The 72,089-nt window shown below is 35.1% G+C and overlaps 2 protein-coding genes across 4 annotated transcripts; one reads left to right on the forward strand and one right to left on the reverse strand.

Moving 5' to 3' along the window:
• Positions 1 to 17,031: 17,031 nt before the first annotated feature.
• On the reverse strand, positions 17,032 to 17,621 carry LOC111902023 (histone H3.2). Its single transcript, XM_023897895.3, has one exon. It carries the CDS (start codon positions 17,553 to 17,555, stop codon positions 17,145 to 17,147), a length of 411 nt encoding a protein of 136 aa, XP_023753663.1. The 5' UTR covers positions 17,556 to 17,621; the 3' UTR covers positions 17,032 to 17,144.
• A 7,427-nt stretch (positions 17,622 to 25,048) lies between these two features.
• On the forward strand, positions 25,049 to 42,097 carry LOC111902022 (serine carboxypeptidase-like 10). 3 transcript variants are annotated; one of them, XM_042902737.2, is made up of 14 exons: positions 25,049 to 25,275; positions 25,349 to 25,529; positions 31,550 to 31,626; positions 35,971 to 36,093; positions 36,372 to 36,474; positions 36,561 to 36,598; positions 36,704 to 36,805; positions 36,946 to 37,032; positions 37,134 to 37,289; positions 40,990 to 41,061; positions 41,131 to 41,279; positions 41,445 to 41,558; positions 41,663 to 41,717; positions 41,960 to 42,097. In XM_042902737.2, exons 3-14 carry the CDS (start codon positions 31,594 to 31,596, stop codon positions 42,041 to 42,043), a joined length of 1,116 nt encoding a protein of 371 aa, XP_042758671.1. In that variant the 5' UTR covers positions 25,049 to 25,275; positions 25,349 to 25,529; positions 31,550 to 31,593; the 3' UTR covers positions 42,044 to 42,097. The 3 variants fall into 3 exon arrangements, with proteins under 3 accessions (XP_042758671.1, XP_023753662.1, XP_042758670.1); XM_023897894.3 differs by having other exon boundaries at positions 25,384 to 25,529; XM_042902736.2 differs by having other exon boundaries at positions 25,384 to 25,529; positions 40,990 to 41,052.
• The last annotated feature ends 29,992 nt before the right edge of the window (positions 42,098 to 72,089 follow it).

Genomic DNA, 72,089 nt, shown 5'->3' on the forward strand with positions numbered 1-72,089 from the left:
AGCGGCAGCAACAACATTGACAATGATTCCTTCTCCTCCTTTTAGTACCACATTATTTAGGAGGGAAATGATCATTAAGGATTATGGTGGGGGACATTTTGGAATCCCAAATGCGGATGAAGTGTTGATTCCCGAGGAGCCGGGAAGGAGGGTAAGGCCAAGAAGGGAACACGTCCGTGAAGACCCACCGGTCATTCCGGTGGATGATGAGCTACCAATGGACTGGTACAACATGGAAATGAGAAGGTACCAGGACGATCTTGGACGGAGCATGAACTACAACAATGAATCATTTATTTATTTATTTGAACAAATGAACATTGCGCCAAGACATGGGCCCGGATATCCCTATGTTGCAAGTTGGGAAGAGCGGGTAAATCAAAGAAGGAATCAAGCTGGAGGCAGTGGAGCTAGAGAGAATGAGGAAGATGAAGAAGATTGATGATTTGTGTTTTATTTGGTTTTTTGAAAACTATTTTTATTTTTTGTTTGTTTTGTGTGTTTTGAACTTTTATTACTAGGTTTAAATAGGATTTGGTTTATTGCTATCTATCACTTGTGTTGTGTTTGTCTTTTCAGTTTGAAGCTTAGGATGCATGCGAGAGTCTCAATGTCAAAGCTAAAATGAGAGTTGAGTCCAGATAAGGATGTGGAAGTTTTGAGTTTAAGGTTTGTTAGGTCCAGAACGTGTTGCGTCTTGGGCTCGCTATTTAGTCCATTTAGTCTCCGGTATGGGCATGTCCATCCGTGAGTTATTTTGTAGGGTTTTATATTTATAGATGCTTGCATGCATCCTAGAACGGAAGATTTGATAGAGAATTTAATAGCGTTCATTGTTCTTATCTTTTGTAACCCTAATATCCTCTACAGCGGAAGTTCTTCATCGAGCTCTGCTGAGGATTGATTTATTTTGAATCATTCGACACATTCAGATTCATTCTTGAGTTTTACATTACTGTTTTTGCTTTCGTGATTTACCTGTTATAAGATCTAAACGATCTAAGAGTTTGATAAACTCATCAAGGTTGAGTCTGTTAGTAAATAGGGTTAAAGAGTGTTATTCACTGAAGAAAAAATGAAGGAAGGATACTAAATTGCAATTACCAAACCCATCAGAAATGGATTCAAAGCAGAAGATTTATTTTTCCAATCAGTGTTGTACTCGCCGAGTGCATAATTTGGACTCGACGCGTCCCTTTGCAATTCTGCGACTTTTCTGCTAGAAACGCTTCTACTCACCAAGTTGTCATATCTACTCGACGAGTCACTTAATAATACATTTTCACCATATTTGATAAGGGCCTTACCTCCTGCATATTTGGAGCTGTACCACACAAGATTTGACACCCGAGGCATGGATGAGTTGTTCCCATTCCTAAAGTCAATTGAAGATAGAGCTTTTGATGAAGAAATATCAACCTCGCTACTACTATCCCAGGGGAGTTTATTCAAATTCTCTCTTTATTTTGTCATTCTTATGAATAACATGCAATGGGGACATTGCATAATTAAGTGTAGGGTAGCGGTTGATTATATTAGTTACATTAGAATCCTAATTTAGGTATGATTTTAAAAATTTTGCATTAAAAATTACTAGGATTAATTTAGAAAATTTTGGAAAAACAATTACGATTCCATGCTAGTGTTATGTTTAATGATTGCATAAAGACCCAAATGTTTAGTTGAGCCTATATACGTTATAATGCATTTGTGGTCTCCCTTATTCTAGTGAAATATTGGGACAAAAACACAACCTCGCTTAGTTTGAGTGATGCAATAAGTTTAGCATCGTGTACTTGAAATGTATCCAGGAAAATTTTTATCTTTAACCAATAAAGGTTGAAGTTGAGCGCCCCTGCTTAAGCATGAAGGATTTGAAAAAAAAAGTGAGTTACATGTGAAAAAAAAAGTGGGAATTACAAAAAAAAGAGTTGTAAGAATTTTGGAGCAGTCAAATGAAGATCAAAAGTTCAAAGTTCTAAAAAATGAAAAAAGTGAAGATACCAAACATCATAAAGGTGAAGAATCTCAATTAAGCTCTATAGTGGTATCAAAAAGTTCTAATTGTCTAAATTATGTATGATTGGGTTGCTCAACCAAAAGTACTTTGAGGGTAGGAAGTTTTCTGCGGATGGATTCAGAGAGATGCATAAAACGAGCATTGTTCAAAAGAAGTTGGCGGGTGTTTATGAGGATTGTAATTATTTAGAATTAGAGGGGGGTCCTTAGGAAGAATTTGTAGACACAAATTCATACGTTGCGGTCTTGGCATAATGGTTGGGTTCAATTGGGATTGTCTTATATGATATTAGTGCGCTAAAATTTAGTTTTGCTTGGGGGAAAACAAAAGTCAATTGTGGGGTATTTTAATATGTGCATATTTAGCTATATATTTAGTATAGATTTTTATTATTTATTAGCTAATTATTTGCAAATTATGGACAAAAGGTACTTAATTGTGTTTAAATTGTATTTTCAGTCCAAAAGATATGCTCGGAAGCAAAAGTAAGCAGGAAATACGGTCGGAAGCTCGGGAACTAAAGAAAGAAGGAAAAGAACCAAATCCTGAAGGACTCGGCGAGTTTGGACGTCTACTCGATGAGTACCCACGAATGTTCGCAAAGCAAAACATGAAGTCCTTACCGTACACAGATTCAACAAGGGGACTCGACGATTTTGTTGGCTACTCAACGAGTAGCCTCTGTTTTCTAAAAACTATAAATAAAGGCCAAGTTCTGAAACAATCCCTCTCTGGATTTTTGAAGGATTACCTTGCGACTAGGAAGGCTGCTGGAGCTCTGGAAATCGTGAGAGTCAACCCTATTTTTCAATTCTAAGAAGAATAAAGGCAACATAAGTTTACTCTTTACTTTATCTATTGTTTTAATCATGTTTAAACTACTAGACATCGTTTTTTAGTTGCTTTATGCTACAATCATGAGCTAAAGTTTATATCTTCTATTTAGGGTAGGAAAATTTACAACTATGGATTGATTTGTGGTTGGATTAATTATTTATTGGTGAATTTAGTTTCGTTATGCTTGTTAAAGAACCTTATGCATTAACCATAACTATTTTTTTGTTAATTATCAAGTAATTAAGTTGCATGAACATCTCTTAATTGCTTATCACATGTGATTTATGTGAAAGCATTGTTATGTGCCTAGGAATAGAGAACGTGAAACTAGGATTAACTAGAAAATGGGTAAATTAATGTGTGAGCTTGAGTGATAAACCATCAACAAGAGGTTAACTGAACGACCAATTTAAATAACCACTATAAGTCTTATTTAACCCGAATAATTAACTAGGAAGTTTATTAGTTTAATCAACTGGCCAATAACAATTAATCCATTGCACTTGCCATAAAATCAACCATAGGAGTAGATAAACTGAACCTAAACAGAAGTCTTCTTATTATTGAATGTAGTTGATTTTTACTTGGTTTAGCCGTTAGTAATTTAATTTGTGTGTTAGTTAGTTCATCTAAGTTTCTAGTCTTGCAAAACTAGAGAAACCTTTTTACTTTTATTACTTATTTTAGTTAATTCTAGTTATTAGTTTAATTACCGTTCCCTGAGTTCGAAACTCTGCTTATTCAACTATAGCACCAATTGACAGGTCCATTGCCTTTTGTGTGTCTAATTCATATTCAAAAAGTAGGATAAAACTAGTTCGTTTCACACACATCACTTGGTATGAGATTTAAAGATCCAGATCAAGTAAAAACTACGTTGTGCAACTATATCGTAGCCAATGGTTACCAATTATGCTTTGTTAAAAAAGATATGAAAAAGTTGTTTGCACTGTTGGATTAGTGTCTAAGTCCATAACTATTTTGGTATGTACCTAACCCGATTATGAGCATGGTCCTTTTGGGTTGCCTTCACAATAGCAATATGTAGGATGAATTAAGGAGAGAAAGGTTTAATTATGATTTATTAATATATTATGAGAATAATATATTAAAGGAGAAATCATATTGTTCAATTAATATTAGTCAAGAATTAATTAAGAATTAATTTTATGGCTAAAAGAAGTTAATTAAACTTAAGGGACTGGAATTGTAATTATAAGATAATTGCAAGAGTGGGCTAATGGACTCCATAGAGTGGAGTGGACGAAATTTATGGGGAAGCCCATAAGATTTCGTCCATGACTCTAAAGAAAGGGATCCATGGGCTGCTTAGGGCCTAAGTAGTCAAATTAGGGTTTCCTAGTTGAAAACCCTAATAGCCTACATGTATATAAAGGACCCTTAAGCCCCAAAAACGTGGACAACTCTTCCTCTAGGGTTTCTAGACGTTTTGGGCAGCCTCCTCTCTTCTCCTCTTCATCCAAGTTGCTTAGTGGTGTTTGTGACTCCATTAGAGGTGCAACACTTGAGGCACTAAGCTTTCTGAAGCCAATCAAAGCAAGGAATTGATTGTTATTGCAGTATAACAATCAAAGGTAATTACTAAACCCTTATTTGAGGTCTTATATGTTAGATCTAGGGTTTATGGCTTTGGATATTCAATTGCATGTTCATTAGACAAACTAGATCCAAAACCTATTAGGGTTTGCATGTACACCATAGGAATGATGTTTTGCATAAAACTCATCAGTGGTATCAGAGCCAAGGTTGTTTGTTTGATGTATTTGATGCTTTGGTTGTTTATTCATGCTTTAAAATCAAAAATTAGGGTTTCTGGGGGCTGGACTCGTCGAGTCCACGGCTGAACTCGCCGAGTCCATGGTGAACTCGACGAGTCCATGCTTGACTCGACGAGTCAGCTGGTCAGAAATAGCTAATTTCGGGATTTTGTGCTCCTTTGGTTGTGGGATAGTTACCAAAACGTTTTTTATTGATATAAATCAGATTTTTATGATATTGGATGATTATCCTTGCCAAAATAAAAGATAACTTCATATTAGTTAAATAATTATTTCCTTATATGATAAAATTTAATTATTTGAATTATTTGGTGAATTATTTTGCATGAAATTGGACTAGGTCAAAATTAGATAATTGCCTTATTTGATTTTTGTGATCTAGAAAGTTCTAGATAATGTTTTGAAAAGTTTCAAAACTTGCCCTCAAGTTTTGGAATTTAAATTTTTTGATTAAAAGTTTAATTTTGAAATATTTAAATTCTAAACCCTAATGTTTTGAAATGTTTCAAAACTTGCCCTCAAGTTTTGGAATTTAAAGTTGATTAAAAGTTTAATTTTGAAATGTTAAATTCTAAAACCCTAGTAATTTGAAAAATTCAAATCACATCCTTATGGTTTTATTAATTAATTAAAGTGTATAATTAAAAGAGATTTAATAAACCCATAAAGTTTTGGTTTACATTTAATTAAATTAAAAGTATAATTTATTAAATTATACCACCCATTGTTTTAAATGTGTAAAATACACCCTATACTAAATATAACATTAAAAGTCTAATATTATATATATATATATATATATATATATATATATATATATATATATATATATATATATATATATATATATATATATATATATGTATGAGTAAACAGTCAGTCTTACCGTTAGTAGGCCTCATTCACGAAGTTGGTCTATAAGGGGTGTTTAAGGAAATTGCCTATAAAATGGCGATTGAATGGGTATCCACTCTTACCCACCGCACTCTTGACTAGTGGAGGGTCGTTAGCCGAACGGGTAGGATAAGACAGAAACCTTCCATTATAAGTATAATGAAGTACAAAGTAACTAAATGCTTTTTTTTAATTCCCAAATCATAGTTACTTTAGAAAAAAATGTGAAATTGTATGTTAATCCATGGAATTACACTTCGTACCATTGTCAAACGTTAGTGGAGCGTGTGTGGTTAACCATCACACTAATTTAGGGATGACACTGGTAGCGAAGGGTGGCTCGATGTTTTTCATAGATCAATGGAGCGTGTGTGGCTAACCGACACATTGATTAAGTGATAGTAGCATTGAGTGCACCACGTGATTCGTATGGTTATTCACACCTTATTTGTGATCCTCGGCATCCCAGTCACAAATAGAAGGGCATAATCGAGATTTAAACATGCCATTGAAAAGTTCAATGAATCTCAAAAGATCTAGGAGTTTCGATTCATTTAAAACTTAAAGTTCCTTTTCGTTTTTCATGGTGGAAATTGGTAAATCGTCATTTACCTACCTTCAAATATTCTGCGACTGGATTACGGCATCCCTCTTCTAGGTTGTAGAGTATTGTGTTGGATCCTAGCTTGATGTTTCATTTGGGTGTTACATCAAGAATTCTAATCAACATAACTTGAATTTTCTCCCGTTTTTGTAGATGTCTAGTTATGACAATCATGGTCTTCCCAAATCCCTTGGAACAAGTTTTCCAAATGAAGATGATATTCCGCGATATGATCGAGGAACCAGTAATTATGCTTCACTTCCTCCACCTCCTCCTATTGTTCTCCCTAACCCACAATTTCGAAGGCTTGAAAAGTTCAAGCTCACTCAAGCCCTATTGGCGATTAAGCATTAAGATGGAAAGTTTGTGTGTACACACGTCTTAGAGATGAAGTCACACATTGATAGGTTAAGGATGTTGGGTGTCGATGTCTCAGAAATAATGGTTGTTGATTGGGTTCTTTAGTCACTTCCTGAATCATATAGTGAGTTCGTTAGAGAGTACTATATGATGGATCACGACGTGACGCTCATTGATCTCACTTATTTGCTTATAGTTGCTGAATCAGCAATGATTTGGCGTGCTGGTCAAGCAAACTTGTCTGGTGAATCAAACTCCCAAACTTCAATGGACACTGGCAACATTGGAAGTCCAGAAAGAACTAAGTCTGTGATTGTCCAATGTGCTGTGCCAAATGAGTCCATTTGCTTTTATTGTCAAGAGAAGGGGCATTGGAGACGAAGTTGTCCAAACTACCTGAGAGATCTAAGAGATGGGAGAGTCAAGATGTATGGCTCTACTTCAGGTAAACTCCATTATCTAACTCTTTTAAGTTCCTATTCCAGATTCTTAATACATGATGTGATAAGATTACATTTTGATGTTTTGTAGGATCAAAGAAAAGAGAGGAAGCTTAAGGGAAAAAGTGAGCTGAATCTAATCGTGAAGAAAGTGGATTTCGATTGCATTGTTTGAAGATTGGATTTTTGAGCTACTACTTAGAGTTAGAATAGATTGTTAAGAAATATGTTATAACATAGTTTTTCAATTGAATTACATTGTAAGGACAATTTTTTTCTACAATAAAATGAATTTTGATTTTATCTTATTTATTTATCCTTGCAATGGCATGTATGAAAAATTGATGTTTGAAGGTTTCTATTATTAGCAATAATGGATTTGATTCTTAATTGTATTATTTGTGGAAATGTCAAAAGTTTACCAAATAGGGAGAGTTTCTCATCGCCCAAGTTTCAATTGGACAGAAACTTGGAATCATGCAATGTGTATTGTATGATGAATGAAAAACTTTCACATTTGGGAAATTTAGACTAATTCTTTGACAAAGTTTCAATTGAAGGACTAGGAGATCAAGTACACTAGGTTGTGCGTTGATTTAGTCCACCACAAGAGCGACAAAGATGTTCGTCATGATTTACTAAAAGTTTAGTAAATATGATTATACTTATAAGATTAAGTGTAATTATGAGTTGATTGAAAGAGTTTTAATGAATAGCAGAACGAATAAAGAAGAATCAAGTAGGCAGAAAGATAAAAGTTTCTCTATTCTAAGAAAAAGGGAGAGTACCTTTTATTGTGTTTTATGATAAGTCTTAATTATTAAGAACCATATCTCAATTGATCCTCTAAGTGAGTCTTAGTACATTTGTATGTCTAAGAAGAGGAATCGGGAATTGCGGAATTGGTTAAATCAAGAAGTCAATCATACTTCGTTCAAATATCGAATCTTAGAGTCGTACTCCAAGATTGAGAATTGAGTAACAAGTTTTAAGTAGGTTTATAACACTCATCAAATGTGGAATTTGGAAAAGGTTTTCTTATTCTTGCACATTTGAAATTGGTAAGTTGTGATGCCTTGGATAAGACAAAGACCAACTAGGACCAATTTGTGAAGTGTTTTGTCTTGATAAAAGCTACACTAACTCTTGAATATTTGTTTGTCAAGAAATGTTTCTTGATAAGAGAACCTTATATGTCAAGGAGTCAGTGGGAGTTTTTGATGTTTTGAAAAAGTTTCAAGAACAATAAACCTTATCGATCATCACTAGCACACGACTTGAGGTTTACAACCTATCGTGTTGACATTATTTTGTTTATGTGCCATTCCAATTGAGTTAATTATGCATGTGAGTTCTATGAGTTCTCATTTGAATGCATAAAGACAAAGCACCTTGATCAATGGAAAGTACATTGATATGTAAGGATAAGTTGCTAAACTACTTGGAAGACATGGTGGGCACTCGTGTTACCATAAGGCAAGAAATCAAGATTAAGAAAGTTCGGTCCATGTGAGTTTGGATTTGTCACCAACTTTGGTTTTGGAAAATTCACATGGATAGGAACTCATACACCATAAAATCTAAGTTTCATAAGATTCCCTCCTTCATGAAAATGATTGTAAGGAAATGCTTTCACTAAGAGAGATTTTAAGAAGATAGCAATTGTGAAAATTGTATTCTCAAATTTGATTATGGTTACGGCATCCCTTTCCATAGTTCGAATTGTGAGATTTGGCAATTAGTTTGAACATTTGGAACTTAGTAACATAAGTTCTGAATTGTTAATATACACATATGAGCTATCTAAGGAAAAGGTGTATAAGTTTTAGAAGCGTAGATAAAGGCTTATCGAAGCATCAAGTATTAGAAATATGAATTTAAGAAATTCAATAAGCATTGTTTTCTGGAAGTTTAGTTGTTTTCTGAATACATGTCAAAGCTAGTGGAGCATAAATGTTATGCTTGTAAGGAAATAATCATTGTGTTAGTGGGAGCATAAGTGTTGTGCTTGTATGATTATTATGGCAAGTATTGCAAGTTAGCAATATTAATTATAGAAAACAAGAGTTATACTTTGCAAAGTCGCAAGGGTTGAAAAGTCGTTTTGCTATAATTAAGGGAGAGAATATTATACTTTGTTTCAATATCTAAAGCTTAGATTGAGAAATTTTAATAAATTTAGTCAAAGGATACATAGTATGTTCTCAAATTTCGATTTTGATTACGGCATCCCTCTTCATAGTTCGAATTTTGAGAACGTGACACATAAAATATTATGGCAGAAGATTGATAAAGTATCATATCTTTATGTAAGACATTATGCATCGTGTCCCATACGCTTCGGGTATAGGATCGATTGCAAATGCTATAATATTTGACCATTCTAAAATTTTCCAAATGTCTAGCGCATTAAGAGGAAAAATGACTAGAATCGGTTTTAACTAAAATAATTATCAAAGGACGATCCAAAGTTCGCTGAGGATTGGTCGCTTGTGAGTAGTTGGAAGTATGGTATTGGATGGACCATATCGCCATTATTATGAATAGATAAGATTCTATTAAGAGCGAGTTGTCATATGGAAAATATGGAAATGTTCCAATATTGGGAGTTGGATATTGAGAGTCAATGTCTAGATTAGAAAATTTTATGCAAGAAGGAGGTTCAAAGGAATGTACTTTGAATGTGACACTTCACGTCTATGGAATTGTCTTGTAACAATTTCTGATAGAGTACTTTGTAATTTCATTGGCCAAGTCTTGGTGACTTTTGTGCTATGACTTTACGAAAGGATCATTGCATAAAATGTTAGAATCTAGCATATTCTAGTAGTGGCAAGAACCTTGTGCTCTAACACTAATGATAAGGATTGGGAATTGTGGAATGAGCATCATTGGAAAAGTTTTTCAATTGATTTATTTCACAAAGTAAGGACCATAGGATACATAGTGTGCATGCTTTGTGCATGGGACAGCTATTGTTGTAATTTGAGTAATAAGTTGATTTTCTGAAACAGTAAACGATGAATAATGAGTAATCAATATGGTGTTTAAACAAAAGTGTTTTATTTAATCCCACAAGTTTGGGGGCATATAGTATTAAGTATTATTGTTGTGTTTCAGTTTGCATGTTTTGACTTCCAGAATAACTGGGTTGTTCGAACCTCCACAGTCGGTCATACGTTGGAAGTAGGTATGAAGGAAGACTGTCATGAAAAGTCTGTAGATTGTCTGAAGAGTTTAGACATAGCACAAGTTTGTTGCAGGGTTCATGAGTGCTTTGATAAGATTAGAGTATTGGATTAAACCCACGCTCACTTAGATCACTTCACGGGTGATTAGTGAGACGATAATATTGTATATTCTTGAAACCGAGACATGTGAGTTGTTATTTGTTGGTCAGTTGCACATTGATAATAAGTAAAAGCACCAGTAACTTGGTGTTATAAAACTTATTGTTGTGTGTGATTCGATCAGTGAATGCAAGCAAGCATATGAGTCGAAGTTTATCCATTCCTTTTACCCAAAGTGAGATAAAAGCGATATATGTGGGCCCCTCGATGATTTAGTGATGACACCTAAGCGCTTGGCCAAGCCGGGACTAAGTTGATGTGTTCAATTGTAGTCTATTGTCAATCGTCATAAATCGGAAGTCGGGAAACAGTATAGAGAGAATGATTGAAATTCATGTCTTATGTCTATACGATATCCTGAGAATGGAGGAATATATAATCCCTTATCTAAAGGACACGCTATCTGATAAGATCAGAGTTGAAAGCGGCTTTTGAAAGCTACGATTGCTGATCAGGTTCTGAAGTCATACGGAAAATAGTTATTAGACTTATCCAAGTGGGAGACTATTGGATTAGTGTCTAAGTCCATAACTATTTTGGTATGTACTTGACCCGATTATGAGCATGGTCCTTTTGGGTTGCCTTCACAATAGCAATATGTAGGATGAATTAAGGAGAGAAAGGTTTAATTATGATTTATTAATATATATTATGAGAATAATATATTAAAGGAGAAATCATATTGTTCAATTAATATTAGTCAAGAATTAATTAAGAATTAATTTTGTGGCTAAAAGAAGTTAATTAAACTTAAGGGACTGGAATTGTAATTATAAGATAATTGCAAGAGTGGGCTAATGGACTCCATAGAGTGGAGTGGACGAAATTTATGGGGAAGCCCATAAGATTTCATCCATGACTCTAAAGAAAGGGATCCATGGGCTACTTAGGGCCTAAGTAGTCAAATTAGGGTTTCCTAGTTGAAAACCCTAATAGCCTACATGTATATAAAGGACCCTTAAGCCCCAAAAACGTGGACAACTCTTCCTCTAGGGTTTCTAGACGTTTTGGGCAGCCTCCTCTCTTCTCCTCTTCATCCAAGTTGCTTAGTGGTGTTTGTGACTCCATTAGAGGTGCAACACTTGAGGCACTAAGCTTTCTGAAGCCAATCAAAGCAAGGAATTGATTGTTATTGCAGTATAACAATCAAAGGTAATTACTAAACCCTTATTTGAGGTCTTATATGTTAGATCTAGGGTTTATGGCTTTGGATATTCAATTGCATGTTCATTAGACAAAAATAGATCCAAAAGCTATTAGGGTTTGCATGTACACCATAGGAATGATGTTTAGCATAAAACCCATCATGCACATTGTTGCAAGGGTAAGTGTACCTTCATGTTATGGGAATCTTGGATGAGTGATGAAGACAACTTCCAAATTAATTATTTGAACTTAGAACATAACTACGCTAGGAAATTCATGTTAGGTTCATTGGTTTCATATTCATGGATAGGAATTCATTATACCAAACAAATCTTACACAGACAAAAGATGAGTGTCATAAAATTAAGATTAGAAGTTATTAGCAAGTTTGGTATTCATGTCAATCTTGGTCAATGCAGGAGGGCTAAGAAATATACTTTCAAATTAATGGGCGGAACTCTTGTGGAACGCTATGCAAAGTTATGGCCATATGGAGAAGAGATTAGGAGATCAAATCCAGGTTCAACTGTCAAAGTTGATGTCAGCAACATGCCAAATAGGAAGAAGTACTTTAGTAAATTTTATGTTTGCTTTGATGTAGTGAAAAAATGATGGATATAGGGATGTAGGATGATAATAGGACTTGATGGATGTTTTATGAAAGGCATTTGTAAGGGATAATTACTATGTACTATTGGTAGAGATGCAAACAATTAGATTTATCCAATTGCATGAGCAGTAGTATGTGTTGAGAACAAAGAGAATTGGAAGCGGTTTTTGGATAATCTGATTGATGATTTTCAATTGCATTTAGGGAATGGGTACAACTTAATATCAGATGGGCACAAGGTATCTACTAAATTTTTATGATAGTATGTATTGATTATCTATGCTTTGTTTGTTGGTATCTAATCTTATTAAGGTTTTTTGTTATAGGGTTTAATAGAAGCTGTGAAATAGATGTTATCCTATGCAAAGCACAGACAATATAGTAGACACATAAATCAAAATTTGCATAAAAGGTATAGTAGTGCCCACTATAGTACCTTATTTTAGAGAGTTGCACGATCAACAACTGAACAATCATTCAAAACTGCAATGAGAGAGCTTGAGATGATAAATCCATATGCTCATAAGTACCTGATGGACAAAGAACCGAAGACTTGGTCATTGGCATTTTACCAAATTGGAAGATGTTGTGATGTTGTAGAGAATGGTATGTGTGAAAGCTTCAATGCCCACATAGTGGATGCTATAAAAAAGCCTTTTATCATAATTTTAGAGGAATTAAGATTGTATATGATGGAAAGATTGTACAACTTAAAGTTGAAGGGACAAGCATGGGAAATCAAGTATTCCCGAAAATAAGAGAGCTACTCAATAAACTAAAGTTCTATCAGAGAAATTACATTGTACTACCAAGTGGGTTGAATCAGTTTGAGGTGAGAGGAATTGGAGATGCATATGAGGTTGATCTGGAGATGAGAACTTGATCATGTAGGTTATGGCAACTCAATGGATATTGTTATGTCCATTCGGTTTCTAGTGTGGTGTATCTCAATGGGAATGTGGATGATTATGTGGACAAAATGTTCAATAGCACTACCTACATGAAATCATATAAGTATAGAATTGCAGGGATGAATGGGTCTAACATGTGGCCAGAAACTGAATACACACCACCATTACCCCCTATGAGTAGAAGGATGCTTGGAAGACCAACTGTTAAAAGGAAGAGGGATGTCACAAAAAATAATGGCAGAACACAAACAAAAAAGAACAAGGATTCAACAGTTACTAATTGCACCAAGAAGGTTCCCAAAATTGGAAAGGGGGTGAAGTACAGCATTTGCAAGCAACTAGGTCACAATAAAGCAACTTGTTCTGTGGGAAGACCCCAAAAACTTAATGTAAAGATGACATGGAGCAAAAAAATGTTCATGTATTACACTACTTACATTTTATTTGTATTGTACATAAAATTTAGGTTTTCATGACTTATATAACAATCTTTCACCATGTTATCTAGGTAACTGCAAATGAAGGTCAAGAACAAGAAGAAATTCAATTAACTCCAATTTAGGTACAAGTTACTCAAACACAAGTTCGGGAAGGTATCCAAGTTGAGGTGCAAGTTGAACAGGGATTAGATGATGATGGTATTGACATTTGAATATTTGTTTAATGATGTGGAAGCTGAAGATGATAATGTTCAAGTTTAAGAGGTCAATGTTGCTAATGTTCAAGTTCAAGAGGTCCCATAAGTACCACACATATATGACTTATGGAGGAGGATCAAAAGAAGAAAGTCTTAGAGAATCATGAAGTTGAAGTTAGGTAAGAGAGTGGGTGATGAGCATGATCCAGGGAATTCAAGTGAAAAAGCTCTTCTTATAGACTAGGATAGTGTTGGTAATCTTGTTTTAATATGGTTATGTTGTTGTAAGAATTGGATCCCTTGATACTTGGAAGTTTTATTTATGTAAGGTTATATTGAATTTGAAATTTATGAAAGTATGTTGCCTTATTATTACATGATACTAGGTTGGTTGCCTTATTATTGCATGCATGCACACAAATGGGTAATATGGTACATTATCATAAAATGTGCATGATATATACAAACCAAAACAATATGCTCCTCATTTTTTATTATTGCCAATTCCTGCACATAAAAAGGGAAACAAAGTGGACATAAACCGATCCACTCCTATACAATCCAACATTTATGGTCCCATGTTATTATTAAAGTAATGTGCTCCATTCCTGCACATGCAATGTACTCAGTTCCTTGTAAACAACACAGACAGTGTACTTTTGCAAGGTCCAGGAATCTAATACACACACAAACACTTTCCAATTGACAATAATATAAGGACACTTTTCAATATAATAATGTCAATAGACTTTACAAAACCATGCATTTCTAGTACAAAAGGCCTTATCATTCAGTCTTGGCAGTATTCATGAACTACATACATTACTAAAATGATCCCAAAAGTTGGTTGGAATTGTTATCATCAACCACTCATATACCAAAGCCCCTAAAAGTAAGTTGGAATTTTTATCATCAACCTAACCCTAAGACATATACAAAAACCCTCATCCCCAACTAACTTCACTTCCATAACATCCAAAGGTAAAGCACAACCACCACAAGAACTACAATCACAAGCTTCAACCTAGCAGCTACTTTGTTTGACTGACCCAGGAGCTTTTGCAGCCCCTCAACCTCATCATTCTCCTTTGATAGGAGAAACTCCAACTCTACCACTTTAATCTTACACTCATGCAATTCATATTGATCCTCTCTACTTTCCAAATGTTGCTTCATGGAGTAAATCAATGTTTTGTAGTAACCATCTTCCAACACATCATCTATCCACTCACAGAAGTTGGATTTCGTAAGCTTGGTCGGTTAATCGTTTAAACAAGCATAGGACGTAGTTATTAATCAGTAAATCTTGGTCTATTAATCAAGTTAGCAAACACAGAATGTCATAATTACTAATCAAGTAATATTCACCGTATTGTTCATGTCAGATTAATTATGGTTTTTGGAACCCTAATTTCTTGAATAAAGCTTAGATTAAGTAAAAGATTATCAACACAAAAGTAATGTGGGTCAATCAGAAGCTCACCAAGCTATTACGACAGTTAAAGAACCTCCTCCCAGGATTTCCAATGTGTCACGATGTCTGTTGCAATGAGGTTTTCTCACAGTCACATTCGGTAGGGTGATTCACGTAACCGACATTGGAACCTCGTAGCCTCAACGGAGGATGAGCAAGCCATTGGGAGATTTCTAAGTTGAACAACTTTGTTTGAATGTTCGGATGAACGAAACAATGTAACGAGAGTGTGCTATATGAGGGTATCATTTATTAGGTAGGTGATGACCGAGTTGTGACGTGGCTGAGTAGCTACAATAACGGTTTAGCTAATCTCACACACATCAGATTGCCAAGTAAGCTTCATAACCGGACAACCGTCTAAAATCGATCTAAATGGCGTTAATGACAAGTAATATGAAAGTGACCCATCCGAGACAAAGCCAAAACTTCGTTCTGCTACAGTGTCAATTTCCCTTTTATAAACAAACTTAACATTTCCAATCTTAATATTCTTAGTCATACATAAAGATTTCATATATAAGGGTAGGATATGTTATTTCTTGTATTGTGTTGGGTAGTATACATTCTTTTCTTTGCAGATTTGATCATGGTTTGAAAACCGGACCGTACCGGCCGGTTTAACCGGAAACCGGTAAGGTCACCGATTTTTTATGGCCCGAAAACCGTTTGTTTCTGAACCGGTATTAAACCGGACGGTTCGTTGAAAACCGGGTTAAACGGGACCGGTCCAACCTGCTAAGTAACTGGTTTTTTTTTAACTTTTTGTCGCTTGTCCAATAACTATCATTATATGGAGGATCAAACCAACGGAAAAGAAGCGGGTGTTTCTTTTCCCTACCAATGTGGGACAACTCCTAGTTTAGAGATAAAAGGAAATTGGCAATCTATTTATAGAAGATTAAATGGCTGTAGGTTTTACCAAGTGACCGATGTGGGATAGAAGAAATTGTTGGCAAATTAAAATAATATGTGTAGACAAGTTTCGAAACAAGGACCTCTATTTCTTTCAAATATCCTTAACTTAACCATTCAACCAAGAAGCTACATGTTAAAAAATACGCAAGAATATATATTTGAAATATAATTATCAACAATATTCAAATCGTCATCTTAATTGTTTAGGATAATAGTTAATAATAGTTCTTTTTAATATATATATATATATATATATATATATATATATATATATATATATATATATATATATATATATATATATATATATATATATATATATATATATCCGGTTTTTCCCGTTTTTTTACCGGTTCGGTTTTCAAAACCTTAGATTTGATATTCTGAAACCCGGATATTATTCAATCCATGGGTCATTTTTGTCCCGGCTATTTATTGTGTCAACTGGTGTTCGGATCTCATAGCACACGAATTATTAGTCACACACTTAGTGTAGAACTCTCTCAAATCTCTTTCAATATATTTTGTTCTTTTTAGATTAGGCTTTCAGTTGAGTTAATCTCTGTGTAAATCACCTTCTGTTAACAGTGCAAAGTGAATCTGGAGTAAAGTTTCTTTTGTAATTTGTTTGATGTATAAACTATGAGTTTATAGTTTCTTAACACCACAATCATAATTCCCTTCAACGCATTTCATAAGCTTAACTGATTCAATCAAAACATATACATAGCCAAAAATGTTGTGAGCATAGGAACACCATCCTCAAATCCACAACAATTACCCAAGTCATAAGAACACCATCCTAAAATCCACAGCAAACAAAACAATTACTTGCTGAGCACACAATTAAGTTCATTATTTCACAGTATGTTTAAAAACATTAATGGCAACTAAGCATCCATTGCAAATGGATCTTTAGGTTTAAATTCCTCAAAATCAAGACCACAATTTGCAGATTTCTAATTCGTTAGATTTTTCAAATAGCAAATTTATCAATGTACAGGTAGTTCAACCCTGTATCCAACAGCATATAAACTTTGAAACGATTCCCAGATAATTTCAATTAGAACAAGTACAAACACAACACGATAACATGAGATTACTCCCTAACAGTTTTGCAAACAAGACATTTACAAAATCATATCTAAGCCCTCTCGCCTCTAATCCTCCTAGCCAACTGCATATCCTTAGGCATAATTGTAACCCTCTTGGCATGAATGGCACACAAATTAGTATCCTCAAACAAACCTACCAAATAAGCCTCCGAAGCCTCCTGAAGTGCAGCCACTGCGCTGCTCTGGAACCTCAAATCCGTCTTGAAATCTTGAGCAATTTCTCTCACAAGTCTCTGAAACGGAAGTTTGCGGATCAGAAGCTCGGTACTCTTCTGGTACTTACGGATTTCCCTTAGAGCGACAGTTCCTGGCCTGAATCTGTGGGGCTTCTTCACTCCTCCGGTGGCCGGTGCTGATTTCCTTGCAGCTTTTGTCGCCAATTGCTTTCTCGGAGCTTTTCCTCCAGTTGATTTGCGAGCAGTTTGCTTGGTTCTTGCCATTTTTTGTAGAGATACACGGGGATTAAGAAGCTTTTGTTCTGTGTATGCAAGACTGATTGCTGTGAGGATTTGGGGAGGAAGATATCTGTTTTTTATAATGGTTTGCCGCTGATGGGGTTTGTGGAGATTTGAAACTTTTCGGAGAGAACATCGGCGCGAACGAGATCTGTCCGTTGGATTGTTGAAGTGATAAATGGACGGCCTAGATTATGGGTTTTAAGGCGACACGGATTGCGATCCGTGTGCTTTTTTTATGTAACCGGTATGTGTTTTTAAAAAAAAAATATTAGATTATAAACTTATGTTGAATTTCGTAGAAGACATCCTTGATATTTTCAATTTGGTTGTAAAAAATGCTAACGTGATTTTTTAAATTTATTTAATCGTATTCTTTTTTTGTTTTAAATATAAAATAGCACCTTTGTTATTGGGTTTTTTTTTCACCCAAGTAAATTTTTTGTGGTTCCTTTTTATCACGTATTTATTTATTATACGGAGTCGTTGTCGTTAGGAACCATTCCCAAATTCTATGTTTAAGCTTCAAAACATCAAAGTTGGCAATTAATCTTGGTTTTCACCTAGACTAGTGGAAGTGATTGCGGTAGAGACCGCACCATCGGTACCACTTAACCCGGAACATTGTCCTTTCACTGCGGTTTGGGTGCGGTTGAGGGCATACTACGACTTCCTACAAGAACGTTCTTTTTTACCCATTTTATTTAATGTGACCGTGTATATATATATATATATATATATATATATATATATATATATATATATATATATATATATATATATATATATGTTTTTTTTTTAAGCTTTAAACTTTCTTATTTAAATCTTTCAAATCTTAACAAAAATTTTTTTTATCTTTCTACTACATTTCTCTCAACAAAAAAAAATGTTATCATCCGGTTCTTCTGAAAACTTTGATATTATGTTTGATATTTTTGTCGCTGCTGCTAAATTGGCGGAGCAAACGTATGAAGCGGCATGTAGTAGCGCAGCCGGAAGTGCTGAACGGAGAACCCAAATATATGTTTATAGAAATCGTGAAATAGCACACCAACGCTTGATGTAATACTACTTTCAAGAAAATGCCACTTTTCAAGGGTACTACTTCCGAATGCGTTTCAAAATGTTCAAACATTTGTACGAACATATAGTCGAAGATCTAACAAGGGGTGTGATTTTTTCCAAAAACGGCTCGATGCTAGTAGAGGTATACCTGGTTTCACCACTTTACAAAAATGAGTAACTGCACTTTATCAATTAGCATATGGCATCCCTCCTAATGCGTTGGATAGGAGTTTTAGGATGTTCGTTAGGACTGTACGAGATAGTCTCCATTATTTTTGTAAAACTGTTATTCAACTTTATATGTCAAAATATTTACGTAGGCCTACACACAATGACATCATGAAATTGCAATTTTATCATGCTAACGTACATGACTTTCCTGGATGTTAGGAAGTTTAGATTGTCTACATTAGGCATGGGAAATTTGCCCTACCTCACATCATGGTCAATTTACCCGAGGTGATCATGGACATCCAACCATCATATTTGATGCGGTGGCATCACAGGATCTTTGGATTTGATATGCTTTTGTAGATTCTCCAGGATCCCTTAACGACATTAACGTCTTAATCGTTCACCTATATTTAACAACATATACGACGGATTTGCACCAGATTCTTATTTCCAATTGCGTGGAACACCATATAAATATGGTTATTATCTAGTTAATGAGATCTATCCTGAGTATGTTGTTTTTTTTTTTAACCGTTTACATGTCCGCATGATACTCGCCGGAAAAAATGAAGAAATCTCAAGAAATAGCTAGGAAGGATGTCGAGCGGGCTTTTGGAACTCTCAATAAACGTTGGTTCATATTGAAAAAAACAATAATTTTTTTTCAGTCAGGAAAAAAATGAAGTCATATATGCATGTATAATACTGCATAACAAGATTATCGAAGATGAAGGAAGAGCAATATGTGATTACGATGAGCAGGAAACCATTATCGAGACACAAGCAATAGAAATTGGTGGTGAGTAGTACATTGAAAAGAGAGGAGAGGTTTGTTCCAATGAAACATTTCATAATCTGTGTATGGGCTTTGGGGAACACATTTACGGGATTCAACACATTAACATCAATTTGGATCCCCATAGTGACCCGGAAAACGAGTTCTCGGAGGACGATTTCATGTAGTCTTTTTTTTGTTTTTTTTTTCTAAGTTTGTAGGGTTTTTTTTTAAACGTGATGTTATTTTTTTAATTGATGCAATGTAATGGGTTTTTTATTAATGAAATATTTTGTTTTTTATTAAAACTAAAAATTTTAATTATTCAAAAAAATTACATATATTGAATGTGACACCACTCATTGGGTGTGGTATGAAACCACAATTTTGTGGTAAATGGTGAGGTGGCCCCTACGTGGTATTGTGGTTTCATGAGGGAGTGTGACACCACTCCCTCCAGCCTTATGATTTGCAACTAGGATGACAATACCTAAATACAAAATAGGGTTGTTGTCGTTGTAGCCAAACAAATTTATCAATTTTGTTTTAAAAGGTCTCTCGTCTTTTTTTTTTTTTTGCATTCTAAACACATAAAATTCATATTAACTTGTTTATTTAGTCACTTTGACCCACTACAAACGGTTATACTGTGTAGGTGGCTTTTTCTTTTGTTCTACTTTAAATTTAAAATCAATCTAAGTATATGTGGCTTTTCTTTAGTTTTACTTTAAATTAAAAAATCAATTTAAGTATTGTGCGGTTCATGTCTAGTCGTATTCTTCTCAATACCAACCCTAGTTTTTTTCACCACTATAATTCTCGATTCTTATTATCCACCTGTAATCTCATCTCTCTTTGAATTTAAGCTTTCAACATCCGATCACATATGCCTGCTGTTCTTCGCCTCCCATTCCTTTTCTACCACCCAACATTTAATATGTTAAAGAAAATGTTGGAATTAAGAGAATTCAGCTTAACTTCAACACTTCCCCTTAAGCTAAACTTCATCTATTTCAACCTTTTCTTTAACAGATTGAAAATACCAACATGTAGGGGTGTATACTTCAACTTATTGATGTAACGTCCGGATCCTGGTACGTATTTTAAATTAAATCATTCATTTTTGCAAAGGGACTCGACGAGTTGGAGGCCCCAAACTCGTCGAGTACGAACGGATGATAGACATAAGACATGAAGTCTACTCGACGAGTTGAGAAGCTTCAACTCGACAAGTAGGGCGGACGCAGGATTTTACAGTAGGGGTTGCACGGGAGAGTTAGGGGTTGCACGGTAGTAGAAAAAATAAAAATTTCGAAAATTTTCAAAAAAATTTCCACTGCGGCCGGAAAAGATAGGGGTTGTCGGTGCCACCATGAACCACCCCTAGGTCCACCCCTGCAAGTAGGGTTGCCAGAGTGAAACCCTAATTTTTAGGGTCTGCACCCTATTTAAGCACTTTAACACTTTATTGTGGCCTCCCTCATCGCCTCCCTCTGTCCAGGAAAACCTTAATTCGTGATCTTGAGCCTTATGAGTGTGTGTGTGTGAGTGAAAAGAGAGTGATTATTTGGTATTTCCTCGAAGGAGTGGAAGTTAGAAGTGCTTGGTTGAAGGAAGAAGCTTTGGATCCAAAGAGTTCCTTGTCAAAGCACCCTTATTGAGGTATAAAGTCTATACCTTGATTTTTCATTTACTAGATCTCTTCATGGAGTAGTTTAGGGCCTTAAGGAGCCTATTTTGGAACCATTCAAGGATGCAAGCATGTTTTGGGGTTGTGACTTCAAATCTATATATCCATGGCCTTATGAGACTCAAAGTTGCCAACTTTATTAAGTCTTTGACCTTCTTCATGCCTTATATCTCTTTAGGAGTTGAGTTGTGGTGTTATTAGCTTCATGACACCATGCATGAACGTAAAGTTAGTAACTTTACGTGGTAACGTAGACCTAAGGGACTAGATCTATGGATTAGAAGCATTGAACCCGACTGGAAATGACTGAATGGATTTAGACTATGAGGGACCCGACGAGTTGTTCATACAACTTGGCTAGTTGGGTCGTGGTCCCCCAACCTTTTCTGTTACTAAGAAAACTCGTTGAGTATAGGAGATGACTCAGCAAGTTGGCCATGGTTTTGGGTTATGAAGATTGAGGAACTCGACGAGTTCAAGGAGGGACTCCACGAGTTGTGAGTGAAAGGTCCCATTTATGTTATGAAGGGGAACTCGACGAGTAGGATCGAGATTCCAGGGTATCATGGATCATGGAATTTGACAAGTTTATGAAAGAACTCGACGAGTAGGATCGAGATTGTACCTTAGACTTTGACTTTGACAATTGACCAGAGTTGACCCTTAAAGGGGTTATGAGTATGAAAGAGTAATTAAAGGAGATTGTTATGTGTAAGATTTTTAGAGGAGTTGATCCCAGAGTCGAGGACAGTTCAGCTACTTCATGACATTGAGGTCAGTTACCTTCCAGCAAAAGTGGGTCGAAGACACCAATGTCGCCCCAGTAGTAAGAGTTATAGTAGAGATTATTGTCTTTGTGATAATTATATGATATATCACTATATGTTATGCTTTATGTGCTAGTATGTTATGATGTTATGTGATAGTGGTAGGAGGGGTAGGATAGACCCTAGTACCGGTCGATAGGAGCGAAGGGGTATGTCAGCACCCAAATAGGTTAGGCAGGATATGACTTATATGTTTATGCATTAGGATGCTATGTGGTAGAAGTAGGGGTGAAATAGTCCCCGGTACCGGTCGAAAGGACCGAAGGGGTAGGCCAACACCCTGATATGTCAGGAAAGGTACCATTTGAAAGGACCAAAAGGGAAGGCCAGCACCATGATATGCTAGGCTAGGTACCAGTCGACAAGACCGAAGGGGTAGGCCAGCACCTTGATATGATAGACAGTTAGCGGTTGAAAGAGACCGGAGGGGTAGTCCAGTACTCAGATATGTTATACAGTATGTGTAACGCCCCAAAATTGTATAAACACTTCATCTCAAAACCAAGTATCATATTTGAAATCCACAACCATGAACAAATGTCTTATTAGAGTACATTCCCAGAAAACACCGTACGGAAAATCATGTGTATGTGTGTGATGCCATACTATGCCGCCGGCTCCTTCCCCTTAGATGAAGAGGTACCTGAAACCAAAAACTGAAACCGTAAGCACGAAGCTTAGTGAGTTCCCCCATCATACCACATACCATACAATACCATCGGTATCTTTCAACCGATAATCGTCATCGGTATCTTTCAACCGGTAACTGGGGACTATTCCACCCCTACCACTAGCATACAATAGCAAAATATAAGCACACATTCAGACATATCCGGGTACTGACCTACCCCTTGGTCCTAAGGACCACTATCAGGGAAACTATCCCTATCATGTAACATATCATACATATATAACTCGTAACCAAACGCATACCAAACCAAGATAAATTATCACAAAGACAATTATTTTCTAAATACTCCTCAACGGTGGGTCGGCATTGTGGTCTTAGACCCACCCCTACTAGAAGGTAACTCACCTTGTAGCTGCTGAACTGTGCGGGAATCCTCTGACTGTTGCCGCTACTGCTTCGGAAATCCTCCGGCTATAATTCCCACAAAACACTTAGTCAGAAACTGACATCTATCCTTAGGGCAAAATGACAATTTTACCCTTTGACCAAGTCAAAGTCAAAGTCAAAGTCACTTCCAGTTGACCTGACTCGCCGAGTTGACTCGTCAACTCGCCGAGTCCCTATCCTTCCATCAAACCTCATACTCGTCTCTACTCATCAAGTTATGCGATGACTCGACGAGTTTTCCTTCTAAATGAACACCGACTGAATCCACATCCGACTCGCCGAGTTTTCCTTCTAAATGATATAACCTTTGTAACCTATTAAGAATCAGACGTGTAAACTCAAACAATTTTAGGGTAATATTAGAATCACAGTATAGCGCCAGGAACACAATGATGACGGCTGAACCAAATCCAATATCAACGGAAACCCTAATAACTCTATAAACAAAAGAGATGTGTATAGATTACACGGTCTCCTGCTCTGATACCAACTAATAGGACAATAATCATTAGAAGATCGATTAGATTCAAAACAAATTGCAAGTAAGAACAAAGACAATGATTCAAAGTATGTTGAATGATTATATTCCACAACCTCAGAAGAACTCATTAAGAATTGCTACTGTAGAGGCGTGATTAGGGTTACAAAGATAATTGCCAAAAAGTTTTTGAAACACGATGCATGCATACACCTTAAATACTCTAACCCTAATAAAAGACCGTTGGACAAGCCCAAGCCCGTTTATATAAATGGACCAACAAAAACATACAAGGACGCAACATAATATCCCTAACACAATAAAAATAGTTAAAAATAATATTATATAAAAAAAACTATATTATTTTCTTTATAAACAAAAACAATATTTTTTTTTGTTTTAAATAACTACAATCATAGAAACTAACAATATTCATCAAATAAATTTTAAAAACATTAAATTTCTGAAACCAAATTAAAATAATTAAAGTTTTCGAAATATTTTATTTTAAATAACTTATAACTACAATAGTTAAAAGTAGAATTATGTACAAAATTATATTGTTGTCTTTAAAAACAAAAACAATGTTTAATGTTTTAAATAATTATAATGATAAAATAAGTAAACATTTTAAATTTAATTAATCATAAGAACAACTATAAATATCATTAAACCATATATATATATATATATATATATATATATATATATAATTTTATTTATAATTAACCTGTAGGTAGACGTCATTAAGACACTTAGAATTATACAATTTTAAAAGATATCTACATTATCATATAATTCAAAACAAATAATGTTTATACCAACTTATTATAAGATTTATTATATAATAGCTAATAATAATGTCACTGATATATTTAAAAAACATATATTTGTAAAATTTTCAAATATATTGTTGTATTCTACACAACGCACGTGCATTCGCCTAGTTTCCTTATATTTATTTAACGGGTAGGGGTGTACCGACGTTATACCGTCATTTTAGAGTTGCACATTGACAACTACAATGTTTTCTTGTCCCATATGCAAGAGTCTAAAACATAAATTGTAAATTGATTTTGATTGTGAAAATTCATTGTAGATATTTGTAATTTTTCCATTAAAGTAACTGCAAAAGGTTCATAGTATTTGTAGCAAAGTTTTTTTGTTATATTATTAGTACACATGAAAAGGTGAACATTGTGACAAAAAACATGTTTCTTATTTTCAAAATATCAAACTGTGTGCAATACGTGTTTCAACTTGAATTCTTTAACAATTGCCACGATTTCTTGATATATATATATATATATATATATATATATATATATATATATATATATATATATATATATATATATATATATATATATATGCATGTAATGCTAGGAAGATGCACATTATTTCCACGTCATATATCTCTTTTACTTAGAGACAACATGATACAAGGATCACAATCTCATATTCAACCTTGTCACTTCCTTTACAAGTCCAACAATGTGATCTTGCTTGGTTTTTTTCTAATAATAATGGTAGTTTCCTTACAGGTAACCGAGTCAGGATACTTGGTTAAAACACTTCCAGGTTTTTCTGACGATCTTCCTTTCATACTCGAAACCGGGTAAGATCTTGTAATAGAATTTATATGTTGATTTAATTCATGTTTTTTGTTTATTATTATACTTCGTTTGTAGTTATACTGACTCTCAAGAAAACAATGTGCTTTAAGTTACATTTCGGTAGGAGAATTTGATGACGTGCGGTTCTTTTACTACTTTGTTGAGTCGGAAAGAAGTCCAGAAAACGACCCTCTCATACTTTGGGTGAGAGGAGGGCCTGGTTGTGGTGTTCTCAGTTCTATTTTCTTTCAAATAGGTATATCTACTATCCTGCAATTTTGTTACTAAAGTTGCTTTCCAAGCATAGATAGGACAACTTTTTCAATAAGTGTTTTTAGTTTAATGTCACATCAACAAACCAAAAAACTCAAAAACATCCTCAATATGATATCAAGTCTATTATGTAACTAATTAAAGTATTATTAAAAAACATGGAAATCTCTACCATGGAACTTCTAAATTTACAAATAATGTCATAAAACTTTGGAATCAAAAACCTTCTACGACTTTTTATTTTTTATTTTTTTATTTTTTTTATTCTTTTTGAGCTTAATTTACCCGATAAGTTTTTTAAAAACTATTGTTATCATGGATACTCTTAGTTTCTTCTTTCATATGGTTATGCAAAGGTTTCGATATAGTGCTCCAAGCTCATAAAAAATGATATATAATTTTCATAATTAAAAATTCTCATGCTTAATTTGCTTCACTTTCTTTTCGACATCCTACTATGAAGATCATTTCACAAATGTTCTTATGTTAAATATAGCTCGCAAAGCACCAACGAATTAGCAAAAAAAGCTAAAAACATAAGTATATTTGCAACCATAGATTTATAAACGGGATTAGGGTCAGCCGGCTCCATTGTATACGGATGTTTAACTCACCAAGGAATTATGAAGAATCTCAACACATACGTACGAGATTGTATTTTGTACTCATATAAAGAACATTCTCATCCTCGTCCTTTCTATACCCTTTAACCACTTGCACAAAAGACATATCGATTTTTTACCTTATTTATCGACCATCCATCTAGAAAGTTGTTTGCAACTTCGTAACAGTAGGAAAAGTTTTAAACATTCATATCCAAATTGTATTTAAACAATAAGCAAAATCCTGAACATTACGAAGCTTCAAGAATGTAACAAACCTATTTTTTTTTAACCGCGGTTATAACCTTCTTTGTGATGTACGTAGACATCCAAAATCTTGCGGTATTTGTTAGTTACTTTTCATACAACCTTTTCAATCGAATCCCTAAAAAAGTAGTTGAGAATGGACCAAATTTGATCATCGGACCTTGTACCATAGTCCAACACCTTTTTAACTTAGTCACAATGTTGCACCATACACCTCCAACATTATCCATTAACAGAAATGCATGGAAAGTAAGGAAGACCTCTGTAAAAATATGATGGTTTATGCTGCTTTTGCAAAAGGACTTTAGATATATTTTTTTTAATTTTTTTAATTTTGTTGCAAAAACAGGGAGATTTTATATTGTTATGCAAAAAAAAGTTATTCATTATTTATTATTTATTATTTTTTGGGGTAAAAGCGGAATGATTTAAAAAACTTTTGTAAAAGTATGATGGTTTTATATTGTTTAGCCCTAACAAAAGGGTTATTACCTCAAAAACCCTTGCTAAAATTGATTTTTTTCTTCTTATTTTGCCCTTATAAATTAGGAGAAGTATCAACAATCAATTATTATCCGATTTCACGAGTTGCTTAGGTAAAACAAAAATGAAAAAGCCGTTCTCTCAATTTTTTTTCCACACTAGACACTCATCTCAAACCCTCCACACTCTCATTTCTTGATAGACACATATCCTCTACACTCTCATTTTTTGACACACACATAAAAACACAAAATTTGAATCAACATTTAGAACCAAACATACACATAATATTTTTGTGCCTTAAATCCCTTGCCCATCAACATGCTATAAATAACAAAACAAATCAACAATACAACAACACAACAACAAAACGACCAACCATGTTTGATTTTTTAAGCCCAAAATATCTCTACCCAACATAACAACCAAAATAATGATAATTCCAATGTACAACAAAATACCCTTGTGCATCTAAACATAACAACAACACTACAATGCAAAAATAAATAAATAAATAAATAAATAAATAAAACCAAATCATAGAAAGGAAGCTTACTGAGCAAAATACCTCTATGCATCAAAACCAAACTTCATTACTTAAAGAGAAATATTTTTACATTCAGAAAGGCCTAATTGTACAACTATCTTTATAAATGACCAAAACATGTTTGTTCAAAAAGGCCTAATTAAATATCATAAAAGTTGAGAAACAGAGTAGATGTTGACAAACAATTGGATGTTTGTTACCAACCTCCTATTACAAATTATTGTATTAGTAGACTTCTAAACAATATTAGAAGTGTATAACTATGAAATTAAGGTTAACATTCCATTCCTTCCAAAGCCAAATCAATATCATCTGACATGCATATAATTGAGAAAAAAGGCCATACACCATGTCGATGGATTCTTTGACATCATCTAATCATACGACTTCTTACTAATCTTCTTGATTTCTTCGAGTATAACAATCAAATCACCTTCCATAATACTTTTTGTTGTCGCCCAAAATAAAAATTTCAACTCAAAAGCATTAAAAGACTTCCTGAAGTTTGCAAGAACATGTCTCACATTGCCTATGTTCATCATGTGGCATGATGTCCTTCGCAACTTCTAACATTTTATGGAACGTGTAAAATAATGTTCTTATAACATACAAATAAATTACATTACTATACAACTGTATGTAATGTATGCTTACCTTATGTTGGTCTAAAATGAGAACCAAACCCCCCTACTGCCATAAACTCCCAAGTCATCAATAAGGAGTTATGAAAACCATGTCCAATTTTATCTCTGTTTTCAACATTCACTACAACCCATGCTATCAGATAATTAAACATGGTTGTTACCATATCTTCCAATATCACTTAACAACCCACCTTTTATTTGATCCTTCAAGAAATCCCCATCAAGTCCTACTACCGACCTAACAGTTCATTCACATAATCTCAAACCCTAACATAATGTTCATGCAATTTACCCTCAATCATTGCATGTGCCTTTACCTTGGCTGTATATCATTGAAGTTTTTGACACTTATATATAGAACTCTCTTAGGACATCCTCTTTCATATATGCTGTTAAAAATTTAGGTTTTTAAATAATATCCTTTACATAGTGCCTAGTTAACTACTCACAACTATCTAGATGTCCAAATTTATAGTTCCTTGCACAAAGATGTGTATCAGTCATGGTCTTTATCTAAAATGTATGTTCGTTATATTTATAAAATGCATAAAGCTTAAAAGGACATTGCATTTTATCACTTGGTTTACCACACTAAAAAAGTAATATGGATTTATCAGACTTCATAAATCGTAGTTGATAACCTTTACAAATTGCATAGCTAGTTAATGCTAACCTCAATTGAGAAAGGTACTCATACAATTCTCCCAAACTAGGCTTCATTTTCTCCTATTTAACGACAAGATTATGAACCTTGTACTCAACACCAACATCAAGTTCATTTTCTTCTCCAATGTGCTCATGCTCTACCTCTTGCCCCACATCAAGTTCGTTTTCTTCTCCAATATCCTCATATATGTTCTTGAAGATGTTTTCCTCACATAACATGTTAAGAAAGGGTTCATCATAGATGGGGTTTTGAAGGTCTCTGATTCACAATCCACATATGACATGTCAAGAAGATCATCATCAGAGTCTTCACCGGGAATGTATTTTACATTAGCAAACTTTTTTTTTACTCTTGTGTGATGAATCTGCCATTACCCACATTTGCATAGGTTTGAAGGTCTCTGGTTTACAATCCAAATATAAAATGGCAGTTAATAACACATGTAACACTAAAATCGATAATGGTATATATGGAAACATTCACTAACTTGCTATTTCAATGATCGAGAACGATTTCTGGTTCCTATCGAGGGTTTTTGAACATCAATCGATAACGGAAAGATGATCAAAACTAGGGTTTTTGAACTTCGATATTTGAAAACCCTATTTCTCCTCACAAATCAAACCAGTCACCATAAGAGAAAGAGTGAAATGATTGTGGGTCTCCATATTGCACTTGAGGGAAACTTGTTTACTGGGAACTGACTTGTTACTTGTTGGTGATTGGTAAAATGCCATGAATATAAACAACTTTTAAATAAGGGTAAACTAAGAGCAAAAAAGAAAAAAAAAACGTTTTGGCAAATGAAAACTTTTGATGTAAAACTAAGGGGTTTCGAGGTAATATCCCTTAGAAAAATGGGTGTAGTTTGATAAATGGGTTCCAAACAATATCAAACGATTCTATAATTGTTATATCTTGAATGTATTAGTTTCTTATTTATTACATTTTTATCTTATATAATAATTTTTATTTACATTCCTTCCAATTATAATACATAGATAAAATAGTTTTATAATTTTTCATATATAAACTTATTTATTGAGAAGATAATAGTAAAGTTAGAATTTGCCAATTATTTATATCAGTACAATTCGTTATCCTTATAAATAAGTTATGCAATAAAAGTTTTAAGAAAATAAAATTACAATATTGTATTCATTCGTCTAATAGACGTGTTCGATAAAATCAACTAATAGCTGGAAGCTGAAAGCTATATATTATATTTGAATAAAAGTGTTCGAAAAAAAAGAGTTTGGAATATATTTATATAAAAAGTAAAATTGAAACATAATAATAAACAATCAATTGGCTAAAATACAATTTTTTAAATTGAGAAAATTTCCATAATTATGTTTTATTATAAAATAAAAAATCATATGAGAACGTAAAAAAAAATCTAGTACTACATTAGTTTAATCTTAGGTGAAGCTAATATTTAGGTAAAAAGTTACACTATCATCCAAGACCAGTAACATTGATATAGCTTTTTGTGGATACGGGTGGTAAGAAGATAAATGATGTAATTAGGATAAAAGAATTAAGATATGATATAGGTTGATGCAGATAAATACAAAATTTATTTTTAAAATATTTAATTGATAATGTGTACATATTACCATAATATTGTACATATTGATGTTGTATCTTATTCCATGAGTTCGATCTTAAAGCTAAGTAAACTAAAAAATTACAGCACTTGTGATTCCACTCGTTTGTAGACTTGTCTAGAATCCATGATACGATAAATCATTTGATTGGAAATGTAAATGTAGTCATGAAATGCGCGTGCTTAGTCAAGATTCCCCTAATAAATATTCAAGTGCATTACAAAGTTGTACATGTATGAATAATGTTCTTTCGTGGGTTATATTTTGAAGAGAATTCGTGGGTTATATTTTGAAGAGAAGCAAAAATGAATCTCAAAAGATCATTAATATCAGTAGGAGATGATGTGAGATTTGCTGTAAATGAGTAAAGGGAAAATGAATCAGGAGGCTAACCAACTGTTGCATTTGTTCTCATTTGGTCCCTTTCCTTTTTTTGTATTCAATATACCATCGAACTTGTTGTTGGTGTTCGCCATAATCCTTTGACCGGCTATCACAGGTCAAAAGCCGGTCAAAAGGGTTATGACGAACACAAACAACAAGTTCGATGGTATATTAAATACAAAAAAGAAAGAAAGAGACCAAATGAATACAAACGCAAAAGTTAATTACCATCAAGAGTCATTCCCCCCCCCCCATTTTTTTTTATAGAAAATAAAAGTTTTAAGATCGTACTTGTGAACAAAACTGTTTTTTTTTTAACTTAAGTTTAAAAAAAAAAGTTAAAATCATCCAAAAGTCTAGAGACACCCTAATTTCTATTTTTATAAGTTAAGTAAATAGTTTTAGACCAAATAGCTTCTAGCCCAATAATATCAGATGTTGCAATCCTTTTTTGAAGTGGAAAGTCCAAGTCTCGTTATATAGATGTGGGACTAGTCTAAAAGTATAGTAGATTTGCCATTCAAAAATAAAATAAATAGTTTGAGTAATTGTTTTGATCATTTTGTTTAAAAAAATTTATTACTGCTTCGATTTTATGTTTTTATGTTTTAAAAAAATCTATTATTATTATTATTATTATTATTATTATTATTATTATGTTTAATACCATGTATTAGAAACATCCACTTACTGGTTAAGTGGTTATTAACTTATTATTATTATTATTATTATTATTATTATTATTATTATGTTTAATACAATGTATTAGAAACATGTATTTATTGGTGAATCTGTGCAGGCCCCATCTCTATCAACTTAGCAAATTCTACTTTGGAGAATCCAATGCTGGAGTTAAGATCTGATAGTTTAACAAAGGTGTGTAATTATTATCTTACTTTTTTATCAGCAAGAATAACTTATATTAAAATAGCGAGTGAAATGCTAGAATTACAAGTATTTGAGGCAATCCTTTTGATAAATGTAACACCAATTTGACCAACAAAAGCTTTCAGATTTTCAAGCTGTAATCCTAATCGAGTTGAAGGTTGTAGCTTAATTCTTTGCTACTCCTAGACTTGGAATTAAAGACAACCTCGTTACAAAGTCTCCACATAACACAATAAAGCCATGAGAACAATAGTGACAGCCTGTTTGATCTTGTGACAGGGATCCTAGGTGTCCCACCTTAAAAAAAGTTCTCCATGGACATACTAGTAATAAGAATTTGTCTCAACCACTATTTCAAAATCCCATAGACCTTGATCACTTTAGGGCATTCTATATTTAAGTGTGTCTCATATTCATTGGCAAAATCACAAAGGAAGGATAGAGGAAATTAGGGGTTGACTAAAAAGACATCTTATTTACCATATAAACAACCTAATTAATTTTTAAAATATTTTTATTGGTCAAAATTGCATTATTTTCCGAAAAAGTTGATTATAAATAGTTAATTATAGGTTGAGTTTTCATAAAAGTAACAACAGAATGTCTTATTAAAAACATCCATGAAATTATCTGACCCCGGGTTTATACACGTTGATAGACAACCAAGCCGAAAACTCCAAGTTAATATGTTTGTCTTTCTAGGTACAATGTGATTCTAGAAAGTGTTGCGATTGTTTTGGTCTAGTAGAATCTCATCGGGAATGGACCTAACCTAAGGGAGGAGACCTAAAAACATACATCATCGTTCACAATCCATCTAGGCCTGCTATTTTAGTAAGAAAACATAGAAAGAAGGTCTAAATTTAGATGATCAAAATAAGTGTGAAAATGACTAATTTTTTCCCATGTTCCGCTTTTCAAAGCCATCAATCCGTCTATCTCTAAGCCACAAAGCCATGCAATGCAGTGATAGGATTTTCCAAATTTACTCGTCTTTGGTATGGAATTACCAACAATGTTTTCCTAATAAAGTTTAAATGTTTGGATGTTCCCAATGGAGATACCACCCATTTCTTGTTATTTTAAAATCCTTTTCCCATTAAATCGAGTTTAAATGCTTTAATAAATCCTTTCGGCCCCTTGAAAAAGGGAGAATAAGTAGGTTCCAAGGCAACTATAAGAACACTGTTACACGAGGTTAATCTATGACAAAAGATAGCTCCCTCGACTACTATCTATACAATTCTGGATTGAAATATTTGAGTGCTGCTAAATTTACATCCCACAGATACTCCTACTCAAAAGTCGATTCCCTCAAATATTTGAAGTACATTGTTTTCCGAAAAAAGAAATTATTAAAAAAGTCCAATCATTTCATTAACATTAATTCTTAATATAAATGTTTTTCAATTAAATTTCTAACTCATTCATTAGCAAATAATAAAATATTTGGGATACTAGGTGTGAGAGACTCGTATATTATACGAGTTGATTAAAACAAAATATTAAATACGAAAGAGTAAACGGAAAGTTTGTTTATACTTAAAATTTGAAATAAGTGAAAATTATGATAAAAAAAATTTAAAAATAAATAAACATGTAAAAAATAAATAAATTAAAATTTCATGTTTAGTTGTTAGACTTGTGTACTAAACATATTACTTATAACATAATGTTAAATACAAAGGTTTAAAGTGTAATTTATTATAAATTGAAATTGAAATTTGAAATTTAAAATTTAAAATTTAAAATTAATATAGTTATTATGATATAGTTAATTTATGGAAAGTTTAATGATATATTGGAGAATAAAAAATGAAGTAATTGACAATTGATAAGTGGAAAATATATATTTCTAAATTACCACAAATTGAAGAAATAATTACATGTGACAAAATTATTTTCATTTATTAGAAAAAATTTATTTTACTTATTTATTTTCAACTTCCTTTTTTGTTATACAATAAAACACTATTTTCTATTTTTAGTATTCTTTTATGCTACATTACTATTATTTTTAATTTTTATTCTAAAGCCTTTTTGTTTATTATTATATTGAAAAAAAATAAAAAACAACACATTAATTAAACATGCTATTAAAGGTTATAACTAAAATAAAAATAATATAAAAAACGTATTTTCCGGTTAAAAATATTTTAGCTATTTTAGAAGCATAAAATTTCAATAAAAATGTGTTATTATAAATCACATAAATAAAAATAACTTATAATATAATTTCTTTCATTTTATTACAAGATACAACGTAAACCATTTTTTGTTTAATAGTGAATATTTCAAAAATTGAAATAAATTGCCACAAAATAGAATCACAAATATTTCTAATTCACTCTAATAGTAAATTTCATATATATTTTAATTACATTATAAATCATTTTTGGTCAAATGCTGAATTTTAAGTTGTACAAACATACAATACATTTGTACAATCAATTTATGCATTACAAAAAGAGTAGAGTACATATGGTCAACAATTGAAAATGTCAAATCTCTTATCCCCTATTCTTAGACTATTTTGACCCGGTTCATTCCTTATCTCCGTATTTCCCCAAATCTCGCAATTTCTGTTCACAAATCTTGGATATATATCGCCGACGTTTCCATTTCTAGGGTTTAATTCATCTTTCAGCATTCAACCACCATTGTCACACCCGTCGCTTGGGGCGGGTAAACAACTAGTATATATATATATATATATATATATATATATATATATATATATATATATATATATATATATATAAAGAGAGGGACTTTTCGAAAAACAATATAATAAAATATTAAAAAAGGTTTAACTTTTGACTAAGATTCTTTTTTTCTTCACAACTACCATAGGACATCAAGGTGGGAGAATAAAAAAAAATACCTCAAGATACTTTTATGCTTTATCACATTCTCTTTAGACCATTCTTCAAGGAACTAGGAATCATCCACGTATTGAAAGATGGAAAAAACATGCCTGTTGTTGGGGAGAGATATACCCTCTATATGTCATTGTTTGTAGCCTCATCGAAAGCCACCTTGAGACCTTTTGTTGTGATAATGAACATGAAAGAAGAAAGAGGATATCCTTGATGAAGTCTTCTTTCTAAAGATAATTCCTTTATAGGACTGATGTTGACAAGAACATAATTTTTTTTTTATCCAAATGACAATATTCCTAGTCTAACACCTCTCCTTATAAACTTCCTACTTCTGTGAATGTATAAGAGATCAAAGAATGTGGAGGCATATCATAAACAAAAAGACATAATATCAGTTTGAAGCTTAGGGTTACAATTTTACAAAGACCTAAACCAATTCCTACAATATGAAATGGATCAATTTAAATTGAAGTTCTGTATCGTAACTTCCAAAATCGAAGAGGATATGTAAACCTCTAATGTAAGAAAAGGAGATATCATGGATTCCTTTTGAAGCTATGAAAATACTAAAGTACTTAAGTATCGAATTTGACCTCCCCAAAGAGGGTGCCCCCTAGTTTGTTTTTCATGAAGTTTAAAAACTATTTTCAAGACTTTCGGAATTGAAGTGTGAGTTTAGTAGTTCTGCACAAAAACAAACCTTTGGTTAGCAATTTTTCATTTTAATGAAATAAAGACGTCGATAACCAATCCAAATATCTTCAAGATCTCTAATAACTCCTACACCTTATCTTCATTAGAGAAACTAGTGAAGTAAAAGGATATAACATTGCCACTATAGAAATTTCCATGTCTATGTGATGAAATATCTCATTTCATTCTTTCTTTCTTTAGGCTTTGACTCTGCGCTCTGGTATTCCTTTTCTTCTTTTTCTCTATGGTATTCCTTTTCTTCTTTTTCTCTCTCGGCATTCATAATATGGAAGTAACCTAGTGAAGTTCAAGACTTTGTTTTGATTTAGATTTCAACCTAGTGAAGTTTAAGTCTTTGTTTACAATTGAATTTCAGCCTAGTGAAGTTCAAGTATAGGTTTTTATTTGGATTTCAATCTAGTGAAGTTCAAGTCTTTCTATATTTTTTTCTTTTCATAAATTCACTCCTTAATACAGATTATGCAAACACTTAACTGGAAAAGAAACCTTAATTTTCTTGATCACGGGTTAAGAATCACATATTTGAGGACATAAAGATATTTCAGGCAATTGTAGTGAAAAATTAGATTGATGTACTATTGTCAGAATTAGAGTTGATATAGAAGAACAATATATAAACTAGATATGGCATGTTTTCTGTGAAGGGTTTTGAATGTTGTCTCTAGTGTTCTCTCTAAATACGTATACATGGTGTTTTTTGTAATCTTTTGCAACCTGGTTGATGCAATGAAATTAGGTAGCCAACATATTATTTCTTGATGAACCTGCTGGATCTGGATTCTCATATGCAAAATCTCCTGAAGCTTACATGACAAACGATACATTAACACCAATTCTGATACACAAATTTATAAGGAAGGTAAGATAATATCCAGATGAAAAGATCTATATTTTTCATTATCGTTAGTTAGCATATCTCTAGTTAATACAACCATGTGTGCACATATTTGAATGCATTAATACATACTCCATTCGAGTCCATGAATGGATTGATTATTAATTCTATAACTCACAGTGTCATACATGAAACAATTACTTATTAATTTCATGTCATCCAAGCATTAAGAGTATATTGCAATTTATATATGTTTTAGATAAAAACTAATATCATGTTTATTTTTATGTCAATCCAACCAGTGGCTTGTGGATCATTCTAAATTTGTCAAGAATCCCTTATATGTTGGTGGTGATTCCTATAGTGGCATAGTAGTGCCAATGACTATTCAGAAAATTTATAACAGTACGCTATTTTTAGGAAATATATAACGTGTTAGAGAGACCATGTTGAAATATTACGACTTTTAGCTTCTTTTTCATATTTTCTAGGTAATGAAGGTGGAGAAGAGCCACATATCAACATCAAAGTACAATTTGATCCTTTATTTATATTAGTTGAATTTTCCTATATATTTCTATTTCTTTCTGAATTTCAATATGAAATGACATTGATATATGATTTTCCAACATAGGGGTACATTCTTGGTAATCCTGTAACAGAAAAAAATGCTGAATATAACGCAAAAATCAAACAAGCTCATCGTATGGCACTCTTATCAGATAAAATATACGAGGTAAATATTTAAGTACCATTGAGTTGTGACTAATACCATAAGTGTTAGTAAATTATTTTGTTTACACAGTTGCTAGCTGTTGTTTGTAATAAATACCACTCCAAATGTTTGGAAATTAATATAGATGCATATTTTTCCAGTCGGTTAAAAATAATTGTCATGGTGAGTACTTTAATGTAAATCCAAACAACAGTCTTTGCATACATGATCTTCAAGTGGTACACAAGGTACATAATAAATGTAGACTTTTGCTTAGACTATTAACTTATAATGTACATCCAAAATTTCATTTGATTTTAATTAGTGCTTTGTTATGTTGAATCTACAGTGCGTGGAAAGAATTAACGTGTACAACATGATAGAGCCTGTTTGTGACCCTTTAAACACATCGAGATCTGAGCTCTTGAGGAGGGACTTAAGGTCTCTTGAAAAGACATCTATTGATATTTCGTCATCAGATGAAGTTGAGACACAATGGGATTGCGTATTACTCTCTCACTCTTTCTTGCATGTCATTCCTTCATTTGAAAAAATATCGATCATACTTGCATTTTTTATATATACAACTTCAAATCTATGAGTGAATGACGTTCGAGAATCTTCACATGCAACCATGGTTTGAAAATAATCAGCTATTGAAATTCAAAATAGATTCATGTTATCTTAAATAGTTAAAATTCTTTGTTGGTTCGTTCAAAATTTTTAATCATTTTCTCTGGAAATTCAGGTTTCCAAACAATTAGTTTTAAAAGACAAAATCTTTATATATTATATGTGTTCTACAAGTGTTTTCAGCCAATAAAAATTAAAGATTTAAATAAGTGCAGGACCAAGATTATATTTAAGAGCAAAGCATAAATAAAATATGATTTAGCATCTAAAGAATTGTAGTTTAAAATAACATATATACTAGTGTTAAAAACATTTAAAACTACAATTGAAAATATTTTATATTAATATCCTTACAAACGATTACCAAAATGTCTTTGTCCCGATACCATGAGTTGACGAATAGATGTCCATCAGCCAAAGGTTGATGTTCAAGTCTCGTTGTTGACGAATAATATACATTTAAGGGTAAATTAGCTGGTTATAGACGAATAATATACATTTAAGAGTAAATTAGTTGGTTTATGTAAGCCGTTCTAAAAAATATCTTTATAAGTATTTAATTTTTAGTTTGGTTTATGAAATAAATGTTTTCTTTCCAATTTATCCGAGACAATGAAAGTTTACTAAACCCAAAAAAGTTTTAACATATCTTCTTAATTTCGTTTATGAAGTACACATTAATGTTTTCTTTCTAATTTATCCGCGACAATGAGAGTTTACCAAACCCAAAAAAGTTAACATATCTTATTGAGATTTACATTAATTGTAAATCAAACCAAATTAATCGATAACAGATTAAAACAAACCTTATTCGATTCGATTTTGATTATATTTTCGAAGTAAAAAAATTAGATTTATGTTAATATTTTTAAAGTAAAAACCCATTCAATTAACATCATACCACAATAATAAAACTTGTTAGTTGAACTTTTCATGACACATAAACATAATTCATCAATTTAAAAATAAAAAAAAAATCTAAGGAAGAAGAATTTTTTATCAATTTATTTATAAGATGCATGAATTTTATTTATATAAATTATTATTATTATTATTTGTATAAGTTATTTATTTAAAAATTGGTTGGGAATTGATAGGAGGTACGTACTCATCTGAATTAACTTTTAACTGAATAAACGCTCATGATAGTTGTAATTTTTAATAATTTAATTCACTCAATAAGCTTATGAAAAACTTCCTATTATGGATCCTCTAATAACATTTCATCAAATTTGTATGGAATATTTGATTCATTTCAATATATATAAGTATTACTAGTTAAACATATTAATACAAGGGAAAATGACACAAATACCCTATAAAGTTTCTAGGGTTGGTCGATTAAGTACCTAATTTTTTTGTCGGGATTTATGGGTCCCTAAACTAGAACACGACCTTGTCTTTTAGTCCATGCCAACCTGTAATAGCTGGTTCATCATTCGACAGTGACCATTTAGACAAAAAAAAACTCACATTGTGCCCCTATAAAGCTAAAAAAATAAGTTTGGGGATCAAATGCTAGTCTAACCTTCATCTCCACCCAATACCACCCTTATTCCACCTTCCTCACAACCTCCTCCGTCAATTCGTCACCTTAACTGAACCAACTGCTCATCAACATTTTATTCAGCCATTACAGCCACCATAACCCACCTTAACCACCATCGAATCAATATCACAACAACCCAATCCAACCACCCTTTTCCTCCCTTTTGTCTCATGAAATCAACCATCACCGGAGCACCCATAACCCACAAAAACCACCAGTCAGCCACCATAACCAATCACCTACAAATCGAATAAAAAAAATTAACTCTCGTTTTATATGTGAACCTCATCAAACCCACACATCCTTCTCAACCTCGCATCCGTCAAACCTACAACTCGGAGGGAGAAAGAGAAGTAGCATGTAAGATTTTGAACATAGAAGAAGGAAGGAGGGGGTCAATTCCTTGAAGATCTGAAATCGAATCAAAGAAAAGAGTGGAAGGAGGTTGTGATCGAGAATCGATTAGAAGGAGAAGAGGGTTGTGATCTTCGGTGAGTTTGTGTGACGATCGAGGGTGAAGACGGAAAGAAGAGCAACGATCGATTTCTTCGGAGGGTAGGAATTGAGTGTGAATCGGCTTTAGAAGAAAAGAAGGAGAGCTAATAAAGTCGATTTTTGTTGCTGGATGCTGGTATACACGAAGACACACAAGAAATCGAATGGACTGTTATCTTTCATTCTTCTTCCAAATCACTTCGATCTTGTGACATAAGCATTTGATCCCCGGACTTATTTTTTTGGATTTATAGGGGCACAATGTGAGTTTTTTTGGTCTAAATGACTACTATCGCATGGTGAACCTGCTATTACAGATTGACAGAGACTAAAATAGTAGGTTGTATCATAGTTTACAGACCATAAAGCCCGACAAAAACTTTAGGGACTAAATCGACAAACTCTAGAAACCTTGTAGGGCGTTTGTGTTATTTCCCATTAATATAATATATTCGTTATAATAATAATATAAGATACAGTTGGTACACAGAGGTGTATACATGAAGTAAAAATGAGAAGATAATAGAATCACAATTTTAAAAACACTTTAGACCTTAGCTATTAAAATTATTTTGAACCCGAGCACAAATACATTATTTGCAAAAATCAAATCATTTTATTATATAACTAGGTGTGAGATCCATGTATTACATGAGTTTATTTAAAAAAAATTAATATGAAATTTTAACAATTTGAAAATGTTGAATCTATAAGAAAAATGAGAAAAAATTTTGAATTATTAAAATTAATGACACTTTAATGTATTGAATACATTACATATATAAACTATCTACCCTAATAAATGAAAATGATCTTGCCACATGTCATTCTCTCATAAAATTAGCCACATGTCATTTTGTCATAACTTGAGATATATTTATTTTCCACTTGTTATTACTTTAATTTTCATTTTCAATATATCATTAATTTAGTTTCCATAAATTAAACCTACCATAATAACTATTAATTTCAAATTTTAAATTTCAAATTCAATTTCAAATAAATTTACAGTTTAAACCTTTATGTTTAACATTTTGTAATAATTAACCCGTTTAGTACACACTAAACACATAATTTTAATTTATTTATTTTTTGCATGTTTTTTTTTCTGATAATTTTCACTTATTTCAATTTCAAATTCAAATAAATTTTTTATTTAATCGTTCATACTTAACATTTTGTTTTAATCAACCCGTATAATATACGGGTCTCACAACTAGTTTTCTAATAAATACCTTACATATATATTACCTTACATATTAAATGTGGAATTTTAATTTAATAAAATGATAAATACAATAAAATGACAAGTGGAAAATATAAAATTCAAAAATTCTAAAAAATGGCATATGTCCAAATGAAGAAGAAGAGGACATGTGGCCAAAAGTTCTTTATTTATCAGGAAAGATAAGAATTTTTTTGTTTTTTAATGATTTGATTTTTCTAGGGTATTATGGCTTCTTATACTAGAATTTTACAAGTATAATTTTCATGTTAAAACTAAGTATGATTTTTCTTTTGTTTGCAGAATTCAATGTCTGCATACACTGAGGCATGGGCTAATAGGAAAGATGTAAAAGAGGCTCTTCATGTTAGTGAGGTTTGTGGTTAGAGGAACTTTATTCATGTTCATCTTTATTATGTTAAATAATAATCATATGGCTACCAGGACTTTACCAAAATTAGGTGGGTGGTATGCAATGAAAGCTTGACTTATGATTATGGTAACCCAGTGAAAACTTACAAGTTCAACGTCATGAGTACTGTTGCATATCATGAAGAATTTTCTCATAGACATTTACGAGCTCTAGTATATAGGTATTACCCATAGTTAGTCATGCTTCTTAATTGCTCCCAATATATATTTATATCTATTTTTTTTTTGAGTCGGCCATTGGTTGCTTATATTCATGCACACACATGGTATTTAGAGAACTTAATTATTAATAATATTTTGGTTCTTTTGTTGTCTTCTCAAAAAAGTGGAGATCATGATTTATTTGTTCCACATTTCTCTACACTGAAATGGATTAAATCGATAAATTTGTTACTCGTGGAAGATTGGAGACCGTGGTATGTCGACAAACAAATAGCCGGGTTAGTTATGTTTTCATTAGGATCACATGCATGAACTCTGATCATCGATATAAATATTAAAAATGGTAATTTCTGATCATGCTCTACTATCTCATTCCATGCAGATATACGATGAAATACTCAAACCATGACTATAGACTGACATTTGCTACAGTGAAGGTGAGAAATCTTCCTTAAAAAACTTCTTCTCACTTGGTGCTTATCCTATCTCATGAAAACTACTATATTTGACTTTATAAAAATGTTGACTATTTTTTTGAATATAATAAAAATTGTGCCCCTAAGACATAGTTTATTACAAAACACTTCCAATCCTTCTAATAAAAGTTTTGCAATTCTATGAGCTAAAAGGAACATTTCATGTTATGATCATGATGGTCGATCCTTTTGTTTTATTAAAGGGAGGAAGTCACACGGCTCCGGAGAATAGACCTAAAGAATGTTTAAATATGTTTATGAAGTGGATTACTAATGTAGACTTGTAAACAAAACCCATAAAACTTGATGTTAGTTTCTTATGGTGTGTGCACCCGTTTGTATGTTTATATTTTCTTTAAGTCATTTCAAATTATACTATAATGTGTGTTGGTTTAAATCAAAATAACTTGTGCAGTGAAATAAATGTATCTTGGTATTGATAATATTTAGGTAATTTGAAACACCCGCCGCATGTGATATTTTAAGTAATCATTTTTTAAACAATTTTAAAAACATTGTAACATTCTAAAAATTCAAATAATTTTTTTATTCTAATTTCTTTCTAACCATACAATAATCATGTCCAAAACAGTCAAAAGTATCTCATAGTAAAATAATATCAGAGTATAAAATCCTAAAATCACGTGATGCGGAAAAACATAGGTGAATGCAATGCGATTAGGCCGGACCCTTCCCTTCCGAGCTGGAAGTACCTGAAACATAAACTGAAAACTGTAAGCACAAAGCTTAGTGAGTTCTCCCAAAATACCCCATACCATACATACATAACAAGCAAAGCATAATTGGGTCTATTTCACCTCCTTCGATATCTTTCAACCAATACTGTGTCTATTTCACCCCTTCGGTATCTTTCAACTGATACTGGGTCTATTTCACCCCCTTACCACTAAGCATACAATAATATCAATGGAAGTCACGAAGACAACAAGCATAGCATGAAAATGTCACGAAGACAACTATCATCCTACTAACATAATCTAGTGGGCTGACATTGGTGCCTTCGACTTATGAGTACAGTAGAGGAAACTCACCTCAGACTGAAGGTATCAAATCACACTCGAGTTTCTGACTCACAAAATCCTCTCACTAAATCACAAGTAATAAAAGCTTAATTAGAAATTAGGTCGTTAACCCTACCCGAGAGTCCAAACCCTAAATCCTAACTTTAAGGGCAAAAAGGCTGCTTAATCCTTGCCTTATTGGGCCTACCCCACCAAGGCCCAAATCCAAACTAGCCTAAAAGGCATTCCAAGTCCAACAAAAGGACCCTAAGGCCCAACATAGGCCCAAAAGCTCCATTTTGTCCTAAATCCCACAAATTACCTAATACCACAAAATGCGTAAGGCCCAAACTTAATCAAGGCAAAAAGCCCAACTAATCCCGAGCCAAAAACTCTGAAGGCCCACAGACGAATGTACGCGTAATGTACCTGGCTCGTACGCCCGACATACGTTGTTGATCCAGAATTAGGGCGTTGGCCCAGTATGTGCAGCGTACTCAAGAGTACGCCCGACATACTGGTCAGACAACCCAACTCACTCCAAATGTCTTAACCCATTAAGATTATAATGACCAAACTTAGATCTAAGCTCATGAAAGTGTATTAAGCCATCAAGTTGCAAACTTTGTGCTTTTGCATGACTTAATGGGACTGAAACCATGGATTAAGCCTTCTATCTCCTTTAAGTTGTCACCAAATCATGCATGGTTGAGTTCTAACCTCCAAGATCCGATTTTTATGACTTCATGCACTCCTAAGAGCCCAAAAGAACAACTCAAATGATCTGGAGTAGTCCATACTCCATGAGACCAAAGTTATGGGACCAAAACTTCTAAATCTACCCACCAAAAGAGATCTAAGCAAGGAATCATCAAGGTAAGAGATTTTTACCTCCAAAAGCTTGCAATGAAGAAGATGCCCCCTGGATCTTGAAGCTTCAGCTCCAACAATGCTTCGCCGCCAAGTTCCTACTTCTTGAAGATCAGAAAAGAACACCCAAAAAATCTCAAGACGCTCAACAACACTCTTAAGATTGCTAGGGTTTTGATATTATCTCAAAAAGGCAATGGAGGTTGATAAGGTGAGGGGCTTGAAGGACTTAATGAGCTTAAATAAGGTGTAAACCCTAAAAATTAGGGTTTACCCCTGGCTCATGTACGCCCTACGTACGCATGGGTACGCCCAACGTATTAGGGGAACTCCCTGCCTCATGCAACCATAAACTACGTTGTGTCTACCTTGTGTATGTCGAACGTACTCAAGTCTTGACCACATATAATTGAAATAATTTGCAAGAGTTTTACCTGCCAAAACGAGCGTTAAAATTCTACCAACTTGAATCAGACTTTGTCCTCGAAGTCCACTGCTGGAAATAAGCCTGGATAATTCTCCCTTATGTGACATACCTAGTTTCACGGCCAGAAAAGACCGATTTGTTTATGCTTATTTAAAAATCAGAGTATCCTTTATGAAAAATAGTATTACGGAATTTGTTCCTAGAAAACATGATAATGGTATTATCAAAGCGTTTTGGAAGACATGTATTTTTATTTATATTAAAACATTGGGATGTCATCGTCAATACATAAACATAAGCATATCAAAATATTACAAGCCTTATAGTAATCAAACTTGTGGCCTAATACTCCTTGAATCTCTAAACAAAATGTATCTTTCATATAGCCACCTGTGATACAATAAATTGAGTGGGTAATGTTGGAAAACCCGGTGAGTACGTAGAGTTTTTAAGCCACAATAATATAGTTAATTTGTTTCTTCGCATATTTCATGTCAAACAATTAACCCGATTACTCATCCCCATTCTCTTTATTTAATCTTCCCTAAAGATTTATCCTAAGGGTTATCTCCTACATCATATTTATCTCTCATCATCGCATTTCCTTATATGTTTGTTCCTTAGGACTTTTCCTAAGGAGCATCACCTACATCACATAGACAATATTGATTTGGGGATTACTCCCCCAATACATCTCTAATAAGGGTTAGAGTATCATCGCTATGTAGTTACTACATTGCCTGAACTCGTAATTCATCACCTATAGGTTATGAGCATGCCAGTGTTTCCACATGACTTGTTTAGACTAGTTCGCCATCTATACTCTAGTAGATGACTACATCGCAACATCGCAGGTCCAGGTTATGGCATCTCATAATCATCTCTTATCTCACATCACTTATTCATCATTGCATGTCTATCATCACCTAGTTATCATCACCTTTTTTTCATCACCTATCTCTCATCACTCATCTACCCATCTTTACCCAATATATTTATAGGTATAAAAATACATATATAGTTTAAATCACGTATAACATGTATAAATCGTTCATCTAGCATATATATCAGGAACACAGATAACAAGTACATATAATATGTATTAATATTAAATACTTCATATCTATGTGTAAGATGAAAGTAACTATGCACTCACTTATTAAAGCGACGATTCGAAATTTGGGCAGCGCTTCGCTTCTAACAATTGTCTTTTCCTTTGACGTAACTTACAAGCTGGTTTAGCGAAGGCCAACCGAAATCTCTTCTTCCTGGTGCTTTCCGACGCTCCAGGACTCGCTACTAACACCTAGGAGGTGCTAGGGAAAAGCCTAGAGGGTTTTTGATGTTTGGGAGAGAAATGAATGAGAATGTGTGTAGAAATGAAGTGATTTGTGCCTCTATTTATAGGTTGAGTCTAATGCAAACGCGGGGCGTTCCCTTGCAGAACGCTGAGCGTTCCCATGCCACGTGTCACCATCTGGTGGCAAGCCGTGGTGAGGAAGCACTGGCTTAGATCGTGTCATGTGTCACTCGTTGGTTACTCGAAAAACTAATTATCTTCTAAAATTCGTAACTTTCGCATACGAGCTCCGTTTTAACATTCTTTATATCCAGGTGTAGGTATCGATAGGATCTACAACTTTCAATTAGACTCCATCGGCTAAATTTGAATTTATTTTTAAAGTTATATTTTAACAGACTTAAACAGTTAAAGTCCGTTAAAAATTCATAACTTTGTCATCCGATGTCCGTTTTTGACTGTCTTTATATAGTTGAGCTCCTATTAATGAGATCTTTAATTCTCGTTTAGGTTGTGTCGGCTAAAAATTGATCAATCGAAAATTCGATTTTCGGGCGGTATACAGCTATGCAAAATCTTTAAAAAAAGGATAACTTCTTCAAACGAAGTCAGATTTGGACGTTCTCTATATGCACGATCTCGGTTTTACAAATACTATGACTTTCGTTTATATCGCTAAGGCTAAAAAGTAGTTTACCAAAAACTCACTTTTTACGATACGCGATACCATACCAGTTTTGTCGCAAAACTTCTTCGTTATAATCTAGATTCTTTATATGTACGGAATCCTTGTGACATATACTATACTTTGGTTTTAAGATTATTTAGAATAAATAATCTTTTATCAAAAATTCATTTTTCATGCTCATTTTCTCTAATTTGAGTAGCCCGAATCTACGGACGTTACACTTCATCTCTTTCTCAGTCTCCCATGTCCACTCAGAACCCTTCCGTGTTGGGTTTTAGTTCAAAAGTAGTTTCATAAACTAGAAAAATATGGCAACATAAGACATAAAATTTTGAAATAACATAAACATTTTATGCCCACCAAGGATCTTCTTGCAAGTTATAGAAAAATTAAAAAACCAACAAAAGAAGTGGTGAAAAAATAACAACCTTTGTAGTTCTTTAGGTCATCTTGGGAGGCTTGGAAGTTGATGAAGAATGTGGAACCTTTATGACACCAACAATGACTCAACTTGATGTAGATGCTAGTCCAAAACTCTTAAATCCTTAAGATTTAAGTTCATAACCAATATGAACTTAAAGAGGGCATGAAGATTCAAGTGTTCTTCAAGTTTTCTAACCAAAACTAGAGAGAAAGGGAGAGGAGAAGGAGGATTCAGCCATTTGCATTAAGAAAAAGAATGAGCAACATTTCAAGAATGCAAGCCTCTTATTTATAACCATTAGGTTTTAACACTTTAAGCACATATGTCCCCATGTCATAAACATGTCTCCCATGCTTCATTTCTTTTGAATAAACTAATGGAAAACCCATACCTTTATCTTTATATATAATTTTTGGAATTATATATATATATATATATATATATATATATATATATATATATATATATATATATATATATATATATATATATATATATATATAAGAAGAGTTAGTTTAAATTTTATAAACTCTAGTTTTATAAAATATAAAATTTGTCTGTTGAGTAAAAGACAAAAGGGTTTCAACTAGTCCAAAAAGTTGTACACAACTTATTAATTCACACGATATGAATTATGTAATATAACTTGCTAATATAAATTATTATTTCCATGAAATAAATAATTTCCAATTTAATTATAAAAGTTTTATTGAATATTTATTAAAATCAATTTCTAATAAATAATTAATTATATCAAGTTGTTGTTAGTGTGACCCATTAGTATCATATGTTAATTTGCAATATCACTTTAATATGACTCTTGAGCATACTAGACCTTTCATTCTGGTGCTGCCACTGCACCTTCACCAATCCCATAACCTTGTTCCTAAAGGTTTTCGTCTTCCAATCAAGGATCGCCACTGGTCTCTCAATGTAGTTCGTGCGGTGATCCACCCGAATATCCTCCAATGGAACCACTGCAGAATCATCAACCAAACAATTCCACAACTGAGAGATGTGAAAAGTCTATGAATCTGACTGAGCTGCTCCGGGAGATCCAAACGATACACCATCCTGCCCACCCGGGCTAAAACCCTAAAATGACCAATATATCTGAGGCCTAGCTTTCCCCGCTTCTTGAATCGGATGAAACCTTTCCAAGGTGACACCTTCAGTAGTACCATATCCCCGAACTGGAACTCTATGTCTAACTGACGTCTGTCTGCATAACTCTTCTATCGACTCCGTACCTTTTGAAGCTTGTCACGGACCAGCTGAATCAATTCAGTCATCTTGAGTACCACCTCGGTACTCCCGATGACTTGTTGACCGACCTCACCCCAATATATTAGAGTCCTACACTTCCTCCCATAGAGCATCTTAAAAGAAGGTCAATCAATACTGGCATGAAAACTATTGCTATACGAAAACTCCGCCAAAGGAAGATACATATCCTAACTGCCTCCAAAATCCAGAACACATGTCTGCATCATGTAATCCAAAGTTTGGATATTCCACTCACTCTGACCATCAGGCTGCGGGTGAAAAGCCATGCTGAAATGCAGACGAGTACCCAACTCATCGTGGAATTTCTTCCAGAACTTGGAAGTGAACCAAACATCCCTATCAGAGACCACAGAAACCAGCACCCCATGACATGCCACAACCTCTCGAATGTATATGTCTGTCAACTTCTCTGTAGAGATACTCCCTTGAATCAAGATAAAATGTGAGTTCTTGGTCAATCGTTTCACGATGATCCATATTGAATCCATCGTAATCTCTCCCTATTTCCAAACGGGTATATCTAACGGCTCCATTTTTCCGTGGGGTCACTGGTGCCCGGCCTTTCCTTTCCTTTAAGTTAAGCACCTCTCCACATACCATGCCACATCACGGTTCATACATGGCCACCAATAATCAGGCCGGAGATCTGTATACATTTTTGTCGCTCCGGGATAAATAAATAATCTCAACTTGTGCGACTCCTCCATCAAAACCTGCCGTGCACCAGCCTAATATGGAACCCACACCCTCTGATAAAGGGTCAATAATCCCTGGGTATCATAATTAAAGGAAGCCACCTTACCCACTATATGCTTGCTCTTCTAGAGTTCTTCCTTCATAGCCTCTACTTGAGGATTTTTTGGTTTATCGTGATGTGTTGATCACCGGTTTGGGAGCAGTGTTGATGCCGCAGGGTCATGTTATTGCTTATGCTTTGAGGTAGCTGAAGCCTCATGGGGCGAACTATCCTACGCATGATTTGTAGATGGGGGTTATGGTCTTTGACCTAAAGGTTTGGCGACATTACCTCTATGGGTTCCACTGTACTATCTACATGGATCACAAGAGCTTGAGGTATTTGATGGACCAACTGAATCTGAAGATGAGGCATCGTAGGTGGCTAGATGTGGTGAAGGATTATGATTGTGAGATCCTTTATCACCCGGGGAAGGCCAATGTGGTGTCCGATTCTCTCAGCCACAAGGTTGTCGCGACTCCAATCAGGGATGTATGTTTGAGGATAACGATGATTACTCCACTTTTAGAGTGGATCTGAGAGGCTCAAATTGAGGCTATGAAGGAAGAGCAACAAAAGAGTGAGCGCATTGTGGGTTAGGTGGCTTCCTTTGATTATGATAGTCGGGGGTTATTGACCCTTCATCGTAGGGTGTGGGTTACGTAGTGGGGTGGTATGCGATAGGTTTTGATGGAAGAGGCGCACGAGTCGAGATTATCTATTCATCCCGAAGTGACAATGATGTATAGAGACCTCCGTACTGATTATTGGTTGCCATGTATGTAGTAGGATGTGGCATGGTATGTGGAGAGGTGCTTGACTTGCAAGAAAGTCAAGACCGAGCATGAAGGACCTCTATGGGTTCCACTGTACTATCTACATGGATCACAAGAGCTTGAGGTATTTGATGGACCAACCAAATCTGAACATGAGGCATTGTAAGTAGCTAGATGTGGTGAAGGATTATTATTGTGACATCCTTTATCACTTGGGGAAGGCCAGCATGGTGGCCGATGCTCTCAGCCACAAGGCTGTCACGACTCCAATCAGGGATGTGAGGATGACGATGATTACTCCACTTTTAGAGTGGATCCGAGAGGCTCAGATTGAGGCTATGAAGGAAGAGAACCGAAAGAGTGAGCACATTATGGGTTAGGTGGATTCCTTCGATTATGATATTCCAAGTTATTAACCCTTCATCGGAGGGTATGGGTTCCATACTGAGGTGGTGCGCAATAGGTTTTGGTGGAAGAGGCACACAAGTCGAGATTATCTATTCATCCTGGAGGGACAAAGATGTATAGAGACCTCCGTCCCGATTATTGGTGGCGATGTATGAAGCAGGATGTGGAATGGTATATGGAGAGGTGCTTGACTTTCAGGAAAGTGAAGGCCGAGCATCAAGGACCTCTATGGGTTCCACTGTACTATCTACATGGATCACAAGAGATTGAGGTATTTGATGGACCAACTGAATCTGAACATGAGGCATCGTAGGTGGCTAGATGTGGTGAATGATTATGATTGTGAGATCCTTTATCACTTGGGGAAGGCCAACGTGGTGGCCGATGCTCTCAGCCATAAGGCGGTCGCGACTCCAAGCAGGGATGTATGTTTGAGGATGACGGTGATTACTTCACTTTTAGAGTGGATCCGAGAGGCTTAGATTGAGGCTATAAAGGAAAAGCACTGAAAGAGTGAGTGCATTGTGGGTTAGGTGGCTTCCTTCGATTATGATAGTCGGGGTTATTGAACCTCCATCGGAGGGTGTGGGTTCCATACTGGGGTGGTGCGCGATAGCTTTTGATGGAAGAGGCGCACAAGTCGAGATTATCTATTCATCTCGGAGTAACAAAGATGTATAGAGACCTCCGTCTCGATTATTGGTGGCCATGTGTGAAGTGGGATGTGGCATGGTATGTGGAAAGGTGCTTGACTTGTAGGAAAGTGAAGGCCGAGCATCAACGACCTCACAGAAAGTTGCAACCATTAGACATTTCTGTTTTGGAATGTGAAGAAATTACAATGGATTTCATCACGAAGTTGCCACGGACAACGCACAAAGTGGTCATCATGGATCAATTGACCAAGAGCGCACATATTTTATTCTGATTCAGGAGAGTATCTTTGTGGAGAAGTTGACCGACATCTACATCAGGGAGGTTGTGGCACGACATGGGGTGCCGATTTCAATGGGTTTGGAAAAGGATGTCCGGTTTACTTCCAGGTTTTGGAAGAGGTTTCACGAGGAGCTGGGTACTCATCTGCATTTTAGCAGGACTTTCCACCTGCAGACTGAAGGACAAAATGAGCAAACTATCCAGACCTTGGAGGATATGCTTCAGGCATGTGTATTGGATTTTGGTGAGAGTTGGGATAGGTATCTCCTTTTGGCAGAGTTTTCATATAACAACAATTATCACGCCAACCTTGATCGATTAGCAATATGGTTCTCCTGAAGGTGTCACCTTGGAAAGGTGTCATCTGATTCAAGAATAGGGACAAGTTAGGCTCTAGGTACATCAGTCCTTTCATGGTTTTGGCTCGGGTGGGCCACGTTGCTTATTGCTTGGATCTTCCTGAGGAGCTTAGTTAGATCCATAGCACGTTTCATGTCTCTCAGCTGCAAAAATGTTTGGTTGATGATTCTTTAGTGGTTCCATCGGAGGATATTCAGGTGGATGATCGCCTGAATTATATCGAGAGACCAATTTCCATCCTTGATAGGATGACGAAGGCTCTGTGGAACAAGTCGGTGGATATGGTGATAGTGTAATGGCAGCACCGCAAGGGTTCAAAATGGATGTGGGAGCCCGAGGTCGAGATGACGGAGCATTATCTGGAGTTGTTCGCAGCGACGAACTTCAAGGACGAATTCTGATTCAAGTAGGGGAGAATTATAGCATTTTCATTTTGGTTAATTTTCCTTTTAAACCTTCATTTTAAAAATTCTTGCAAATTGATCCTTAGCCGACTACGCTGGGCATACTGGCTCGTTGGTTTGGTCGTGGAGGCGCCCATATACGCAGGGCGTACATGGGAGTATGCAGGGCATACGGTCGGCTGGGGAAAACCCTAATTTTTAGGGTTTATGCCCTATTTAAACACTTTAAGTTGCTTCTAGACTCTCTTATGAGCAGCTTCTGCCTCTCCAAACCCTAATTTCCCTTTGAGTGTTTTGCACTTAGAAGTGAACTTTGAGGGTGTTTTTGGTGATTTTGAAGGAAGAAGAACCCTGGGATGTTGCATTGGTGTGGCTAGAGCTTATGGATCTAGAATCATCATTAACTTAGAAAGCTATTTGAGGTATAAAGCTCTTAACTTGATGATTAACTTTTTTAGATCTAGTTATGGCTTGTTTTTGTGCTTTTTATGGTCCTTTAAGCCTTTCATGAGAGTATGAGCTACTCCAGAAGATAAGGATGACAAATCTTAGCATTTTTGAGGTCCCTTGTTCATAAAAATGCAATCTTGATGAGTTATAGTGGACCATGCATGAGTTAGGGTTCTTAATATGGATTTTATTGAGTATTGAGTCCCATTAAGCCATTAAGCCATAATTTAGGATCAATCTACAAACTGGACATAGTGGCTTAACTGATTAAGCACTTAATGGTGATATGCGTTGGCTGTGGGGTATGCTGGGTTTACCCAGCTTGTACGTTGCGTGTATTGGCCAAAGATGGCATACGTTGGGCGTAAGTATGGTTGACATTTGTTTACTTTTGGGTTTTGGCCATGTATGGACTATTAGAGTTTTGGGCCTTCTTAGGCCACTAGTCTTTATGACTTTGGGCTATTGTTAGGCTTTGGGCCTTCCTGGATTTGGGCCCATAATGAAATTTGGGTGTCATTTAGGAATATAGGTCATATTGTGCTTTTGGAGCCATTGGGTTGGGCCTTGGTTTTGGGCCAAGTAAGGAAAGGGTAAAACTGTCTTTCACCATGGGTATTGGAAAAGTGAACTAGATTCCTAGTTAAGGTTTATGGCCCAATTATTAATTGGGATCTTTATTTGACTGAATAGCGCAGAGATTTTCATGTTCAGCAACCCGATCATTTGTTTGATTGTCAGCAGACTGAGGTGGGTTTGCTCACTATACTTTAGGACACTAGGATATGTTATTTGCTTTTAGTCTTTGTGACTCTTGTTGTATGTGTTATATGTTTGTATGCCTGATTGCTATATGTATGTGGGGTGAAATAGAGCCGATATAGCCTCATGCTGGCATATGAGTTGAAATAGACTTGGGGGTGAAATAGACCTGGTACGACTTTGGTCTGACCCATGAGTTGAAATAGATTTAGGGGTGAAATAAAACCAGGGGTGAAATAGACCCGACACAACTTTGAGATGGCATATCTGTATGGTATGTGGTATTTTAGGGAACTCACTAAGCTTCGTGGTTTTGGTTTTCAGTTTATGTTTCAGGTACTTCCGGATCGAAGGGGAAGGGCTCGGGATGATCGCATCGCATACACCATGTTGTTCTACATTTTGTTGTGATGTATTTGGATGATTATTGACATACTCTGATTTTAATTTATGGTTTTATGAACACATTTTGGATGATGGTTTTCTTATTATAAAAATGAACTTTTGGTCTTAAGTATTGGGACGTTAAAAATTTTTAAGCACAAAGCTTAGCGAGCTCTCCCAAAATATCCCATACCATACAAACATATCAATCAAAGCATAACTGAGTCTATTTCACCTCCTTCAGTATCTTTCAGCCAGTATTGGGTCTATTTCACCCCATTCTATATCTTTCAACTGGTATTAGGTCTATTTCACCCATTTTTGGTATCTTTCAACCGGTACTGGGTCTATTTCACCCCTACAGCTAAGCATACAATCATATCAATGGAAGTCACGAAGACAACAAGCATAAACAATCATAACATCCTACTAACATAATCTAGTGGGCCCACATTGGTGTCTTCGATCCACGAGTACAGTGGATGAAACTCACCTCAGACTAAAGGTATCCAATCACACTCGAACTGTTGACTCGTAAAATCCTCTCACTAAATCACAAGTAATAAAACCTTAATTAGAAATTAGGTCATTAACCCAATGCGAGAGTCTAACCCCTAAATCCTGACTTTAAGGGAAAAAAGGCTGCTTAATCCTTGCCTTATTGGGCCTACCCCACCAAAGCCCAAATCCAAACTAGCCCAAAAGGCATTCCATGTAACACTCAAAATATTGAGGAGTGATTGTTGACAATAAGCCTAATTCGAGTTGAACACGGCGAGTTGGAGGGACCAACTCAGTGTATTTAGGATGGAAGAATCGCAGGGATTAAATGAACCAACACGACGATTTGGTGGCTGGGAAGGAAACCCTAATTTTTAGGGTGTTACACCCTATTTAAAGGATTTAAGTTCCTTTGGCTGTCCTCCTTATCAGCCTCCATTGTTGTCAAAACCATAGCCTTCATTGTCAAGCATTTGATCCTTGGAAGAAAGTTGGGGGTCATTTTTGTGCATTGTGAAGGAGTTAGAAGATCTTGAAGTTCTAAGCTTGGAGAAGGAAGTCTTGGATCCAAAATCATTATCCATTTTTCAAGGAGTTTAAGGTATCAAGTTCTTATCTTGATTGCTAGATGCTTAGATCTCTCTATTGGGTTAAATTGCCTTGTTTTAGCCATGGTTTGGATGGATGTTGGGATTAGGACATCCCAAAGCCTTATTCTTTTAGATATGGGGTTTTCATGGTGTCTTTTCACATAAAGGTGCCAACTTTATGGATTTAAGGGTTTCATGCATTCATTAAGTCCATTATTAAGCCCTTCTTGAGCTTGAGCTCCTCCTTGGTATGCATGAGTGTAAAGTTGGCAACTTTATGTGGTCTTCCAGCTCTAGGGTGTCAGAACAACATTTTGGGGCTTTGTCATTGGAGATTAAGTGCTTATTGGTTAAGCCCTCACTCTTTTAAGTCTAGGGTTTGGGCTTGCCCATTTCGGTGGTTCCTACGGGTAAATTTGGAAATTTACCCTTCTAGATCTCCTGTTGGTCAAGATCTGAGTTGTGAAGCTCTTAGAATCAATAATGTCAGCTTAATGTATTAAGATGTTGGGTTCCTGGCGAACTCGGAGTGTTTATGGATAAACTCGGCGATTTGGTTCAGTTTTTCCCCGACTTTACAAATAATGAAGAAACACGGGGAGTTGAAGGACAACTCGGCGTGTTGGGTCAACTCGGGCCGTTGAGCTTGGCTATTGACCCTATCTTTGACCAAGTTGGTATGAGAGGGTTCTTGAGGTAATTAGAATTGTAACTAAAGGAATTATGAACTTAGGATAAGGCCCGTATGGGGTTGGGCCCAATTTGGAAAATTAGGCCATTAGTGAGCCTTTGTGGATATTTTGGATTTGGGCCTCAGTTTTGATGCATATTAGGTCAGGGGTAAAATGGTCATTTTACCCCAAGTATGGATGATGGGCCTTAGAATGGAACCCAATTACTAATTGGGTGTTATTTTGATCTGATAGCTCGGAGGTGTCGTCAGGGAAGCAGGTAGGGATTTCTTTTAGTAAGATTCTGCATTCGAGGTGAGTCTCCTTACTATATCCATGGGTCGAATGCACCAATGCCGACCCATTACGTGCTATGTGGTATGCTAGTTGTCTCTGTGATACTTGCATGGAAGACCCCCGGGGGAGCCCGTGGCATTTGGATATCAGACCATAGGGGACACTACTAGAAAAATAGCCTTTTATGATGCGCAATGCGTGTCGTAAAACGCTCAGACGATGCGCTAATGCGTGTCAAGAAAGGCCCTGTCATAATGAGAGACGACACGCTTTTGCGCGTCGTCTATGGACGACACACATTTAGATGCGCAGTTACGACACACATTTACGACGCTCATTTATGACACACAAATGCGCATCAAGGAAGGCCCTGTCATAAAGGAAGACGACACACATTTGCATGTTGTAACCTTGCGACGCGCATTTATGACACGCATTGCGTATCATTAAAGCCCTTGTCATAAATGAAGATGACACAGATTTGCGTGTCATAAGCTTCAGCAGCCATTTACGATATGAATTTACGATGCCTCTTTACGATACTCATTTATGCATAATACAAAAATATAGAAACAAATAGATACCAAAACAATCAATTTCATCCAATAACATCATGTCTAAAAATTGTAATACATTGGTATTAAGGGATCTAATTGTACATTGTTATTAAGAGGTTTTTCTCTAACTATATAACCTAATACTACATTGCTATTAAGGGGCACCTTCTTGTTTCAGATATCATGTCAAAAAAATCATCCATATCATATATTTCCTCAATTTGGTTTCCTTCAATCAACGACTGCCATTAAAACAAACACATTAAACCAAGAGTTTGATTATTAAAGATTAAAAAAATTAATCTACAAACTTCAGAAAACACATTGGAATCAATTCCACATAACCCAATATAGCTTTTTGAACTTTTGTAGAAAGCACAAACCTATACCACCTAAACCACCAATATACTTCTGAAGTGCAGCAGGACCCATTACCCTGAACAAGGAAAATCAACTATATTTCAAGAATAATTCAAAATAAAAATAAAAATATTATCATGTAACATGCTTTTCCACCAACTGTATAGGTATCAAAATAGATGGGTTGGGTTTAAGCAAACCCATGTAAATGGCATGTGCATATAACTGAAGATAAACACTTACCACATTAAGCCAATAGCAACAGTGAATAAGATAATGGAGATGAGCTCCTATACAAATCGTGATGATCTATTTGACACTTTTGGATCAACCTGCAAACACAAGTTCATACTAGGTAGGACCAATAATCCCTTTACACACTTAGTTCCTGTTGGTGTTCATCTACTTGAGCCCTAAAGTTCTGTAAACTCAATTGTGGGGCCAATGACAAGCATAAACTCTGATATATGAAGGGTATAAAAACTTCTGCTCAGTGATCTAAAATAGCATTCAAACCCTATTTCAACAAATATGTTAGTATAGATATTGGCAAAATTTAAAACTCGACAAGAAAATTAATTGGAATAAGTAAAAGTCAAACCTCTAGAACAGATTGAGGAGAGAGATTGAGTTCATCCAGCAAAACCTAAGATCCATTCTTCAAAGCATGTATCATACTCACAAAGTTGGGCTGATTGACCATGGTCGATCTGGTAGCCACTAGCAACGCTGTTCTGACTTCTGAGTTTGCTTCTTGATCGCGACCATGACGATTTAGTACCAACCATTGCTCCCACATTTCAGGTTGGGGGAGGTTCATTATAGAGGGCAGAAAGAATGCGAGAAGGAAGTCATAATACCACACTAGCTACAAAGAGAGAGGGACAAAAACTATAAATGGGCCAAAACTGTAGGGACCAGAACTGTTGCAGGGACAAAAATTGTACAAGGACCAAAAATGTTACCTGTTCTGTTGTTTCTGGTTTCTGAGAACATAAGATGCTGATTCCAATCCGAATTTTCTGCCACTTTTGGAGGATTTAGTGATTCCAATGCAACTCCTTTGTCCACTACTAACCTCAAGTATAATACTCTTCTTCCCTGTGTAGCATATAACATAAATGTAATAAAAATAAATAAACAAAACGCAATACATTAAAAATTAAAAAATACAAATTGTTTATAACTTACCTATATTGTAACTGTTTACCGCATACACCATGTTCTTCACCATCTGCAAGTATCCAAGCATCCATGTTACCAACACCGGATTCTTGAATATCAAAATCGACACCGCAACAGCCACTGCTCCTTTTGCATTTCCCAACACATGATCCAAATTCTATTATTAATACTTATATAATATACAAAGAATTGAAAAGAATTAGACCTGGAGAGTTAAGGAGCTTGTGTGCTTAGTAACCAAGAAATTGGTCAAATTTCCACAATATGTCATTGGAGAGTTGAAAAGTAAGTACCACATAATGTTGATATCTTTTCTTGTAGGTGCAATATCACTACAGCTACTAGCACCATGTACAACAGAAGGTTCATTGAATTCAGTTTCTCCCTACATCAATCAATCAATTACATTCTTAGTCTGGAATGGAATTGGAATCTAAAATCAAATGGAATTCTGTAAAAGAAGCAAAGAGGAAGATGATGATATATTGGAGTGAATTACCCTTCAAAGGACAACAATCTTTAGCTTGGTGCAACACTTTCTTCACCTTCTGGTCCCTACACCAATTATGAATTTTTTTTATACGAAAATAATCCATCATTCAGTCATGTGTTGATATGTACATTGTACAAACAAACCTTTGATGACTCAGCATTTGTCTCAAGCTTTAAAGTATCTTTCCCACCACAATAACCCTCTTGAAAGATGCTCAATCCATGTGACAAGCTAAAAAACAAAAAAAATAAAGCTTCTGAATAGTTTATTTTCTACTAGCAATAATAATATTTATAACTTACCTGTGCCAAGTAAGACGGACCCCACAAACGCATAACTTATACAATGTCCAAGATACCTATGCAGATAAAGAATACTCAAAAGTTCAAGAAACAAAGGTAAAAGGTGTGTGTATGTATAAAGATTAGAGGAATAGAAAATTATAAAAATACCAGTAATGAACTCCAAAGCATATCTGGAAGACGCGCGAAGCACCAACAACAAACAGAGCAATGACACGGCTTTGAAGAAGCTCAAACCCTCAAACCCATATAAACAGGCACCCATATTCCAATCTGGGAAACTAACATTAAATAAAGTGTTTAGCCTTTTAATGTTTCAATCATGATGTTAACAACATACACCTTATTCAATTCTACTTGAAAATGCAGAGTTAAACTCTTCACTCACATATAATGGCTATCTGGTTGGTGGGTGTGGATGGAGGTTTCTATTCAAGCATGTCTGGGGTAATCAAGAAATACTCGATACTATGCTAGCACTAAATGTTTTGGTGAATCTTGTCTACCCTCCAACATCAATCGGTATGAAGCCAACTATGCCAGGAGCAATGAATGTTACATGTGGCATATACCTTCCGGATTTTATCCATTTCACTCATCAAGACTTTGCTAAAGTACCCCTCATGCAAACCATCCATGTGGTAATACCACAATGAGAAACTTTCTGCAAGTTGTAGCAGGAAAAAGAAGAAAGTGATATGATTGATACCTGTAGAATATGATCCAATTTTGTTTATGACCAGTTGGTTTTTAAAGGAAATCAAAAGTTCTCTGATAATAAAAGCAAGTAAACTAATTCATAAAGGTTTTTACCCGTGGAAGACGAACATATAACCACATGTTGAAGTCAATCAACCTACAAAAATGCAAAAAAAAACCAAGTGAGTAATGTATAGGGACAGGATGGTCTTTTTAACCCTTTTAACATTCTTTAAAAAGTTAGACAATTTATGTATATAAAAGCTTTTATTGTAATTAATAACCGTCATGGAACCAAACCTTCTTTTCATTTTCCAAAATTTCTCTTATTGGATGATTTGCAGTTGCCAAAGAAAGATTCTGTAATTTCAACATAAAAAAACACAACTGTTAGTAACGAAACACACACACACACACACACACACACACACACACATATATATATATATATATATATATATATATAGAGAGAGAGAGAGAAAGACAATAATAACCTTCAATTCACTCCCCGAGTAGTCATCTGCCATTTTCCACCGTTTCAAGATCAATATCTGGTACTAATTCTTCTTTTGTTATTATTTGACTCTTAAAATCTTCTCTTGATTTGGGGAATCCAGATACTGTTCTTTTATACTTGATATACTCCATTGCCTAATTTGAAATTTAAAGACTTCTTAAATCCATTACACTGACCATGATTGAAAAGGTAAGGATCAAATTTTGAATCTAGGTAAGATAAATAAGAATAATCTCAATCCGGCATTACATCGAACACATTATGTGCAATTATAAACCACAAAAATTAAATTATGTGAAAACCTTTTTCTTGAATGAAAATGTAATATGTAAAAATTGTGAAGCATCCAAAACACAATCAAATAATGAAATTATTGCATCAATCTTGATAATTAACATACCTTTGCAGCAAAGTTTCCTCCATAAACTCTCACGAATCCTTTCAACCTCAGTAAGGGAGAAATATGAAGGTTCACTTGTCTAACAATGAAATAATTTACATTGAAGAGTTATTTTAACTGGATCACGGGTAAATCTATCTTTAAGCTACCGTATTCCTTATTTTTTGTAATTTCCTACACCTAGAGTGAAAAAAAAGATGAATAAATGTTTCTAACACTGCAATAATAAACTATTAAGCCAAATAATAAAAGCATATATTCTAAAATAAAATATTTATGACTTGTTAGGTAAAATTTTCAATCGTTATTTGATTATATGGTTTATTTGTCAAAGCATCCTACAATAGACTTTATACTCTAGTGTTTTTAATATTTAAAGGTTAATTTTCTTTCACAGAAAGTGTGTAAATTACCATATTACCCGCTTTAGGAATATGACAGACATGGGAGGTCTTGGTCGACAATTGGATTACCTAGTCACTTTTCTATGATCATTTTTATGGTAATGACCAATTACGTGACTTTATTAATAGATCCTATAACTTCATTATGAGCCGCATACACATATTTAAGATGATATCATCATTAATTTATTGTGTTTGGAAAGTACAATGATAGAGGTCTGACTCATTTAAAGCATAAAAGAAGAGTCAAAAAGCATTCCTGAATATCTCCTACAGTTGAAAGTTGAAACATAACAAAAAGCTCTAGAATTCTAGAGATGATTGGAATTGATTACGTGTGTAAGATTATTGTTCATATCGTTTTTTAAATTGAAAACTTCCAAATTTCAAATGCATCACTATTGAAAGAGATTTTCTGAAATATGTGGTCAAACATTTTTAGCTGTCAATAAATTATAAAGATTGGAATATGTAAACACGATTGTTTCAATCAAAATAACTCTTTGATTATATGAGAAACTCTCTCAAAACTCAAGATATTACAATGTTTTCCAATGATCATAACTCGACCTAAAACCATGTGTATATATACTCCTAACTACCGACTTGTAATTAGATTACAATTAGGAAACTAGAAACCTACTTGTTTATGATTTCCTAAAAACTAGGTTGCTATTACTTGGTCTCCAAGTCCCACTCGACTTATGTAAGTACCCAAAATTGCTTGAGTATCAATCAGATCCAATTGATGGTGCGGAATCCCAATCAATTGGATGATTTCAAATCAATATAAAAGAGAAGGAGAAGAAGAATTAAGATGAATCTAATGTATTGATGATATGATTGATGCTCCTTACAATAGATTCTATTGTAAGTCCCCAAAATTGCTTGTGTATCAATCAGATCCAATTGATGGTGCGGAATCCCAATCAATTGGATGATGTCAGATCAATAGAGAAGAGAAGGAGAAGAAGAAGATTATGAATCTAATGTTGTATTCAATATGAATGATGCTCCTTACAATAGATTCTCTTTCACACACACTTCTTCTCTCTAACTTTCTCTCTCTTCTCTAGCCTTCTCTCTTCTTCTCTAACCATACAATCCCACATGCACTCCTCTACTTATATGGACCTCCAGCCATAGACATGTGTACAGCCGCACACCCTGTGTACGACCGTACACACAAACCGCAAACACACACAACATTACATAAAAATATATTTTCCTAGAAAAGCAAAATATAAACCATATTTTTGACCCAACAATCTCCCCCTTGGTTTATAGCTTTCTTTTCTAATTGGCCCAACAAACTCCCCCTAAAAAGTAGCTGGCTTTTTCTTGTTAATCTTCAATGGGAGCTTGGCTTCAGCTAATCTTCAATGACTTCATCTTGAGCAGTTGGGATTTTCTTTAGAATTTGGCATTGAACGCACGTTGTGTGAGGAGGCTTGATGTACTGATTCTTGAAAGATAGCGCTTTCAACTTGAGAATCTTCAGAGAGAACAACGGAGAGAAATAATCTTCTGGATCACTTCAGCAGGTTCATAGATAACAGCAAATTGATTGAGGAGGCTTCAATGCAATTTGTCACATAATCTTCAAGTACAGCTTCACCATGCTCCTGGGGTTGACAGATTGAATGTCGAAAGAATATCTTCATTTCTTGCTCCTTCGAATGTGAATTCTTCAATGCTCATGGATGAAGCCTTGGCTTAGAAGATCTTCAGTACAGTCTTCACGAGTCTCATCTATGCATGAAATCACTTTTCAAGACAAAACAAAACTAAAAGAAAAATTAGCACACAAAAAAAATATTTTTGGATTTTTGATATTTTCTGGAAAAATAAAACAGAAATAACACTATTTTATTTATTTATTTATTTTTAATTTTCTATTTTTTGTTTGATTTTTGATGTATTTTTAATTATCCTCCTAAAATTTGTGCATAAAGGAAAACTATGAACAAATTTAACAAAAATAAAATGATATCTAACTTTAAGAATGATTTGGGATCAAAGTTTTTAGACAACCTTTATCCGCTTGTCGGTACCTTTCATATTCACATCTTTGTCTGGTCGATCGTCGGTATTATTGTCCACTTAAACACGAAAAATTGTGACAAAATTAGGACATACTATAAGTGACAAGACAATGTGATCCTAAGTTCCTAGATATTATATCTGATCCTAAGATTCTAGATACTATATCTTAAGGACCATTCAGCTGACGACGACCAGGGATATTGTTGTCCACCTAAATTGAGCAGCGAGATCTATAGACAATCTATATGTGTTCAATTTTAAGTGTACTAGAACGTGTTTCCCGCTTCCTGATATGCCCCAACCATCAAGAACTTCCAGAGTACTCCTTACACCGGGTGAGCAGACAACCATTCAGAGAGAGAGGATAGATTCAGAATTCTATTACTTATTATTTCAGAGGGGTTGAGAAGTAGAAGGTTGCATATGTTGTGTACCAGGTCGGATTGGAATTCACGCAAAGGAGACAACATATGACTAACAGACGGAAAGAAAGAAAATGATATTCTACAGACCTAATTTATCGGAATTTACCAGTCGCCCCATCCAATCAGAATGTAACACCGTGAATTTCAAAATAATTTTTCACAAATTATAACAACATTTCTCATTTAATTTTCATAAAACATTAAGTTTAAGATCCCAAAATCACATCATACAAAATCCCAAGATCATATATATAAAAAATCCCATGCGTGTGTACAGATCAAGCCGGCGCCTTCCCACGGTCATCGCTAGTACCTGAAACAACAACACTAACACTGTAAGCACAAAGCTTAGTGAGTTCCCCAAAATACCATACACATAACACATAATAGCCACTCGAGGCTATAACTCTATGGGTCCGTGCACCCAAACTCTGTGAACCCTCAGGTTCTAACTTTGTGAACCTTCCGGTTCCAACTCTAAAACATGCACAACATAAATCACATAGAAATAATGCAGTACAACACATCACACACATATAGCATACAAATACTCAGATCACATGACTCTGGTTACCTACTCAAGGTAAAGTATAGTGATAAGACTCACCTCGCGTATCTCGATAACTCGCGAATCCTGGAATCACTCGTGCTCGATCCTCCGAGCTATAATCCTCCTATAACATCATATGTCTCTTAATTAACACTTTTACCACTAAGGTTGACTACCCCTATCAAGTCAACACTGGTCAACTCTAGTCAACGGTCAACAGTCAACGGTCAACTTTGACCGGACTCGGCGAGTGCACTAGGGCGACTCGACGAGTCTAAGCGTTTTCACCAACTCTCTAGGATTCCCTTTTTGACACGTCGAGTATTCCCCTGACTCGACGAGTTCCACCTGGTATGAATCGTGGGGCCACCTCGACTCAACTCGCCGAGTCTCAAGAACAACTCGGCGAGTTCCAGTTCGACTCAATCCACCTGTCAACCCTTTCTAACTCTCCCTGACTCACTGAGTCAACCTATAACTCGGCTGGACCACTCACTGAGTGTTTAAGGACAATCTTCATGCTACTCGCCGAGTCTGTTCTTTAGACTCGGCGAGTCCATGCCATGCATCAACTCAAACTTGCTTCTGAGGTCAGATCCGCTCCAACAACTTATAGATCTGGCCCTCCTAAGCTTATTCATCACGTAAAGTCCATATCTTGGTGCTCATGACACACCTCATGACTCATAATTGGTGTTTTGACCTCAAACACAAGGACCCCAATCCAAAACCCCCATGGATTCATAAAAATCTTGGGCAAAGGGACACTCTGGACCTCCAAGGGTCCAGATCTAGAATCTAACTCGCTTAAGGGACCAAGGAAGCACTAGATCTAGCCACAAAAGGGCTTAATAAGCCCTAAATCAATATAAACATCAACATAACAGAGAATAGCTCGAAAGTAGTACCTCAAATGTGATGTCCTGGACCTTAAATCTTCAGGAAGTGGCTCCTCTTGATTCCCTTAAGCTATTGCTTCCCTTTCCTTGCAATATAACACCTCCAAGGTCAATAATGGCTCCTTGCTTTGCTCCAAACGCTCAAACTCGCTAGGGTTTCACTCAGGGGTCTGGTGAGCACAAATGACGGCCTTAAGGCCCTTTAAATAAGTCCCAAACCCGAAAAATTAGGGTTTCATTAAACAGCGCGGACTCGCCGAGTCCATACCTTGGACTCGCCGAGTCCAGGCGCGAACCCGCGTCCAGAACCGCGATCCTACTCGGCGAGTCTGAGCTCCAACTCGCCGAGTCCCCTCACAAAACACCAAAAACATAAGCATAAGAGATACCTGGAAATCCGGGCTGTTACACAGAATTAAGGACAGAATCCGCACATCGAGGAAAAGTTAAACCATGGTTCCAAGTACGGGTTCAATTAATGTGACAAGTAGATTCCTATATATATATATCTCCTTGCTCAACCTATCCAAGCGTCATATTGTCAGGCTAAACGGAACTATCTAGGTCAATATTTGTCAAGTCATTTGATTTCCTAAGTTCAACTCTGCCTAGTCATGTCCATTTAGAATCTTTCGTGCCTACCGACGCATCAAACCAGAGCATAGACCCTTCAACTTTGGGTACGTTATGCAGACTTAGATTGCCTGTTATCACTAGATAATATCACTTCCCAAAACATCTCCCTCAAGCACATTTCATAACCAACATATTTTTTTGATTTTCTAATTATCTAATGTTTTTGGATTTTTTAAAATTTCAAAATTTTCTATTTTTTTTTGTTTTGATTTCTCCCTCTAAATTTGTGCATAGGAGAGAAATGAAAGTAAATGTGCCAATTTAAACTATCCTAAAACAAAAATTTGTCTTTAAAGCGAATCAACTTAAGAAAAACTCGGGAGTATAGAGAAGAAAACTCAAACTGTAAGTCACCGATTGAATTTGCATCCAGAAGGTCTGAGAATAGCACGCGTAATCTCAGAACAGATCCGAAAATTCTTCATGTCATTAAGCACAAACCTCGTGAGTGATCACTTCCTTTCTTCCCTTCCCTCAAAGGACACATACTCTCAAACAAATGTCTGAATGTTGTACAGTTGAGAGATGTCCCCTATCAAGTGCCAGGAACAGCCACTACCAACAAACCGAAGTTTGATGATATGCCTCCATAGCTGCTCCGACACAGAGCGGGATCAGTTGGTATTTGGAACCCAGTCCATTTTGAAACTGGGTTGACCTTTGTCATCTTTGCAGGGTACTCTCTCCCATGACATATCCTGTTTATCACAAATAGAAGACGAAGAAATATTAGAGTCATTAGTTGATTTGTGAGAGTGAGCCTTTGGAACCCATTTGTAGTTGGGTTTAACCCATTTCTTTTTTGATCTGATGGGTGGCTCAGTACTTGCTTTTGATCTTGATGTCGGCCATTGAGATGACTTTGATTTTGGCTTCACGAGAGCATCTCTTGGATTTGACTTCTTGGCCGACATTCCCTTCTTGACCGTGGGAGTTGGATTCTTGACCTTGTGGGATTGATTTTTGGCCTTCTGTGCGTTCCAGTCACCATTGTCTGAATGTGGCCTCGAAGGGTTTCTTTTGGGGTATCTCCCTCTTGGTGTTTTCTGCCTGCCTTGTACATAGTAGGGAACGTATGCACGATTTGGACAGTTTCGGGCAATGTGTCCAGGTGTTCCATAGTGAAAGCAACTCTTTTTCTTCACTGGGAAGTTATTTCTTCCTGCCCCTGGTGGCGTATCCATGCCTTGTCTCTTGTTGTTCCCACATTCACACTTGCAACAAGAACTCTGTTGTGTTGGAATTGGTGGCCTGTATTTCTCAACGGCAGGTTGATCAGAAGCAGTTGAGTTCGAAGCAATAGATTCAGAGTTTAAGGAGATGTTGGTTTGTTCAATGGTGTTCTCCTTGTTCTCATCCTCTGCTACTTTACCTGCACATAAAGTAGAAGCATTAATATCTTCAACTTGAATACCTCCTGACACAAATCCAGCTGGTTTGCCATATCGAAGATGTGCCTCCCTATCAATTTCGTCCTGTGTCATAGGGATGGATGTGTAGTTATGATTGAAAGGTGGAGGAACACTATCATACCCTAGAGCCCTGTTTTGATTTTCTTTGAATTTTAATTGGGTTTCATATAAGGACTCGACTGTCTTACTTGACGCAGTGTAATTTTTGAAACTAACATCTGTTTTTCCACACTTTATTTTCAAAACGTCAAGTTCTTCAGTTACAACATCAAGTTTTTTCTTAATGTGATCATAATTTTCACACTTGTTGCTGTAATCTTCTTGTAATTTCCGGAAATCCTTGATTTTTGTTTCTAATTGAGCTTTTAACGGTTTGCGTCCTTTCCTAAGAGTATAGCCTTCATATTTGAGGTCCTCATTTTATCTTTTTAATAAATCAATTTGTTCGCGAAGAAATTTAATCGTAACTTTACAAGATGGAGTAAATGAAACTTCATTTACCGGAATTGATATGGAACTCATTTTTTTTAATTTTTTTATTATTTTATTATTTTTTATATTTTTAATTTCCCTTTGACTTATAAACCGAGAAAGTCAACCTTAAAAGTCAAATTTAAAAAGTCAAACTCAAAAGTCAAACTTGAAAAGTCAAACCGAAAAGCCATATTTGAAAAATTAAAAGTCAAACGAGAAAGTCAATATTTAAAGTCAAAGGTCAACTTTTAAAAGTGAAAGTCAAAATTTTAAGTAAAAAGTCAAAAATAAAAGTTAAAATTAAAAAACTAAAATTTTGGTTGAAAATGGAATTTTAAAAAATAAAATTTTGAATTTTTGGGCTGATTTTGTCAAATTGTGAAAGTTTGGAACCGAATGGGAGTCTTTAAGAAGAAAAAAACGGGAGATAGATAACAAGATTCAGGCTAGAAGAGATGGTAAGTCGCTTGGTTGTTGTAGGTGCCGAATCCCAATCAATTGGATGATGTCAGATCAATATAGACGAGAAGGAGAAGAAGAAGATTATGAATCTAATGATGTATTCAATATGAATGATGCTCCTTACAATAGATTCTCTTTCACACACACTTCTTCTCTCTAACTTTCTCTCTCTTCTCTAGCCTTCTCTCTTCTTCTCTAACCATACAATCCCACATGCACTCCTCTATTTATATGGACCTCCAGCCATACACATGTGTACAGCCGCACACCCTGTGTACGGCCGTACACAGGGTGTGCGGCCGTACACACAAACCGCAAACACATACAACATTACATAAAAATATATTTTCCTAGAAAAGCAAAGTATAATCCATATTTTTGACCCAACAACTTAGGATTCCAACAATCACCCCCGAATCTCTAAGTCCTTCTAGAGAATTCTTCAACCCGATCCGTATTTAAAAAACGGATTCATCACTGTCGTCACGTTCTGAAAAATCACCTTCTTGTAATTTTTGTAGTTGTTCCGGACATTCAGAAGCAAAATGACCCGGTTTGTCACACCGAAAACAAATTACCTTAGATCGGTCTTTTTCCCTATTTTTCCTATTTTTATCACAACAACAATTACATTTTTTGCAATTGTTGGAATTGGGTTGAATTAAATTGGAATTGGACTGTTTATTGGACCGATTACTTTGAGAAACAATATTATTTCTTTTGGGCCCGCCTGACCCACATGACCCTCCAGATCCGAATCCATTTGACCCGTTAGTCCCATTAAACTCATCCACTTTATTAGACCCATTCGATCCTTTCCAGTTTCCCTTCGTTCCCGATGAGTTACCCCTACCAGCCGACAACCCACCTCCATCTCCGGTCGATTTTTCGGCAAATAGAACCCTCGATTGTCCTTCTCCAGCATCGACTTCCCTTATTCTTTCTTCATATGCCTTCAATCGACCCACTACGTTTTCAAACCCTACCGATTTTAAATCTAGTACCTGTTCAAGAGATGCAACGATGTGAATGAAGTTTCTGGGTAATGATTTGAGGAATTTCTTCACTAATTTTGATTCCTCAATCATTTCTCCTAATGCCGACGATGTAGGCGCAATTCCAGACAGCTTTCCAGCAAAGCTGTCGATTGTTTCCGACTCGAGCATCTTCAGGCGATCAAATTCCGACATCAAGGTTTGTAATCTCGCTTCTTTGACTCTATCTGCGCCCACATTACGTGCTCTAATCGCATCCCACAATTTCTTGGCCGAATTCTGATCTCCAATATGCATTATGAGGTTTTATGGTAGGGCTTGGTACAATAGACCCATGGCGAGACAATCCTTCTCTTCGTTGATTTCGGTTCCTGGATCAATCACACTCCAGGCTTTGTGGATACGCAAGACAACTTTCATACGCATTGCCCATACGGTGTAATTAGTGGATGTAAGCATCAGACATGTGACTGTTGTTGTCCCAACCTCCTTCAATCTCACCGGATTTTCTCCTTCTCCTCCCGTATCTGTCATGTTGACCTGACTCGTCAACAGGTACAAATCGATCTCACAGCTTCTCAACCTAAGCTCTGATACCAATTAAAGATTGGAATATGTAAACACGATTGTTTCAATCAAAATAACTCTTTGATTATATGAGAAACTCTCTCAAAACTCACGATATTACAATGTATTCCAATGATCATAACTCGACCTAAAACCATGTGTATATATACTCCTAACTACCGACTTGTAATTAGATTACAATTAGGAAACTAGAAACCTACTTGTTTATAATTTCCTAAAAACTAGGTTGCTATTACTTGGTCTCCAAGTCCTACTCGACTTAGGATTCCAATAAATTATAATCCTCTAAAAACGCCAAAGATTTTGATTTTCAATTACATTATGAAAAAATTTAAGGAAATATAAAACAAGACTGCCGAAAGTCAAAATTCCACTTCACTATAATCAACTGAGCATTTAGGTACACATTGAGAAGCTTTTCATTGTGGCCAATTAGTGGAAAATGAACTAAAATCAATATCAATAAGAATATTTCACACTTAATGAGTCATAGCACGATTCCGTAATCATACAAATCAAGTGAACAAACAAAAATAAAAACTGGAGAGACTCATGTGTAAACATAGGTAAAGTTGTAAACAGATTGGTATAATAGTTTACAGAAGTAGTAGTAAACACAAAGGTTAAAGAAACAAAACTCTAGAATCTAAATAACTAAAAATTAAAAATAGATAATCTAAAGTTAAGATGTAAAACCAACACATATCATAAACTTTAATGATGTTCTTACCCGAATGAGAATGAGGAATTACTCCGAGAGTTAGGGTTCCAGAAGATAATTTCAATTCACATGGTGATTGAATTGATGAAGAATTTAGAGAGAAACCCTTGTAGAACCCTAAGAAATTATGCCGACGATGGAGAGAGAAAGTGAATGATGGGGCTTTTGAAAATTACAGGCGGAGAAAGAATCTTCGTGGAATTATTTGGTGAGAAGTGGAGGTTTGAAAAACTGTTGATGAGATTTGAATGTCTGATAAAGCTTCTGTGAGAATGTGTGACATCCCCAAAATCTCGGCCAGAAAAGACCGATTTTCATTTATGCTTTTAAAATAATTTCAGAGTAAATCCTTTTGATTTGAAAGAGTTGCGGAATTTGTTCCTAAAAACAAAAGATGATAAAACAATGTTTACCAAAGCATTCCATAAAAGAAATGTATTTTCATTATATAATCAAAACTCGGGGTGTCATGTTCCGATACAGACCAATAAGCATAAACGATAACATTACAAGTCATTCAACAAATATATACATATACAGACTTGTAAACAAAACAACTCGATGGTTCATCCATCTTATGCCCTCGCGCCACTTCCTGTAATACAAATAAAACTGAGTGGGCCAGGCTTGGGAGCCTGGTGAGCATATAGGGTTTTCAACCCACAATAAATAATCATATTTAATTTTCACCAACCAACAATAACCCAATTACTCATTCCCGTTAGTCTCACTTTATGTCCCTAAGACAACTAACATAAGGGACCTAGTCTAAGAATATTTCATCGGGGCGACAACACATGCTTCGGGGGTTCCTCAGCAATATAAGTCAAATAAGGCAACCATGAGGGGGATGGAGTACAACGAATGAACACCCAAGTTCATTAACACCTACAGGTGGCGAACCTGCTAATGTTCCACAAGACTGTCTAGAAAAGCCTGTGGTCGTCATCTTAACTCCGCTAGATGACTGAATTAAACAACAACGAGGCCTCTCATCTGTTTATTACGCACCAACTATCTACCCATGTTCTACCCAACATATTAGTAGATAAAAATATACATTTTTATACATAGATAAAAACCTGTATAACATGCTTTGATCAATACATATTCCACATAACAGATGAGGCACACACACACAACACGTATTTCATAGAAAACAAATAAGATCTATGAGATAGAAGAGAGTGAATATACATTCACACATATAACACAAAATATACACATAACACGTATTTCGTATAAAATACTTCATGATTATGCGTTAGAAGAAAGTAACTACATACTCACACATATAAACAACAATATACTTAATACACTCGAACCATACTTGTATTATTATCGTGTTTGTGAAAGGTAGTATACACTCACTTGATCAGAAGATGATCGGACAGCACTACGACTTGCAGAAGTAGTAATCCTCAGCAGATCTGTAAGATCTCTACAAAAATTGAACTTCTCGCGGGCAGAGCTTTGGCTCGGGAACCGCACTTCTCGGGATCTTCGGGATCTCGGGACTTGCTTCGGGGCTCGAGAATAATACCGGGGCTTCGGGGTATTTCTGGCACGCATATCGATGCAAAACGGGAGAGAGAAGAGAGAAAAATAGCAATTGAGTCGGCTGCCTTCGGATCCTATTTATAGGAGGCTGGAGCCTCGGAGTACGCAGGGAGTACTGTAGTACGCGGGGCGTATTGGTCCGAAATCGTTACTGCTTACGTATCCGAAGTGCTCGAGTGCGAGTGTCGACATTCCTTGGTGTACGCGGGGCGTACACGAGTACGCGGGGCGTACTTCGGATGAGTCCGATGACTCCTCTTCGGATAATGCCGGATTTTCCAATTAAATTTAAATACAAATTATTTAATAAACTTTGGAAATTCATATCTTCTTCATACGAACTCCGTTTTCGACGTTCTTTATATCCACGCGAATGTGAGACTACGCTCTACAACTTTCGTGTAGAATCCGTCGACAAATTTTAATTTATTTTTATTATTTATTTTTAATAGGCCGGGACAGAAAAACTTCGTTGTAAATTCATAACTTCTTCGTTTGACGTCCGTTCTCGCCTAACTTTTTATCGCTTCGATACCAACAACGAGACCTTCGATTCTCGTTTAGATTGCTTCGGCTAAAAACCCCTCGATCTTAAATCGAGTATAACAGGCTGCATACCGCTAAGCCGAAACTTCGATAAATCATAACTTCCTCCTACGAAGTCAGATTTGGGCGTTCTATATATATTCGGAAACCTCGTTTCAACTACTACAACATTATTAAAAGATATCAAGTTTATTTTACACTTAAATTTTGACGCTTATTTTTATTCTTAATTAATCAAACCACATAATTAAGCAATTAAGCACAAAACACATAATACTCAAATAATACAATCTTATTATTTCAAAATGGGTTACAAAGGTTAACCTAGACTATTACTTTGCTAAAAATGGCAAGCCCGGAAACACAGGCGTTACAGAATGTTTCGTGAGTCGATTTAGGCTCAAATTACCATTCAGATAGGTGGGAATATAAGATCTTTGCCAGACCATCTCTACTAAAAGATGCACCCTTAGATTACGACTTCTCTTCATAACTTCTTCAAGGGTTAACCATCACACGCTTCAACAATATGCAACAAGGAAATGACAAAGAATTAGTTGTATGGCGAGGAGGAAGAGCCAATATCGTTGTTTTTCCTGAACACGACGATATAAAATCCCTAGTTCATGGGTGTGCACTTTTGAGGTTCAGAGCATAAAAGCCCTAGTTCCTCTTTGATATCGGGGACAAAAACCTTAAAATCGCCAACGATTTGAGTGTGAGGAGACGTAAACCACCGATCGCCAACTCCATGAAAGATATCGTGAGGTTCGATTTTTGTGGAAGGCGGAGTACTTGAATTTTTGGGG

The sequence above is a fragment of the Lactuca sativa genome, chromosome 5 (assembly GCF_002870075.4).
Source record: "Lactuca sativa cultivar Salinas chromosome 5, Lsat_Salinas_v11, whole genome shotgun sequence".
NCBI lineage: Eukaryota > Viridiplantae > Streptophyta > Magnoliopsida > Asterales > Asteraceae > Lactuca > Lactuca sativa.

Excerpts from the sequence above, each read along its gene's own strand:
- LOC111902022 (XM_023897894.3), top strand. The coding sequence starts at position 25,094 with ATGATACAAGGATCACAATCTCATATTCAACCTTGTCACTTCCTTTAC. Across the intron at positions 31,627-35,970 it reads GATCTGATAGTTTAACAAAG|GTAGCCAACATATTATTTCT; the intron begins GTGTGTAATTAT and ends CAATGAAATTAG. Across the intron at positions 37,033-37,133 it reads ATCTTCAAGTGGTACACAAG|TGCGTGGAAAGAATTAACGT; the intron begins GTACATAATAAA and ends TTGAATCTACAG.
- LOC111902023 (XM_023897895.3), bottom strand. The coding sequence starts at position 17,555 with ATGGCAAGAACCAAGCAAACTGCTCGCAAATCAACTGGAGGAAAAGCT.